The 62,603-nt window shown below is 31.5% G+C and overlaps 4 protein-coding genes across 7 annotated transcripts; all 4 read right to left on the bottom strand.

Moving 5' to 3' along the window:
* LOC18586974 (calcium and calcium/calmodulin-dependent serine/threonine-protein kinase) lies at positions 10,016-14,003 on the bottom strand. The gene is made up of 7 exons (XM_007010598.2): positions 13,253-14,003; positions 11,629-11,683; positions 11,432-11,542; positions 11,084-11,316; positions 10,643-10,850; positions 10,356-10,415; positions 10,016-10,265 (listed from the first exon to the last, which is right to left on the bottom strand). The coding sequence occupies exons 1-7, from the start codon at positions 13,981-13,983 to the stop codon at positions 10,089-10,091; spliced, it is 1,575 nt and encodes a 524-aa protein (XP_007010660.1). The 5' UTR covers positions 13,984-14,003; the 3' UTR covers positions 10,016-10,088.
* On the bottom strand, positions 14,834-29,508 carry LOC18586973 (ubiquitin carboxyl-terminal hydrolase 5). Of its 3 annotated transcripts, none has more exons than XM_007010595.2 (14): positions 29,158-29,508; positions 28,761-29,036; positions 27,045-27,189; positions 26,877-26,936; positions 26,680-26,775; positions 25,110-25,158; positions 24,742-25,022; positions 21,242-21,382; positions 20,985-21,155; positions 18,280-18,537; positions 18,040-18,188; positions 17,036-17,572; positions 15,906-16,179; positions 14,834-15,508 (listed from the first exon to the last, which is right to left on the bottom strand). In XM_007010595.2, exons 1-14 carry the CDS (start codon positions 29,292-29,294, stop codon positions 15,329-15,331), a joined length of 2,754 nt encoding a protein of 917 aa, XP_007010657.2. In that variant the 5' UTR covers positions 29,295-29,508; the 3' UTR covers positions 14,834-15,328. The 3 variants fall into 3 exon arrangements, with proteins under 3 accessions (XP_007010657.2, XP_017984874.1, XP_007010658.2); XM_018129385.1 differs by having other exon boundaries at positions 25,128-25,158; XM_007010596.2 differs by having other exon boundaries at positions 24,742-25,158.
* Positions 31,302-35,278, bottom strand: LOC18586972 (ethylene-responsive transcription factor WRI1). The gene is made up of 7 exons (XM_007010594.2): positions 34,967-35,278; positions 34,789-34,871; positions 34,568-34,576; positions 34,384-34,472; positions 34,158-34,282; positions 33,910-33,986; positions 31,302-32,184 (listed from the first exon to the last, which is right to left on the bottom strand). Exons 1-7 carry the CDS (start codon positions 35,176-35,178, stop codon positions 31,541-31,543), a joined length of 1,239 nt encoding a protein of 412 aa, XP_007010656.2. The 5' UTR covers positions 35,179-35,278; the 3' UTR covers positions 31,302-31,540.
* On the bottom strand, positions 52,977-59,306 carry LOC108663559. Of its 2 annotated transcripts, XM_018128596.1 has the most exons (9): positions 58,714-59,306; positions 57,836-58,006; positions 57,638-57,709; positions 57,342-57,446; positions 56,212-56,334; positions 55,286-55,423; positions 54,453-54,686; positions 54,033-54,126; positions 53,316-53,386 (listed from the first exon to the last, which is right to left on the bottom strand). In XM_018128596.1, the coding sequence occupies exons 1-8, from the start codon at positions 59,194-59,196 to the stop codon at positions 54,061-54,063; spliced, it is 1,392 nt and encodes a 463-aa protein (XP_017984085.1). In that variant the 5' UTR covers positions 59,197-59,306; the 3' UTR covers positions 53,316-53,386; positions 54,033-54,060. The 2 variants fall into 2 exon arrangements, with proteins under 2 accessions (XP_017984083.1, XP_017984085.1); XM_018128594.1 differs by lacking the exon at positions 54,033-54,126 and having other exon boundaries at positions 52,977-53,386; positions 58,714-59,305.

The raw sequence follows: 62,603 nt of genomic DNA, 5'->3' as shown, positions 1-62,603 counted from the left end.
CTATCCCCTAGCAGTAATAAATTAATACTATGATTTCTGTAAAATCTATTCGCTGCCAAAGCTTTCCCCAGTTGCAAGAGAAAGAAAGTGCTAATTCCAAAAGAAAGGGAAATTTTGGAGGGCCACAATCATGAAGCTTGAATATAAATATGGGTGGTGAAACTCCAAGTAAATTCAATAAGGGTATGTTTGGTTTGCAAAATGAAATAGGGTGGGAATAGAATTATCATTCCACGAGAATAAAATTAAAATAGAATAGTTATTAATTATATAGTTTAGTTCATGGGAACGGAATAAGATAAAAATTGCTATTATGACTTATTCTAATGCTTAGTTAGCTAGCAAGAATAGTTTTAGAAATAACCAAAAAAAAATAAGTGATAAATGATAAAAATACCTTTTATTATAATATATAATTATTTTATTTTTATTTTTTATTTTTAGTTTGAAGATATTAAACTATTAATAATTTACAATTAAATTTTTAATTTAATTTTATTTTAAAAATAAAGTAATAATTTTTAGCTTTTGTTTTTTCCATTTTAGGATTTTCAATTTTTTTTGTTTTTTCTTTCTTCTCACTAGCTGGCAACCGAAGATGTAGTCAGCATAATAAAGCATCGATCTGATGCAACCTATGGCTAGATCTAGTCGTTAGAACGCCAAACTGATGCTTCTCGTGGTTGGATCTAGCTAGGGAACACTTGATCGGCACTTCCTACAATAGGATATGGTGACAAAATTCCAATTAACGTTTCCCAAAATCAATATGGTGCCACCACTGCCCTCCGTTAAAGACTTTCAAGAGAGAAGGAAAAATGTAGAAGATGGGTAGGGAGAGAAAGAAAATGTGAAGCTTGAAGAAAATCTATGTTATGATGGTAATTTTTAAATTTATTTAAGGAAAATTTTGTTCAACAAAATTTTTGACCTAGTCCCCACCTTTAGAATAGCTATTATTGAGATCCCATTACTAATGGCTATTTAGATTTCTTCATGAATGACCATTCTGAGGAATGGAAATTTTTGTGAAGCAAACAAGTTATTAGAGACCTTTAGGAATAGGGGGAATGGCTATTCCATTCCCCCCAAGCAAGTGTGTTGTAAAGACTAGTGTTTTAGTGGAAGTTAATCACTCCAAAATCAAGTTGTGGTGGTGGTGAGGCTCCTATTAAGTGATGGTAATCTAGGAAAGCTAGATATCCCCAAGTCTTGCTTCATACATTTTTTGGGGTTTTTATTTTTTCTTTTCATTCTCTTTCCTTTCTCTTTACTATCTCCTTATGTAATTAATAAGCAATTAAGCTTTTCTTTTAGCTTATTGCTTTTTATTATTAATAAAAGCCTACTTTTTCAAATAAAAAAATAGCCATCCAATTCACAGAAAAGTTACAGATTATCATAAAAATTCATTTTACACATTGAAAATCTAAATCCTTAAACATCTAGATCTTTTCTCTTATTGATGGTTTCATCATGCACTTGAGGAACTCAAAATTTCTCCAAAATAAATGGATGGATTCAAAAGAATAATTTTAACAAAGAAAAAAAAAGGCCATAGCCTCGTTGGCTATAGGATGATTATCTTAAAAGAAAGTTTTTAATTTAAGCATCCATACTTGATCAATAGACTTTTCCAAGTAAGTAATGTAGGTTAGGGCTAAAGATTCTGAAAGAATAGATAACGGTAATCAAACCAAGGATTATTTCTTATCATGCGAAGGATTCTCTTTGGGACATTAGTCCTTTTCTAAATGTTTCCACCATTCATGTTTAGATAAACTTTTTCTAGAAAACAAGATTCATGTAGGATGCCATGCATTGATTTGCAACCTAAGTGAAGTTATTTATGTTGTTTTCACCCAATGAGAGGAAAAAGGGTAGTTCACTAGATAGGTTATCTTACGAGTACTAGGTAATCTTTCTCTTTTGATCTTTTCACCAAAAGATGTATAAACAATGGGTGGATGATAGCTTTAGGGAATGCATTAAAGGGTTTGTTTGTTGCATTCCAGGGGCAGCCCAATAAGTTCAAAGGTCTAAAGTGAAATATTCAAATATGATTTTTTTTATTAAAATAAAAAAATTATTAAAATTTTATTCTTCTAGCTTTTTGAGATGTAAAATTTTTAATTAAACTTTTATAATCAAGTTCTTCTAATATTTCTTTTTCAATTGATAATATAGCCAATCCATTTAATCTTTCTTGAGATATTGTTGATCTTAAATAATATTTTATTAATTTTAGTTTTGAAAAACTTCTTTTTCTTGAAGCAACACTTACTTGAATTGTTAACATTATTGTAAAAGCAATATATGCATTTGGAAAAGAATCGAGTCTTCTTATATGATTAAGTATGTCAATTGGACTGTTTTCTTCTTGTATAATTTTTTTAAAAATTTTTAACTTTAAAAATAAATCTAAACCATCAATATCAAAATAGTTGTTATATTTTAAGGAACATTCAACATTAAGGTAATATTCTTTCAAATTAGGCTCACAGCTTTATGAAGATAATAAAAAAACAGACTTGTTGTGTATTCTTTAGAGAAAAATTGAAGTTAAAGAAAGAAAGAGCAAATGAGAAATGAAGATTTTAAAAGTAGATATTATACATTGAAAAAAAAATTAGTTTTATATATAGGAAAAAAATAGCTGTTGGAAATCATTAAATGCGTTGATTGGAAATAAGAGAAATAAGTGAGAAAAAAATAATTGTTGGAGATAATTAAATACATATGACTGTTAATTTATTGGAAATAAAAGAATATAGTTGAAAATTAATAGCATTCTAGAAATAAGGAAGTAATAGAAAATTGAGATTTATTAGGCACATAATTAAAAACGTGAAAGAACAAATAATTTTATTAATTATTTTTTACTTTTATATTTTTTTAATTTTTATATATTTTTAATATAATTAATTATATTATAATTATTATAAAATTATAAATCTTTCTTAAAATTGAGGTCTTATCAAATTAGGGGCCTAAAGCCCTTGCTTGGGTTGCTTCACCCAAGGGCAGGCCCTATTGCATTCAATTGAATGAGTTTGTGTGGTTTTGTTTTGGTAGAGTTCCCTATTTGCCTAGTTTTTAGAAAGAACTTTGCAAATTAACCGATTATTATATTGATCATTATTTAGAGAAATTTATCACCCTTTGTTATCACATTATAAGATTATTGAAATTTCAAAACTTTTGTTCCTAAAGTTCAAGAATGTTCTAAGAGATGCCTTGGGGTGTTCATTAAAATAAGTTCATTCCAGAATAGTAACCACCAATTCCTTCGAAATCATTTTCACCATTCCTTGTGAAAAACATCTTTTTTTTTTTTTTGTCACATGATTGCTTATTCCAACAAAAGCATTAAGACATGTACTATAAATCTTGAAGTTTATGTTTTCTGACAAAATCTTGCATATGACATGCACAAGTAAACAAAATACAAACTTCAAGAGTTTAGGAATTGTCCTATATTCTTGCGGGCAAACTGTTTAAGACTTGAGCCTCTTCTTTATGATGCCACAATTTCAACTTTCTGAAAAGAATTCAATCTATGACAAAGAAGATTTCCAACGTTAAGCTTAAAGGTCAAGGTGTCATCATTGATGAGGCTTTAAATCCTTTATTCAATTCCTTGACTACTTTTCAGTTGAGTGCGCAATTGCTCCCATGTGATAATCACATTTATCATTTTGTTATAATTCTTTACTAATATATTTAGAATTATTTTTAAAGGCATAAAGATGAGGTATTGGTTTTTGATTGGTAGAGGCAAAAGAATAGGAATTGGTATCGACATATGGCAAATCTTGGAATTTGGAAATGTTCAAGGTACTGGTGAAGATGTGGGTGCTTGTGTGTGGATATTTGCTTGGGAAGTTGGTTGCAAATATGGTGAATAGAGATATAATTTTTGAGAAATATTATTCAAAGAAATCTTTTATACTTTAAAGTTAACAAGATTGTTGCATTTTCGGTCAAAGAATCTGGTACAATCAAATGATGCTAATTATAATAGGGGTGAATGAAGTATAAATGCATGTGGCCAAAAATCGATAGATGCGTGGATGCACAAATGCTTGAATAATGAAGGGCTGATTAAATGTATGTATGGATAGATAGATGATGAATGAACAATGTAAAACACAAATATGTTTGATGATGAATGAACAATGAAACTTTATAAGCATGATGAAAGGATCATAAGAAGGATTCAAAATATGATAAAAAAGGTGAAAAAGGAAGAAAAAGACCCCATTTTTTATTTCTTCATTTTTTTTCCCTTTTCTTTATCTATGAAGGAAAGGAAAGTAATGGAAGAAAAATTTACTTCATTCTTTTTTTTACACAAAAATTTTTCCTTTGTATATCCTTACTTAAGGTGTTTTTTACAACTTTGGTCAACATGACTCTACCTAAAAGTTGGATTCTTACTGTGTTCTACATGATAAGTTTGGTTTCACAAGAAGCTAAAAGTTTTCAAATTGCTCCTTATTGTAATCCCACATTGAATTACCAAAGCACCCCAATTCTCACATTTCACATGCTACCAATAAAAAGGGTTCAATTTGAGTAGGAGAATTTCACTAACTCGCACAGAGGTTATCACCTCGTAAGAACGTATATTCCTTTGCACACACTTGACACTTCAACTTTTTACTGTTGAATAGAAAATCAAAAATACTTTCATATATCTTGAATTGTTCAAATTTACTTTAGAGTGAAAAAATTGCTTGATATAATATATTTAAGAAGTAATTAATTCGAAATGATTTTTCAAGAGATCTTATTATTTCATTATCAACATTCTCATCAAATTGTTTTTTTTTTTTTTCTATGAATGATATGTGTATAATGGAATTTAGGTTCTATATTCATTTTAGGTGCAATTTCTTTAGAAGAATATAGTAGATGCAAATCCATATTACCGTTAGTTGATTGAAACTAGAAAAAATAGTTGAGACTTAATAATATTGTAAGAATTGGGAAGTGATAAAAATTGAGATTTATTAAAGCACATAATTAAGGAAATAAGAGAATATATTATTTTATTAATTATCTTTGACTTTTACATATTTTTAATGAAAAATAAGATAAATAGTTGAAAATTAATAAGATGGGGAAGTGAGAAAAAATAGATATTTATTAGGCATGAGAGAATAGTTAAATATTTTATTAATTATCTTAATTTTTATATATTTTTATATAATTAATTATATTATGATTATTATAAAATTATCCTTTTCCTTTTATTATTATTCCATCATTTAAGTATCTAAAACTTTCCTAGATCTTCCCAACACTTTTGGTGAAAACTAAGGAGAGTCTCCTCATCTCGAGAGTATTCAAGAAAATTACTTATTTTAATATTTTATTAAAACATTTCATTAAATCTTTTCTTCTTTCTTGTTTCTTTTTTTATTAGTTTTATTATTTTTTTAATTTTTCTTAAAACTAAATGAAAAATTCTTTGATATTGAAAATTTTCTAAATTCTCCAACACTTTGGGTAACTTTAGAAAACTTCCCTACCTAAAAATTTTTTNTTAAACTTCTTTTCTTTCTTTTCTTGTTTCTTTTTTTATTAGTTTTATTATTTTTTTAATTTTTCTTAAAACTAAATGAAAAATTCTTTGATATTGAAAATTTTCTAAATTCTCCAACACTTTGGGTAACTTTAGAAAACTTCCCTACCTAAAAATTTTTTAGAAAATTATTATTTACAACTTTCTTAAAATTTCGTCATTGGAGAATTTCATCTATTTGTATTTTTTATCCCTTTATTTTTATTTTTTAATAAAAATAAATGAAAAACCCTTTATATTGAAAATGGCAAGGATGAGATAAATTTAAAGTATTGATTGGTTCTTCTATTTCTCTAATTTTTTATTTAGTGACAGTCTTTATGTTTCAAAATTATTATTATTATTCGATACAACAATATTGAAGTTTTTAAATTCAATAAAAGGGGTTAGATGATTAAAATATATCGTTTTAATAAGTAACTAGTATAGTTGGTCACGTACATTGCAATGAATATGTATTATTAAAATATTTATAAATTATAATTTTATACATAATTATTTTTTTTAGTTATAAGTGACATAAAAAGATGAAGGTGATTAGGAGATAAACATAAATTTTCTAAACAAGAAAAAAAGCTATGTGATATGAATTAATATTTTACATATCAAAGTTTGGCCAAAAGACTATTATACTTTGATAACAATGCTTACAAGTTTGGCGAAAACTTGAGTAACATAATGCCAGCTCATCTTGCTCTTGCTTTCGCAATTAGTTTCTTTCTTTGATTGGATCAATATCTCGAGCCATGACGACTCCACTTGTTACAACAATCAAAATTCTTAAATGAACATAAACATTCAAACTTGTCATTGCAATCTTTATGAATAAAAAATAATTTCCCTTATTTTGGTTGACAGAAGACTTTGATACGGCTTCATAATTCACTTTATAACAAAATTAGTGATTTATAAGTTACAGGAACACGAAAGTGACATGCAGTGAAGGTTATTGAAGGACGTTAATTACATTTCGGCTTCAACAACATAAATACACTTAAATCATAAATCACTTGTATTTCTTAATTAATTAGTGTAGTATATATTCAGATTTCAGTTTTCGTAATTTCTTCACTTGATATGCCACATACAGCTATATATATGTAGGGCAATGAGAAAAAAATGGCCTTTTCATTTACAGATTTAATATTTTAAATCTAATTACCTTCTAATCTACCTTTCACTTCTCACAAAGGCCCTCAATCCCCGCAATAATTCTTTGATTATTATTGTTTTTTTCAAAGAGTAAGGAGCTAATACTACATGATACTGGCCTCATTCTATCCCCACTTGCTAACCATAGATATATAAATCTATAATTATTAGTTTTTGGTAAGTATAGACCATAAATATTTTTAACTTTTAAATCTATAAAGATTTATTTGGTTTGTTGTGGGGCAACTTAATAGATTGGAACCAAATAATTTAAATAAAGGAAGACATGTATTTGCCTTTTTAGCGAAGCAAAGTGCTTGGATCCCCCATGGATGAGCCAGAAGCTGTTTGAAGGATTATATTGTAAATTTGAGATTCGAAGAACAAAATTAATGAACAAACTAATTTTTCAGATCATATACTTGTTCAGCAGTTGGTCTTCTGTCAGGATCAACTTGCAGCAGAATAGAAATCAAATGCTTTGCTAGCTGATGAAGAAATTAAATGTTTTTCCAAGTCCTCCCTGTGTGAAGAGATGGATATTCCTTTCAAAGGGTAGAACTAAAACTGAATAACCATATGCATGAATCAAGAAGGGATGAATGGAATTAACATACGGCCTTTATCATCTGCTGTTTTTGGAGTTTTTCATAGACCAGTCCAGGAAAGCAGAAATAAATATGAGTTTATAATAGCAATATGAAAAGTATAAAAATTTAAAAGGGGAGTATATATTAACTGCAATGCTATGAGATGCAACATTGCCCAGAAAAGCTAGTTCGAAAAGTAAAGAAAAAAAAAAGACTTAAACTTGAGTTGATGGGAAAAAGAAGAAAAGCATACAGTCCATATCCATACCCTCAACAACATATAAACCTTATGTTGCAAATCAAAAGCTTTTTTGCTGACTGTTTCATTCTTCAATGTAACGTGCTTTTGCTTTCACTACTACGGAGCACCGTCTAACCTACCTTCTTCCAATGTACGAGTCCCCCACATTTTTCCAATTCCACCAAGCTTCGCTCGCCGTTCTTTTTCTCGAGAAAATCAGCGAGAATGGAAGAAACAAAATAGCTTCATAATTTTAATTTTATTTAAAAGAGAATAAGTTATTAAATAAACAATTGGAAGCTTCAAGGAAGCAAAACTCTAGAAAGCTAAGCCGTGAGTAAGTGTACTTGAAGAGCTATACTTGTACTTCATCTCTTCAACCCACTTACCTTGTTAAAATCAAATACTAAGCTACTCCAAGGAGTAACTTGATTCCAGTTAAAATTAGGAATCTAAAACCTCCACATATTCATATTCAGCAACTATATATCCTCGTTCTTTCATTATTTCTTTATCAAGAAATCTCTTAAGTTCTTGAAGAAATTGAAAAGAATCAGAGATGTTGAAGTTAAAAGATTTAGACAATCTTGATGATGGTGGTCTGTGGGAGAAGCTGAAGAAGGAGAGTGAAGTAGGGACTCATGATGAAAGCCAACGGCAAAACAAGCTATATGTGATGGTGTTGTTAGGGTTTATAGATTACTGTGCAAGCAAAAAGAAGAAGATGATCGTTGAGAAAAAATGTATCAAGCGTCGCTTCAGAACTGGATTTGGAAGCAAAAGTCCTTCTGTTGAAGAAGAAAACGAAGACTACTGGATCAGGGAGCAAAAGAAGCAGAAGACAAGCGATGGCAAGAAGCAAAAGCCAAGCAGTGAGAAGAAGCAGAAGCAGAAGCACAAGACAGGTAGTGAGAAGAATCAAAACCAGAGAAAGGGTACCGACCCATTCACAGAGCTTACTGCATTAGGTTTAGAACCACCGCCTGATATGCCTCAAGCGTTCAAGAATCGTATCGAAAACTTGGGTGGGACTGACATAAAGCTGATTATACAGAAGTTCATAAAGCCTACTGATTTGAATCCGGGGCACAATCGTTTGTCAATGACAATGAAACAAGTTAGGAGTAAGTTTTTGAGTGAAGCTGAGGAGGAAAAATTCAAGAATCATCAGGGAATGGATGTTATATTGGTAGAACCATGTCTTGAGGTATCCAAAGTGCACTTGACCAAGTGGCTCATCGGAGGGAGCTTTGCATATGTTTTCAAGACTCAGTGGAATCAAATTGTCAGGAACAATGCTGATACTCTCAAGCCAGAGGCGGTTGTACAAATTTGGTCCTTTCGAGTTGGACCTGAATCACAGCTTGGTTTTGCCATGATCAAGGTTAAAGATGGGAAGGAGGTCTCTGAAATTAATTAGGTAATGAGTGGAAGATTTCGAAGAATACAAGATTCTAAATTGTAGAACAGTCGAAGGTCTTTTTTATTGATCTTATTTCATTTTTTTCCCTTTTACAGTTAATGCTCAAATTGTAATTATGTTTAGATCTCTTACGAGTAATTCAATTTATCTAAAGTTTTTTGCCTTCAAATTATTCAATATAATGATGATGAATCGTTATGGTGAATGAATAAGTATAGCATATCTTTATTTTTTTTTTTTTTCTGTTTTCCACTGTTTTATCTTGTAACCGAACATCAATGCAAGCATAGGCTTTGACTCGAACCCAAAGCCTGTTAAGCAGCACCACAAGTAGAAGTTGGCAGCAACCAATATACTATTTTTCAGTAGATCGGAATGCTTAGTTTTCAATTTCAGCTAAGTAAAAGGGGGTTGAGGCACCTTGTAATGTTATGCTATCAGCAGGAGGGGCTGGCAGTTGATTTTACTTTCGTTTTTGTTTTGTTCAATCAAGTACGAGTTTTATTAGCATCGAAGAAGTAGGATACATAAGGTGTGGCAAAATCCATCGAAACAAACACAGGTCTAAGGGACCTGATAAAAGAAAAGAACACATTGTACATTACACCACTAAAGCCACTACATTGATAATAACATTGACAGATAACCACACCGGGGTTGATTATCCGTGCAGATCCACGAGCTCATCTTGGACATGATTTTTCAATTCTCATTATATTCGTTGACCATAAATAATACCCATTGATCCATTAAAGAATAATCATCCTTGGAGAAATTATCAGCATGAGTTTTAGGATATCATGTTAATATATAAAGAACCTTCACGTGCCAACAACCTAAAACCATTGTTCCATTCATTATCCTGCTCTCCCATCCTCCTCAAATACTATCATAACCTTTGGAGGATAAACAAGTACGTCTCTGGAATGACAAAATAATGAATAATTGTTTTTCTTATGCAAGAGCTACAAAATGATACTACTATTCATCAAGTAACTAATCTACATATAGTCCCTACAACATGAATATCCAAAGAAAGATTGAAATTAAGGACTGTTCAACTAATTGATGATATTGGAAAAGATGGGAATCCTATTGCTGACGAAGAGAAGAAAGGACAACGTCTTGGAGGGAGCTATCTCTTTGCATGGCAGCTTTGAATTCATCGAAAGTAACCTTTCCATCACTGTTTGCATCCATCCGGTCAAATATTTCGTCTAACTTTCCAGGTTCTGTTATATCCGGTGGAAGACAGTCATCTGGCAAAGCCTGATGAATGAAATCATTGTTATTTCTATGTATTGCATGCAACAGTAATACATATGCTAGCATCTTTTAAGATGAGGGAAGTGACTTTACTCTAAGCATTGATGCTAGTTCTTCCCTTGTAATGCAACCAGATCGATCTGTATCATACATCTGTTAAGCCAAGAAAGCAAAATGCTCGTGAGACGCTAAGCAAAAACATTGCCCATGGTCTGTTTATCGTATGGAAGGTTGTAAAAAGAGATATCTAGGCATATAAATAATTAATATGCTAGAATTTTTTTTTCAAATTTAAGATGTTATAGTTGGGTGAGTAATGTGTGTGCCAGTTTTGTCAATGCATTTATCATGTCCATTGAAACACAGAGAGAAGAGTGCACCTCAAAGCACAAACGGAGAGCATCATCTCCTTTGGAGTTTCTAAGGCTGGAAAATCCACACACTATTTCCCTCATGTCAACGGTTCCATCACGATTGCTGTCAAACAGATCAAAGATACGGGTAGCCAGAGGGAGTAGTGAGGACATGTTCATTGCTTTTAGCACCTCTTCAAATTCAGGTAGGGTAGCATTGTCACCTTTAGCACATCTGCATGTTACCATCAAAATGTTATCCTCATCACTTGCTTTAATGCCAACAACGAATAAGAAAAATGACACATCCTTCCAATCATTGTAAAATTCATCCTACGAACTTTCCAATCAATTTGAAATCAAAGAAAGCAAAGTAACTATACTTGGTAAACAGTTTATCAGCCATTGACAGCTGTTAGGTAGTGATGGCAACTGGTAAATGAAGAAAAGTTGGCGTTGAAAACCCACATGTTCTTAAAATATATCTTCAGGTTGTCAATTTCCTCCTTGGTAAGGTCATGGGAACCAAGCAGAGTCCTTAGCTTCTTTGTTCTCAGCAAAACCTTGCTGCTCAACACGCTAGCTATTGCTGCAGCTCGAAGTTTGCGGCGTGCATTAAAACTCTGCAGTCTTGACACAACCTCAGCATCCATTTGTTCCTGTTTGGCTGAATCTCCAATGACCCATGGATGAGCCAGAAGCTGTTTCAAGATACACACATATATATATATTGTAAATTTGAGATTGGAGGAAACAAATTAACCAATAAACCACTGTTTTGAGAGGTTCAAATAATTAAGAATGCAGATCATATACTTGTTCAGCACTTGGTCTTCTGTCAGAATCAACTTGCAGCAGATTAGAAATCAAATGCTTTGCTGATGAAGAAATGTTTTTCCAAGTCCTCTCATCAAAATTATAATCTCCCTGCGTGAAGAGATCAATATTCCTTTCAAAGGGTCAAACTGAATAACCATATGCACATCAAGAAGGAATGAATGGAATTAACATACAGCCATTATCATCTGCTGTTTTTGGCGATTCGATTGAGCAATAAATGGTGGATACCTGCGAGGTAATAGATGAATATGACATTTGTGAATACAGAAATTTAAATCCTCATGTTCATCGAGTCAGAAATCTTAGCAAGGCAATGGCATAGATACCAGTTTTCATAGGCTAGTCCAGAAACTAGAAATAAATATGAGTGAACATAATGTTTAAAAACATTCCTGATCTATTCAAGCAAATTTAAATCTTTCTTCTATCTAATCAAACTAGTATATTTTTATCTTAACTTAAATAAATGTTAATGATTAATGACACCCCGAGCATTTGGTGCATTGATTGGTGTATAATCTTTTTACTTAAAAAGCAACAATTAGGGTTTGATTAAACTTAATAAAAAAAACAAGAGTTTTTCATCCTATCACGTCCACAGGACATTTTGACTAACAATAGTTAAAATAGAAATATAAACATTTGATTAAACATAATAAAAAAAATAAGAATTTATTTGAATTTTCTTAAATAATTCATAAACTTTTTTGAGTGTTGTCCATAAAAATATAAAGAAGTAATAAAAGTAAAATTGGAGTATCCTTATTATATAAAGTGAGGTTTATTGATATATGATTGTGGCAATAATGTCTGTGTGAGAGAGAAGCATTCTTACCATAATAGTTCGTTCTTCTCTCTTTTTTTATTTTGTTTTGTCTTCATGTTTGCTTCTGTTTTTTAGGGTCTTTGAGTGATTTTTCTCTTCTCCAAGTTTACAATTTTATTTTAAATACTAAATGGCTGAAGGGTTTATTTTTTTGACCAATAATTTTTATTTGAGTAATTAACACATAAATGTCAATTAGATTTAATAATGATAATATTTTAAAGAATTATCAAAAGCTTACAAATAAAGATAACAAACATAATCTACTATTATAATAGTATTAAATTAAAATTATTTTACTATCAAATTAATATAATTTTTGTTCAAATCAATAGCTTAAATAAGCATGAAAAAAGTTAAAATTAAAAGAATATACTTAAAAGAAGAAGAAGAAAAAAACATATAAGCCCAACCATACAGTCCAATAAGAAATTCATCTAACAAATTCTACAATTTTATTAAAACTATTTTATTATTCCACTTTTTTTTCTCTATTATTATCTTTTCTTTTTTTTCTTTTCATTTCTTTTCTTTTTATTGTTAACATTTTCCTCTTACTCTTTTTTTTTAACTTAAATAATAAAAAAGAGCTCTTAAGTTTTTATTTATATCCAAACAAACCATTAACCCTAACAAAATAAGTTGTAATCCTGTCAAATTTAAACATTTTTTATCTGCGTGGCCTAATGACATAGTCACTTGACAACTGACGTGGTATTTTTCCTTAATTGAGATATCAAAAAGATGATAAATAACTAATCCAAATAATATTATTTTCTACAACAATAGAATAGTTGGACTACTCATATATAACTTAGAGATACTAAACATTTTTTTTTTTTAAGAAGTAATTAGACTGTCAAATACTCTTAACAAATATTTCTAAATATAAGCAAGAAAATAAAAAACTTGAATGAATGTTATAGCAGGACAAAATTCAGAGAAATATGGGGGAAAAAATGGGGACATACCCAGAGAGCAAGATATATAGGATGACTCCCAAAGACCACATGTCACTCTTGAAAGTGATTTTGCCTTGAGAAAGAGCCTCTGGTGATACATAATCTATAGAACCAAATAACCCAACAACTGGATCAGTAAACTCTTCCACTGAACTTAATCCGAAGTCCATGATCTTCAATGTGGAATCATCACTCTTATTGAAGAAGAGGCAATTCTCAGGCTTAAGATCCCTGTGGACAATGTTAGCCTGGTGAAGAGCTGCCAATCCTTGAGCAATCTGCTTAACTACAGCTGCAGCTCCAGCCTCCGAGTACCTTTCCTGAGCCACAATCCGATCAAACAGCTCCCCTCCTGAGCATAGCTCTAACACTAAGTGCACCCCACTTTGGTCCTCATAGACATCATAGAGATCAATCACGTTTGGATGGGGTGAAACATTTTCCACAATCTTTCTCATAACCAAAATCTCATTGGTTAACAAGGCATCCGAGATGGAAACCTGATTCCATGCTGGTAATCCCATTGAAGCTATGCTTTTCTCAGCGCTGACTCGAAAACTCCCTGATGGGGTTGAAGCTGAAGTGCCAAATCTTTTTAGTGTCTTGATGGCTACCTGTTGACTACTTTTCTGCCCATCTGTTTTGATCTTTATGCCTCTCCTCACAACTGAGAATCCTCCTCTTCCTAGGATGTCCTGGATTTCATATTCATCGCATAGTTTTCCTTTCTCCTGTCCCATGGGAATTCAATGAAAATGGATGTTGGGAGAGACTTGGGAAATTGCAGGGCAAGGAACAAATGATGAAACAAACCTTGTCTGTTCAAATAAACAAATCATCAATGATGAGGGAGAGAAGTAGGGACGCGGATTGACATCAGCTTGCCAACAGTTTCTTCATTTGTTTATGCTATAAATTATCAAGGAAATTCAGATGGGAACAAGAGAATATATTATATGGGGCAAGTAGCTAAGGAAGAAGATGACAAAGGCAAAGTCAACTAACCATCTAATTTATTCCATTGCTAGAATAAGAGCTACGCTTTAGGTAGAAGGTTAGAATAAAAGTTGGAGAGTGCAACTACATGATGAACAAAGCTAGAAACCAACCAACTCCGGCACCCAAGTTGAGAAACTTATATTGGGAAAGACTTGTTCCATGATGTGATACATTGGGCATATAGACTCAGCCTAATATGCTGACAAAGCAAATGAGTCAGCCACCTATTAGTCTGTAATGGAGAGTAACCATGGTTGGAACATCTCTTGTAACATTGGTGACCCTATTAATGACTTTCGAAAATTATGTGACAAACAAAAAAGACAATAGCACTGTATTTTTATCAGGTGATGACGGATCACTCCCCTGTAATCATATAAGATCACCAAAATATACCAAACATGACCATCTCATCGACCATAGCTTTATCAGTTATCACCCTATCAGCCTTATCAGTTATCACCCATACCGAACCCATCCAACATTTCTACCCAAACACTAATCTATATTTATCACTATTCCAAAGCAACTTTAATTATAATTAACTTTGCCAAAAAAAAAATAGAAAAACCAGCTTTTTGCACACATCCAGAGCTTCTAACTTCCAAAATTTATAATGCAAATAAATGGCAAGATTTGTTATCCCCATGTCAAGGGGCTACAAATACCTCAGGCTTTCATATGTGACCTAAAAGATAGAAGAAAATATCATCCACCTAAGTATACAACATTCTTCCTCCAAATGATATACGTCCACTGTGCACATGACCATTATCACAGAATCTATTCTGTAAAGGAGGGAAAAGAAACTTCAGATCAAATTGTAATTTGCTGCTCTTCATTTGCTGCCAACCTGAGCAGTTGGCACTACAGCACTGTGGTACTCTTGGCACATAAATGTTTTTGCTCAGTCAACAATTGAATAATAAAGTCACACATGGAGCAAATCGCCAATCAATTTGTAAAGATCACAGCACTTTTTGCTCTTCTAACACTATACGTCATGAACTTCATGCATGACAGCAAAGGTTTATGCATGCCCTTGGACACCAATTCTCTATGCTAATGAATACACAGCCTTGAACTTCAATGTTTATAAGATGTTTTCTCACGAACTCTACCAGACCCTGCAGCATTACTAGCTGAGGCATCGGACTTTACCCTTCGATAAAATAGGACATAGGCAGCAGCTGACTTTACATCTTCTTCAATTATAGGCGATATATGGCTGTCATCAAAGTTGTACCACCTATTCTCATCTAGAAGCTGCAAACAGCAAAACAGTATAAAACAGGGTGAGATAAGTAAGTTATGCATCAACAATAACAGAAGCCAATTTGTGGAACAATCATTGTCCCAAATCAAATCTAAGCTCTAATTAAGAGGATTGGCATAATCAATATGCCATAAACTTCTGAAAGGACTCAAAATGTTGTTAAGGTCTCACCCCAGAAAGAAAGAGCAGAAAAACAGTCTCAACTGAAAATTCACTATAAAAATTGAAACAGATATAACAACCCTCGCCAAGCCACCGCCCCACAAAAGAAATATAAATAATACACAACTCTGTAAGCATAAACCAATTGAGAAGAGCATTTTTCATCCTCTATATATTTGTTCTTGTTATTCCATTTCAACAAGGACACATCTGCTTCTAACTTACCTTAATATGTGCAGTGTAGTGGCCACTGCCCATGCCACCATAATGGTTGATCAAGGCATAGAGGTCATAGAGCTGAGAACGGGAACTTCTCTTGTCAGCTACATAATTTGTTAAGTCAAAGTCATGAATAGGAAAGTTGACAAAAGTTTCTAGTTTATGCTTCATCGACCGGCTATAGGAGAATCTCTTTAGATGAATGACTAGAACTTCTGGGAGCCTCCACAGATCAAGCTTTTTACTTGCTTGCCGTTGTTCCTTGCATTGTGGACAGTACCTACATCAAATAAACACTAATAATTCACAAATACTGCTGGAATGGAACCCCTTTTATTCTTAAATACAAGTTTAACACAGAAGATTGTTAAAACTGTCTAGCAAACAGTAAGTATTGGCTTCATTCACATGCATAATTAATAATGAAGTTGAAACTAAGGTTACCAAATTGCAAGTATGAATCTTCTAACTGGGATATGTTCCCGAGCTTTCAGAGTTAAGTACAAGATGTTACAACACACAAAATATAATATAAAGAAATGAGAGACATCTGCTCCCTTATTTGCACAGTCCTTTCTGCAAAATTACATAAGGATTCCAATTAACTTATAGAGCTTGCCAAGCGCTCCTATGTTAAACAAAAGAAGAAATCAATCATTTTCAGGGTGCACCCGAGCATTTGTCTCATTGGTTGGTGCATAATCCCCCTGCCTAAAGAGCAGGGTTCGAATCCCCCCTCCCCCAATTATAAAAAAAAAAAAATCATTTTCAGGGCACATCTTCAATAGGGTACTCATTAAAGGAGACATCACCACCCGAATGGAAACAAGACTGCATCCTTATTCATTAACCATCACAACTATTAAATAGCTCAAGTGTAGCAAAGAGAGTCTTCCAAAAAAAACTGGGAATAGACAAAGCATTCTGTGGTTTTCTAAAATTAAACTATTTGGTAAAGACAACACATCAATGGTATACATTGTTTATCTTAGGAAGGAACACCATCAATTTCATTTATATCTACCAAGGAATCATGAAAAAGCATAACTGCAAATCTACACATCATCTGTGCACAAGGACATTCATGAATGGAAACACACAAAAGCACATAAACAAAAAGAGAGAGACACACTAACCACATATCTTCTGGAACCAAAGGCTCCTCTCTTAGAAAAGCCTCCAGGCAGGTATACAAAGAGAGAGGTTCAGTACGAGCTTTCTTTGTAATAGGCCCATATTTAAACACTTCAGGCAGGTTCTCCAGGTAGTGCATATTGTACTTCTCCAAAAGCTTTGATGACCAATCAAGATATACTACTATAGGCAATGATGCTGACAGATTAACAGCTTTCTCATCTCCCACAGACAGGTCAATGCATGTCATACTTTCATCAACCAACTGAAGAGGTAGTTTTGGTAAAACCTTTTTATTTACTGAAGTTGATGCACGGTTAGTATCCACCTCACCAGAATTACGATCAGATGGATCTGTTGCCGCCACTGAGGTGCTTGGATCCGAATTATCAGTATATTCTAGACCCTCTTTCAGCAAAGGAGTAAGCATTGTCTGAACAATTGTCTGTATATCACCACTTGCAATTACATCATCACATGAAAGTGATGAAATGAGAGGAGTTCCGAAAGGTTTCCATCTTTGGGCATCACTAGTTTCCCTAGACAACAATAAAATGCAGCATCACATTAGAAACACCTCAATAAAGCAACCGTTTAAGCTTCAAAGCAAGAATATAAAAGCAGCAGCAGCAACTATTATCTTCTAGTTGGTCTGGAATTAATTAATTCAAAGTAAAAAAAATAATATGCAAAATTTTTATGTTGTGTGTGAAAGAAAAAGAGGGAGAGATTAAACACTTCTGAAAAAATAATGGTACTTCTGTAAGCACTATAAAACTATTCAAATAGGAAGAACATACTACAACCACAACAAATGCTAACCGAACAGTGAAAACAAGTAATGACCAAAACTTCCAAGTCCAATTCAATTGGCATCCAAGGGAAAACATTTTGATGCCATGCCAATATTCACATGTCACTATTTAAAAATTAGTATGAGGTTAGGCAAAACGTACATACAGCTGCTATTTAAAAATTAGGATGAGGTCTAGGAAATACTACATACTGTTCTTGACGGCGATGTATCAACTGAAGAAAAACATTGCCCTTCACTGACTTTTGAATCTTGTATGCAGCAAGATGATCATCATCTTTGATTGTGGACAATGATATATAAGAATCATCTAAAAACCTATGAATCAAATGATTTCGTATCTGCAAGCAACAATTTCAAACAGCTTAGCCCAAATTTAGCACATATGTACAATTCCATAAACAGGAAATCAGAATGTTTAATGGCACATGCCTCGACAAGCTTAATCTCCTCGGTCTGCTTCAAGGAACAAGCATTGCTAAGGGCTTGGATCAGGTCCCTGTAACGTCCCTGCTTCGGAACAGTCACAGTGCATGTTGAGGGTAGAGCACTTCCATCACAAGTAAAAACTGTTATTGTCATGGTCCTAGTGATGGTGAATTGAAGTGGCAAGGAGAGGTACATGAAGGGATCAAATGTTACAGAAACTTTGTTGCACACAGGACAAACCAATGTTGATTTGTATTGACCCTACAAAATTAGGTAGACATGGATTAGAGGCTTAATAATGACAATAACAATGAAACAGCATAATATTTTACACAAGGTCAGTTCATCTTTTTACAGATGATTATCATAGTACCAATATTAAGAAAAAATGTTAAGTTGAATTAGAACTGAATTAGCACAGCTTCCATCTTATTCACCTAATTTTGCTAATATTAACGCAATAGTAACAAAAATAACAACAAAGCACTTTCAGATGGAACCACCAATTTCTTTATGATTGATTACATAAGTCCCTCTATTAAAAAAAAAAAAAAGAATTAAGCAAGCCCCTGAGAATGTATAGAAAATTTTTTTTTTTTTTCAAAATTTGCAGTCTTCTTTCATACACACAATTTAGGGAAATAAGTGAGAGAAATTAACCTTATAAGGATCTAAATGTATTCCACCAGTGAGACAAAAGGGTAGATATTCAAAATTAAGAATCTGAATGTGTTTTCAATAAACCTCAATGATGGAGCATCCTGACTACATTCTCCAAAGGTGTAAGAAGGGTGTGCTAAGGCTACTTTTGATGCCCAAGCCTAAAATTTGCTTTTGTCCGATGATGAGAAATGTAGTTGGGTTCTCAAGTAGGATTTATTAGTAAATATTGGGATCTTTATGTTTATTCAAGTTAACGTGACAAGTTTTATTCTTTTGTTTTTCTGAGATTACATGCCTGCCAGGGTATTTTAATACTTTTATTGTTTGGTGGAAACATCAAATTTTGAGTCTAAAAGTTTTTCCCTAAGTTTCAGAAGTCATTATATTTTTAGTTATGATTTAGGAACATTTTAAAGCAAATTTGTTGGTTTCCCTGTTGGAATCTAAGCATCTATTAAAGTCCTTATTAGACCACAAGTGCTAGGAGTCTATGCATCAATGTAATATTTCTATTGTCAAACAGAACTTTTAAGTTGAGATTTTGCAGTATTATTGCTCTAGCTAGCAGTTGTATGAAGCAATATATTTTCAGTGTAAATTGTAGGGAAACTTAAGTGTGAATCCTAGGAATTTCTTTTTCTTATCTTTATTCGAGTTTCTTCAGCTTTCATTTGAAAAAAGGTTGCATTTAAAAGAAATCATTCAGTATTAATATCATGCGGAGCATTTTGAAATGAAGCAACTCAAATTCAGCATTTCAAAATCACAGATATTTAAGGATTGTTTCTTCGATTCATTCTTCAAATTAATTCTCATTTTCAGATCTTCTAAAATGAGGCAATTCCAAAATATGAAATCCTCATTTGAAATGAAATGCATCTTATAAAAACCACATCAATGGATGACTATAAGTAACTACCTAAATCCCAGATTTCAGCACTCAGCTTCAACCCAATCCTAATCCTATGGAAACCCTAATTATTCTGGTAAACCTACACCTGCTTTGCCCTCAAGTAACCCAAAAATCAGACCTTAATACCCTAATCACCCAGCTTTGCTACATCACCTCAAGTATGTTCTTGTAATTTACCCTATTCTTTATTATTGCAGCTTTGAAAGTTACAAGTTGCGAGGATAGATTTGAAATGAGTATACTTCCAATAAATGCAACATTGATATTCAGTTCTTGTAGGAGATACAAAGCTACATGTCACCAGTCCTTTGAGGGCCAAAAATCTACAGATTAGGAATATTTTAGAAAAAAGAGATATAGGCAATTAGAAATTATACTTGTGCACAGTATATACAGTAATTTGAAGTTACAAAACTATATAACATGTGTACTCAATATTTAAAAACAGGGAAGAAAAATGGTAGACACTCGATTTCATAAGTTGGTATGAGAAGAATAGATAATTAAGCATTCAAGAAAAAGCAATTCTAGAAGGTATGGTTTCATAAATTCCATTTCTCCAAGGCTTAGGAACTACAAAGCTTTTTTATGAGGACCAAACTTCAAGAAGTTCGAAAAAAAGTAACACGTATGCAAAATAAGAATTTCTTACTTTTTTCTTTTTTTTGTTTTCTCAACTCTTACATCCATAATATCTTTCTTCTAAAATTTAACTGAAATAATCAGGCTCCGTATCATAAGTATTAACATCTCATTTTAGAATTCTCATCTCCAAAGTAATTTGGGCAGTGTTAGGGAGAATCTCACAATTTTAGTAAATACTTTTCAACAGAAGTTCAATGGAATCTCAATACTAATGATACTCAGTATCTGACAAGGTTAAGTGCATCAAAAAACTTTAAAACTAAGCATTCTCAATGAAGGACTTAAACAAATAGTTTCAAATTATCATTGACTCAAATTGTATTGAATAATACATCCTATTCAAGGAAGAACATATTGGAAATACTATAGAAAATGTTGACTTAAATCTCCAGTTAATATCAAAGTTATGAGATTTACCATGAACATGTAAGACACCTGTACACCTGTTTGGCATTCAACATTATAATGTATAAGACATATTACTCACCTGGCACACGTCAACAATTATTGAATCATTACGAGCAATATGATTTGCCCAATATTCATCAGCAACTTCTTCATCTGGACGGCCATCAGCATCTCTAGAATTTATATAAGGTTTGTGTTTGACACGATTCAGATCTTCATGAAGGCCATCAAGCAGAAATGCTAAAAGCTCCTGAGAAAATAAAAGTTAAAAATGATAAGCTTGTATGAACTATAAGCAAAGCATGGATTAGAAAGTACTAGACGTCAAATACAAACCTGAGAGTCATGCTGATTGTATCCACTAAATTGTGGTGCAAAGCGGGCAAGCTTGGCTTTAAAGGGCCGAGGTGCAACTGGTGTTCGTCCAGGTGCCCACAGCTTTCTCAGCAACTCACCAAATGCTAGAGCAAGCTCACCCTACACAATAATCAATCAGCTTAGAAGTTAGTTAACATATTAATTATACAACTAAACTGAACTCTTCAAGAAAAACATATGAGATTTCAACAACAAATTGATTACAGTAACACTAAAGTTGAAACATATTAGCAAAATGTCAATGCACATATTTTCCACTATTCTGACTAAATAATATTTGCTTTGATATGTACAAGGAGAGGTATAATTCAAAGGTCTTACACATAGAGTAGGATATTTCCATAAAACAACACAGTAAACCTGCTTTTGGGTGGATAGAGAAAAGATAAGAGCTTTGTGAAGCACACACTTTAGTCACATTTAACCAAACCATGATTATGTTATGTAACAGCATAAGATAAAACGCAACACTAGAAAAGCTACATGGCTATCTCTATATTTACTATTGTGGACAAAGAAAGTTTTTGGGAGTACAGTTCATTGCCTACAAATATTCCCAACCATCTCAACACACACCCCATGGCAGGTTGACATAGTAGTGAGCACAATCAATACATTAGTTTTCAGCACAAAGTGATCATTATCAACCTAAAATAACCACTTGGCAGTGAACCACATAAAAGCAAGCATGATCAGCTCAAATAATTGGTAAAACTGCTACAATCCTTATTAGAGGTGCATGCCCTAGATTCCTGGGAGCACCCTTTTGAAAAGGAAAGGCACCACTCAGTTGAGTGTCTTTGTTTTGTTCAAATTTTATACTTCTTTTATGAGTATCTTCCGATTGTCAAAAAAGGCAATACAAGTGCTATTTATAAGAATTTTCTTTTAAAAATAACAAATTTTCTGAGCAACTTTTCTCCAGAGATAGAGTTGCTCTATTTATCTATCAATTTTAAAGTTAAATCTCCCAAAACGTAGCACTGCTGATGCAGGCGCATATGAAAATTTATTTAGTATTTTAGTTAGTTTAGGATTTTATTTTATTTATTTAGTTTAAGATTCTTTTTTCCTATCTTTATTAGAATTTTAGTACTTTAAGTCTTTATTTAGGATTAGGATTACTATTTGATTAGGATTTATCTTAGTTATTATAAATAGGTGATCTTAGATAGAAAATTATTACTATCATCTTTTGTTATTTTGAATATTTATTCAAGAGGTTTCTTTGAAAACCCAATTATCTTTCTATTGTTCCAACACAACCAGTCCTATTCTAGCCCTAATTGTTGAGTTCTAATTGCCCTAAACCTTTCGGCTACATCAACTGCTCTACTTAATAACAAGCAAAACTAAGAGCACTTGCTCTAACTTCACAACCCAACTACAAAGAGAAAGAAATGAGAGATTATTCATACGGAGGAGATGGAAGTTGAAGGAAAGCTAGAGCTAGAGTCCAAAAATGATTTTTGTCACAATCTTACAAATGCATACAGGCCCTGCTAAGTTTATGCGTGCGTTTAGCTATAGTAACTATTAATGGAGAAATTATGTAGATGATGACTACAAATAAACTCATTGACAGAAATGTATGGCTCCAACAACTCATTTATGTAAGCATGTTAAATTCTCCTGCATCAACCATAAAAGTAATGGACAAGGATGAACAGAGTCTGGTGTCTTCAAAGTGTGGACCACACCATTTCTTGAAATGTTAAGTTTTCAACAAAAGCTAGCAATTTGTTTGAAAGTGCAAATCTACATTATGCATTTTGCTTGAAGCAAATATACCGCTTACAATTTGCTTACCATGTTTCTCTAACTTACAGAGAGCAGATGCTTTTCTATAAAGGTGAGTCAAGCATGTGCCAAGAAGCCTCTAGTAGTTCATGGACACAAGTCTAATAGACTAAGCATATCTTCATAATATGCTAAATATCACAAATTTGAAATGTAAAGTTAATTAGATTATACAAGTTCACTTTAGTTTTGACACTAAATTCTGAATTTAATTCAACATTTCGAAACCTAGTCTGATGGACATCAATCTAAGAGATAAAAATTGAATTTCAGATACAACCACCACAATGTGAACACTGCTGGTTCACATAAGTCAAGAACCTTTACAAGCAACAAATCTGAAGGAGGGCACACCAAAATGAAAAGCAACCATAGATCATATTAACATTCCAAACATGAACAATCTGGAGTTGACTAATTTTTTTCCTTTTGGCCAGCTAGAGTCAATAACTTGACAAACCTCAATTTCTAACATTCACTTATAAAATATAATATTGCACACTCTTGGTCCCCTGAATACCTCAACCACAAAATAAAAAGGCAACTTTATAATACTAGATATAGGAACTCATATAACATCTATAGATGCTCATCAAAGGAAAAGAAGAAACACAATATTTCTATACGTATATCTATACTTAATCAATTAATATAAACTCCCCAAAAATAATTACAATAAAAACCCTAGGATGTGGAGAACCAAGGAAAGACAGATTACACAAACAAAACCCATGTCCTATGATGCTCACTGACTAGTACCAGGTAACATAAAAAGGTTCTTCAGTTATTTGAAATCTTTCCTAAAGAAAAGTATATTATTTTCCACTTTATAATACTAGATATAGGAACTCATATAACATTTATACCTGCTCATCAGAGGAAAAGAACAGACACAATACTTCTATACGCATATCTATACTTATTCAATTGATATAAACTTCCCAAAAATTATTAAAATAAAAACCCTAGGATGCGGAGAACCAAGGCAAGACAGGTTATACAAACAAAACCCACGTCCAATAATGCTCACTGACTAGTACCAGGTAACATAAAAAGGTTCTTCAGTCATTTGAAATCTTTCCTAAGGAAAAATATATTATTTTCCATAGTCCCCAATTAGTTTAAATCTTCAATGGGAAAAACACCTTTAACCTTAATCAGTCCTTGAACTGTTAGCATTGATTCCAAATAACCAGGGCATAAAGTATGAATAAATAGAGATGACTATGAGCATCCATGCATACAATCTTACAATGTGAAAGTAGTAGAAGTTAGCGCAAAATCAAGGAACAATAACACCTAATGGCCAAAGTTCAACACTATATGACTGGGCAGCCAGTGTCTTAGACCTTTATCCTTGATGGAAAGGTCAGGAGGACTTCACCATAGGATTAAAGTTGAATTAGTCAAATGGAGAATGCTCAAAAAATGTTGTTCAAATATCAAAAGCAGTTACAGATAAATGGAAATGCTTTGAGGGCAACAGCAAAACATCTCTACAAACTAGAATTATAGCAAGCCAAAACAAGATGCATGCAACAACACATTTACGATAGATAATGGTTTTCAAAATAGATGAACAGAAAATAATTTCTAGTTCAAAAACAGATCATATAAGGATTACTCATAGAACATCTATTTTTAAGTTAGACACTTACAACCATGCCCAAAGGGTTTTGCCAATTTATCTCCTGATGATAGTCTTCCCGGAAGTATCTAGCAAACTCTGGTGTATGAACAAGGCACTGTATTGCACTATTCATAAAGCAAGTATTCCCAAGATTCAGCAGCCCAGTCAAACCACCAGAAGCACCCCTCGTAATAACACCACTGTTTGCATAAGTGTTATCCAACTCTCTACCAGGATAACTCAAGGTCTGACTTTGCATGTGCTCTGCACTATAACCTCTGGATGCAATCTTGTTTGCCGACAGGCCTCCTGCAATTGATAAGCTTGACTTAGAAGGCTCTAGAAGTACAGAAGTAGCTTCCTTATCTGCAAATCCATTGTCTGGAAAACTTATACCGCCACTTAAAGCAGTACCATTAACATTGTTAAGGACCTCCACCAAAATCTGTTTAAATTGATCACAAGAAAACAATAGGTTAGAACATGAAAAGATTACTAATTAACAATAAAACAAGAAATCCTCAAGTACATTCATTTTTGTGCTCTATCAGATATCTATGTGCATATTTGTATGTGTCCAAGACGGGTGGGCATAGATATCATTTGTGCATGAATGGAGAGAAGGGAAAATGCCTTTACCAGGCGAGTTAAAAGGCACTGATTGTTATAATAAATAACTAACCACATAATTCTGTACATCACTGAAACAGCTATCGCCAGAATGACCAGATGAAAACCCAGGGGGTGAAACGTGGATATGCCTCCGAAATAGATAATAATAGTATGCAGTGGTCACCAAGAAAACATATGAAGGAGGCTATCCGCTTATTGCTGTACACAAACAGCACAGCAGAAACGCACAAATAAAGCAAACCCATGGATAATGGGTTTGAACATGTGCAGACATGGATAATGGCGGTCTACGCTTCTAGGTTCAAAGCAGCTACAGAACTCAAAAAGTGCACCAGAATTATTTATGCCATTAACAATTTCTTTTGCTGAAACTTGATACCTAATTTCTTTCCCCTTTCCAAATTTATGCTTCCTTTTTCTTCTAGAGAGAAGCTCTTGTCAAGAATAATGTCTTCCATGCACCCAAATAAGAACAAAGTGTAACAGATTATATGCATAAAGAAGGAATAAAGAAAGAGGAGCAAGCCCCAAAGATAGCAAAATTAGAATATCCACCAAATTAGTGGGTCAATAACCTATTATTTCCACCTTGGCATCTATATCCATCCTAAAACATCCTTATTTTGACAATCAAGTACCGTGGAGATTGAACAGCCATGGCTCCAATAACAAAGGAGGGACTACAAATAATCCAAGAAAGATTATTGAATTTAACCCATGATGGGAATAAAACTTTTTCCTCCTCATCAGCCTCTTAATGAAGCAACTAAGAATTCTCAACTATCTGTATGTACATACTGATAGACTTTGACCAACTTAACCAACCATACAGAATATCAGTCATAAAACTCAAAGACAAGGAAAAAACTTGGCCATAGATCCCCAAGATTGTGCTCCTAACATCACCTGCATTGACTGCAGCATAAAGGCTTAAACTTCACAGCAGAGAAAAATGCGACTGAAGCTTCCAAAGACAATTCAACACAATATAGAAACTGGCAATAGATGACAAAGACAGCTTGTTTAATAGATAGATTGAGCAATAATACTGTCATAAAAGGATGGTAATATGCAGAAGAAGCACTAATTCTGAATCTGAAATGATATGTATTTCTTTTAGCTTAGTTGGCAGAAATCTTAATTCTAGAAATCAAATTAGATATTCACAAAAAGCATGAAACTTTTTTTCCCTAAAAATTCCATCCATTTTACAATTGTACATAGGGCAGAAGCATCTAATGCAGAATCCAATTTCAGATGCTTAACTGGTTTCTTTATAACAGACACAGTAGTCGTAAAATGATAAATAAGTGGTGCAGCAAAAAGGACCCACATCCTGATCCATCTGTATGTTGGCATCATCAAGTGTTTTATCCATATCATTCATCAAAGCATGTTTCCGATGGCCATAGTAATCCCAAATACAAACCTGAAAAAATAAGTAAATAAAACTACTGAAGAACTTGAAAAGAAAAAAAAATTAGGAAAACAAAAAACAGAAAAGGAAATAATCTTGCATCTGCAAATTACTTGTTCCAAGTTGAGATAAAAAATCTCACATGCCCGCCGGTGAAGCTCACCAATGGTTTCCTGTCCAAAATAATTTAATCTTCAAAAGCAGTTATTCTAAATAAGAACAATGAGAGTAGCAGCAGAGCCGAAATAAATGACGTCTCATAGCTGAGTTTCACATCATACCTTCTTACTTATTCTTATAGTAGAGCGATCACCTTTCGGTGTCACAAGAAGTTGCAGACGCAGCGGATAAACCTCCACAGCAAACTCTGTCTGAGAAAGACCTGAATCAATTACTTTCCGTGACAACGTTGGACCACCACCATACCTGAACCCAAAAGAGATTAAATGATTCCTCAATATATCACCAAATGTACAGTTAAATGTGGAAAAACAAGACCAAAAGAAACATATGCAGAAAATTTAATAGCAATACTGCAAATCATTCTTTATACAATCATGCCAAATATAAAATTGTGTATAAGCATGGTAAAGAGAGAGTCATATTAGTTCCCACCACCAAAACCATATAAACTAGAAAGTGAAGGGAATAGAGGGGGAGGACTTGCGGGGGTTGGGGTAAGGTTTCTTTCATTTGAATTATTTAAACAGAAGGAAAGAAAAAGGATGTGTACTGACCTTGTTTAACTATGGAAGGAAGGGGTAACGTTTGATTTATTTCTACAATTATGTCCTTTCTGAGTGAGATATACATATATAAGGGTAATTTAGTCTAAGCAATCAAAAACAATTGAATGAGAGATCATTCTCATCTCATCCAAATACTTCAAACTCAGAAGAATGGAAAGAATGGAGGTTAAGAGGGTTTTAAAGGGTTACATATATCCTCTTTATCTTTCCTTGTATCAAAAAACAAATTGACCTATTCACAGAAGCAAATACAAATAAAACATAAAGTTAGTCAGCGGTTTCAGGAAAAGTTGCCGCTTTGTTGACATCAATAGTGAATCTTACCCTTGAATTCCATAAAAATATTTAAATAGGGCCCAAGAAACATGTATGCTGGACCTAATGTATGAAGGACAGGCAATCATACTAACAAATACATAAATGTATACATATAAATTACAAAAATAAGTACACACATAAATGTAAACAATTATATATATAAATGCAGATATCAACTTGAACCTTGATTCCGGGGCGGTCATAGGTTCAAACCTCTGACATAGCTAGGCTTACAAACAATTTCTCATGTACAAAAGAATATATTGGAACTCCAAAAATGATGTCAACTTCAAATATTTCTTAAAATTACAAAGGTAACTTGTGATAAAAATGTAAAAAGAAAAAATACAATACTTCAGCGTCTAAGAATGATGTTTTGCGATAATTATAGCCACAATCACTCCTCAAGATGAACCTTTCAAGGCTGCCTTTAGTAGAGATGACGACAAACTATGGGCACAATCACTGCACAAATGAACCTTCTTCGGTAATTGAAGCTTCACCTTAGTAGCTAGAACTAGGGCATCCATCATAGAGAAACTTGCTTAGCGTGGTGCTGAAGCTTATAGGACTACACATAACAACTATTATCTTATACATCAGCAGTTGAATTTAAGAACTCCACACACCAGTTTCTATACTTAACAGAAGTCCAGTTAACTTGTTCCAGCTTAGTGTTGATATAAATTCACAAAAAGATTATCATCTTATACACCAGCAATTGAGTTTCAAAACTCCAAAAGCCTGCCCACGTACTTGGCAAATGAAAATTTACTTGTTAACAAGAGATGCAACATTGAGTTATTACATTAATATGTTTGGCTAACTAGAAACAAATTACCTACACAAACTGGCCTGTAAGTTTTAATATGCAATAATCCTTGACAAAATACCAAAATAATTCAAAGAAGCCATATCTAACTAACTAACCATGAATAAAGCTGGTTCCAAACTTGTTGAGGTAGTAAGACATAGTCACGGCCTTCCAACAAAGTATCATGAATCTCAATACCGCTGCCGGGGCTTGAGTCCTCCGAAGGCCCATCTGATATTAAATCAGAATTATCAATCCCTGAAGGCCTTTTCAAAGTAGTCAAACGAGGTGAATCCGAATTCCCAGCCAAAGAAGAGCTTCCTTCGTTGGTGTTGTTGTTAGTATTCAGCTGCTGCTCTTGGTTCACATAATCAATCCAGTGTTGCCACCATCTATTTCAAAAATTAACCACAAAAAAACCCGGAAAAATAGAGTTAAGACAAAGAGCAGAAGCAGTTAAATAAAATTGAAAATTCTTGTACAAAATAGAGGAAAAAAAAAAAGGGTATTAACTTTTGAGTGATGAGAAAAAAGGAATCGCCTTCTTTAGTGTTAGCTTCGGCGGTAATGGCGATGTCTCTGATTAAAACCCTCTCTTCTTCGGGACTCAGTTCCTTAGTCGTCGCCGTCGACGTCGCCACCTCCGTCATCACTCTCTAATCTCTATCTCTTCTCAGAACAGATCTCGAGTTAGCCAAAAGTTTTGAAATTTCAGACCGTCGGATTCGGCCCCTTTAAAACAACAGAGGAAAACCTGTGTTTTCTTTGCAACGCTGAAGAACTGGTTGAATTTACAGGTTTCTTCTCTCGTTTCTTTTTCCCCCTTAAAATGTGCTTCAAGCTTTGGTGTTGCTTTTCAGTTCCTCAAAATCTGGTCCTGCCCCAAGCAAACTTCTCTAGGCTTTTCTCCAACCCAACCTTTTAATGGGCTAAAGCCCAACCCTAATTTTTCAAACTAAGAAAGTGTCCCAACATGAATACTCGGGTACGAGTATTACCCGACCCAATTAAAAAAGATTCAGATATCTTATAATTGAATTCAAGAAATAAAAAAACTCCCCATCATGGTTTAAGAAATGCTCTCAAGATGCCCACCGCTTAAACTGGATTATAAATAATAATTTTGAATATTAAATTTTAATTTTATAAATATAATTTTTTATTTATAAATTTCTTATAATTACTGCAATACTTTCTAAAATTCATTAGTTGTAATAAATATTATTTTAAATTTTAATTTATTTTTTCATACATGAACTTTAATTCATTATTTTTTATTAATAAAATAAATAAAATTGATTTAAAATTTATTTTAATCGTGTATTTAATAAGTAATGTATAAAATATTCGAATAAAAGTTCGAGTAACAATTCCAAAATTTAATTGGGCATTTATAGGGTTCGAATATCTTATCAAATAATTAGATTCAAATTAGAGTATTTCAAAAATAACGAATATCTTACCTGTTGATATTCCTAAACTTGATAAGTTACTTAAATCAATTTTTAACGTGAGAAATTACTTTACCGATAACCAGTAAAATTTTATAAATGAGTTTATATAGTTAACGCGCGTGTCATTTGGTGATTTAATATATTAAATTAGCTTAATTACATTCTAATCAAATAGGTAACAAACCTTAAACTTGTTCGTACAGTTTAAAAATTTTGCTGCCTTATTGTCTGCCTAGCATTCCTTGGTTGATTTGTGCAACCTAATTTTTCTTTTAGCCTTGTTTGAAATATGCTTTTTTAATAAATGAAAGATTTATCCCACTGCTTATTTGAAATTTCTTTAATAGTTCATAATTTTTTTATTATTTAAAAATTTTTAAATAATTCATAATTTTTTAAAGTATTATGTCAAGAAATTATTTATATCATGAAATGTTCGACAATTTATTTTAATTAATTCATAATTTTTCATTTGTGCTAAGGTTTGAAAAATATTGATTCAATTATAACTATACATAACAAATATAAATCTAGCATATGTAATAATATCATTTAAAAATATTTTCTCAATACCTCAATAATATATAGTCAATAAGGATCATATAACTCTCTATTTAATAGATCATCAATTACTAGTATAATATATATTTATATAAATAGTATTATCATATATTCTGATAATCATATCAAATATTTCATAAATAAAATAAGATCCTAAATTAAAAAACCCATACATTATAATGTTTAATTTGTTCATGTATTTAAATTCTCTTGTAGAGTTTTAAAAGAATAATCTTGAAAATAAAATAAGAGCATGTCTAACATTTTTGGAGAAGCATTAAGCTTGTAGATGTGATTAGATATCTATAACATACTTAAAAGAGTTTTCCTCACTTAATCACGTGTGGCTTTAAAGGGTAATTAAAAAGATTAAACAGTATTTTTAAAAAGGATTTGAAATTGTTTATGTGAATTATAAAAATAGATATCTTATGTTTAACTCTTGTGCAACGCATCGGATCATACTTTAATGGACTAAAAGACTCGGTCAAGAAAATCAAGAGCCAATTTTGGGATAGGAAGAATCAGATAAGTGGCCCTCTTGTCCCCCCCACCCCCCTCGTCTCCTTCCTTTATGAATATTTAATTCCTTTGGAAAGGGTACGGCACAGTTATCAAAATGTATTTTGATTGGGATTTAAACAAAAACAGGCGAAGATCTCTCAAGTTCACCTCCTTTTGCCCCTCTTAATTCCTTCTTTTTCCTTTTCAAAATATCATTAAATTAAAGAAAGGAAATTCAAAAAGAAAAAAACAAATACAAAAACCCAAAGATACTTTGAATCTTTGGCATCCATCCACCACCCACCCACAACAGCTTTCCAACAACAAAAACTCCCCCCTTACAGTCCCATCTCTTATAACCCATATTGCCGAACCATTTAAACAGAGTAGTTACAAGAAACTGTGGTTGTTGAGGAAAATGGAGAATCAGATGAAGGCAACAACCTTTCCTTCCCCATGTCTACCTCCATGTTCATGGAGACACCAACTTGACCGACACCCTCATTTTCATTAGGCCCTACGTCGAATATCAAGTCGATGTTATCTTCGAACCCCGTATCGTCAAACAGGTTTGGTAATCCACCGGTTTTTCCAAGAGGGAAGTCCGGAACCAAAAGTGAGGTCATCCCTGAATCCATGCAGAAACTCCATGCTAGCTCATTGCTATCAGCTGTCTCCATACCAACCATTGAGGCATTGTCAATGCATAGAGGGAGCTGCTGCATTTGCATGTATTGGAAGTGTTGGGGATCAGCTTCTTCTTCTTCTCCTTGTTGCTGTAATTGTTCTTGTTGTTGTTGTTGTTGTTGCTGCTGCTGCTGCTGCGGTTGTGCTGTTTCGGCTCCACCTCGTTCAGCTCCCGAAGAGTGAGGAATTTGTTCTTGCGTTTGATCTACAAACAAAATGCCCTTCTGCTTCAAACGTTCTATGTAATGGCTAATATCAAAGTTGGTCACGGCATTGGTCCCTCTGTACTCCAATGCTGCCATATCATACGCTGCTGCTGCTTCCTCTTGAGTGTCTGCAAACAAAAGTAAACATTAACAAATGAATAATTCATCAATAAAATCAGAGAGACAAGTAATCAAATCGCGAAAGGATAACTTTTCCCATGACATTTAACAAACAAATTAAAGTGGATCAAACTTTAAGCAGCAGGAAAAGATATGATTAGGGATTCACATGCTGACAGTAATTCTTAATTAGTTACTGTCCTGGTTTATTTTACTAAGCTGTTTTCAATAGTAAAATATAAACGTCAGAGATATAACCGACATTGCTGAAGTTTTCCCCAACTATATAGACTTTTTATATCCTTTTGTTCATGCAAATCTAGACTTTTTCTTGGGGCAACATGTTAGCATAATTGCAGGGGAGAGTGCAAGGATCATGTTTTGCTTGGCGAGAAGTACAGGGTTAAGGCACAGCTGTGCTTGTTGAGCTATCATTTACAGATCCTTACCAACATTTTCCGCCATGGCAGGTAATCTAATACAAGAAAGAAGATCATCTAGAGCGTAATTGTTCTAATCAAAACTATTTCAAATTAATTTCCAACAAAAAAAATAAGGGTTTCAAGGAAAAACCTGTCGCAACGATTAAACCTTCATTCCATCTTAATATTAACTTGTTAATAGAAAGTATGCTGACATAATTAAAACAAATATAAAGGAAAAACAAAAAGCCCCATAGATTTCTTGTCTTGCCTTCTATCTTAGCTTAAGTAGTTGAACAGTTGATAAAGGGTCCATATTATTCAATTCATAATGTTCTTCCCTAATTCAAATTTCAAAAGGAAAAGTCATAAGCCTTTGATATTAGTGAACAAAACCTCAACCAATCCGAATTATCAAACAAAACCATTGTCAAGAATTGAAGGCCAATTAAAACTTGTCCCCAACATATCTTCTCTGTTATACTAATCACTATTGGCCAGCTAAGCTAAAGGAATTAGGCATTTATAGCTCACCTAAAGCTAAGGCCAAAACTTCTCCTAAGGGCACGTGATCTGTGCTGCCTCCTACTCAGCAAAGAAGATTTCTCAAAAAGAAATCTTTTTTACTTAAGCTTTGACAAATGAATCTGCCCTAATGGTAGAGTGATGGTCACGTGCCATTCTGCCACCATTTTGAATGCAAAAAGATGGCGGTAAAACTAAGTCACATTTATCTAGTTTAATTACAGAAATGCCATCCTTACTGAACTTTGAATCTCCATGTAAACCAGCTGCCATTTTTATCCTAATTCATGGCACAGCTTGCCGGCATCTGACTGATGCAGATGGGGCGTTTGGACTTTGGAATCTACCCATTTTTTTGTTTATTTACCAGCAATACAAAAGACAAGTACGAAGGTAAGAAACACCCCCAACATTGGTATATGAAGAAATTGCTTATGCTCGATGGACTTGCATCGAAAAACCCAGCTAACCGTATGTTTTTCTTAGGATTTTATTTAGTTTGGAAGTTGTATATCCAAAGTCAGAAAAAAGGGAAATAAAGAGTTTGGTGATTATATTAGGCAAAAGAGTCTTTAAGTCATTGCAAGTTCCAATGTAAAAACTATACATAAATTTATAATGGGGACTAGACATTGGACCCCCTAGTAAACCATAGGTATATATATAGTACCAAAAGCCCCCTGAAATGTGTACCAAATGCAAACAGAAATAATCTCTTTGGATATCAAACTACAAGAGACCAATGTTAGTATAAATATTGTAAGGAGAGAGAGAAAGAGTGCTTACTATAAGTTCCCAAATAGAGATATTTGTTCCCAAAGACTCGACCAATTCGTGCTTCCCACCTCCCATTGTGGTGATGCCTGCCATTACAATAAAACATAATTTAACTCAGATATATCAGATTCAACCCAAACCCACTTTTAGTCAAAAAAATGAATACCTACTTCTTATTATGAGCACATGCAATCTCTCCTACTCCTGACCCTATTGCAAATATTAATGGAAAAAGGAGAGATAGCAACTAAAACTACCTGGCCACCCCACGGTACTTTGAAACTCCCCTTGAAAACCCACTGCTCCGCCGCCTTAGAGATGCCAAGTATTCCTCCTTTGTTACCTTCTTCATTTCTTCCATCTCCTTCTCATATCTATCTATCTGCATTATTGTTTTTGGTTAATTAAGCTTAATTGTTGAAAGTAATGAAGAAAATGAAGTTTGGGTTATCATTATTATTTGTTGTTCATGAATTAAAATACCGGAAAATTCAAGGTTGTCTCTGGGCCCCAGTACTTGAGTGCAGCAAGATCATAGGTACGAGCAGCAGCCTCCTCACTGTCATAAGCCCCTGCACATATATCAAATGTTGTTAGGCATACAGGAACCATAGTTTTTGGCGAATTATATAATAGTTGAAGAGATAAAAGGGAGAGAAGGACTTACCCAAATAAACTATGGAGGCGACGGTAGTGTAAATGAACGTTAAGATGGGAGCAGAGACAAATTATAAGGAATAAAAAAACAACAGTCAGTACACAGAACAGAAGTAAAAAACGTAAAAAAAATGAAAAAAAATATAAAATACTTAAAAGTAAAATAATAAACAAAGAATTATAGATCTCCTTGGGGAAAAAAAGGGGGAAATTTTTTAGTAATTAATTTACCTTGTCTTCCTTTCTTGTTCTGAATGTTATTCCATGAACTCTTGTCCCAAAGGTGAGCTTCAAACCTCCCAGTCCATCTATGCCTGTTGAATGTTGATAGATATCAACAACAAATATGATACATGCAAATGAAGCAAAACCCACATTTTGAACATTATTTATATATTTAACAATTAACCTGGTGACTCCTCTATAGATGGAGCTTCTTCTGCCAGAGTTTGGACTGTTTGCATTCAAGCATCTCTCAGAGTTTTGATCTTTTCTAGCCCTTTTAGCCTTGGGTTTCTCTGATGATGGGAGGTGAGGAGTGTCAGGCCCCAAACAAGAAGATGATGAGGAAGAAGGAGAGGAAGGAGAGGAAGAGGAAGAAGAAGCTGGAGACCTCTTCATCGTTTCTTTGTTCCTATCACCAAAGCCAAACAATGTGAAGTCTATCAATTCAAGGCTAAGAGATTGGCTTTGGCAATATATAATGAGAAGAGGCTTTCTTTTCTCCTTTTCCAAGTCTCATTGTTTGTTTCTCTGGTGAGCTTGTTGTATATATATGAATTATGATGATGACTTTGGGGTACCAAAAAGTTGTTTACCAAAACTAGGAGAGAGAGAGAGAGAGAGAGAGACGAGAGAGAGAGAGAGAGAGATACAGAGAGACAGAGACAGAAACAGAAGAGGAGGGTGGGAATGGAAGGATATGGAAAAATAAATGGGCTAGTGCAAGTGCTAAAAGCAATGTAGTTGAAACCATAGGGGTTGGGTTGGGTTAATTTAACCCTGGGTTAATCACAAAATGATGGCCTAACACTTGGCTTCTGTGTGCAGCCATGCTGCCAATAGCATTTCTTCACTTCCGCTGGCAATTTTCCTTTTATTATGTCTTGAAAAGAATCTCTGCCTCTCTCCATTTACTTTAACTAAAACTCTAATTGTCTATCATCAACTTAACCTACTGCAACTTAGAAAGAAACCCAATTCATCCTTCATTATGTTTTCTTTAAAGCATTTAACTAAAAACCTGTTAACCATTTATAATTCTTTATTTTCATTTAAAGATTGAAGATGTCCTGTTTACTATATATGAGAAAACCAACCTCAAAGTGTCTTGCTATCAAATTTATTTCATAATCCTTTTATAGGGTCTTTAATCATTATAACGCCTATTCCGTTCTCATCAAGTTTTTTTATTTTTATTTTTAATTAAATAATTTATTATTATTAATTAATTAATTTAAATTATAATATTTATGTGACGTAAACGTAAAAAATAAAATTATTATTTGATCACATAATCATATCACTTCATCATTTATTATGACACGTAATATAAAAATGACAAATATCATTTTAGTTAATAATTGTTAATTATAAAAACCTATTTGAGTTTTTTTTTTAAAGTATTTTGTTAATTTTAACAAAAGAAAGCTGAATTCATGTTAATGTTAACATTAAATTAAATTTTATTTATATTTTTTATATAACGATGGAATGGGGAAAGGAATATGCTGAGGAAATCTGAGTTAGGAAGAGAAGTTGAGTTCCAACTTCCAAGTGGGTTAAAAGCTGAAAAGGTATTTTACCAAAACAACACTCCTGCATGTCAGTTACTCTTAATTCTGGGTTTTGAAATGTCACTGTGACTCGAACTCGAGTGTTCTGTTCTGTCCGGGGGTACAACGGGGCAATGCCCTCAGTGTTCAGTTAGATTACAACTACTACGCCATGTAATGCATGCCATAAAAGACAATTTCAGGAAATACGAATTAAGGTCCAAAATTTCCTTTTTTTTTGTGATTTTTTAATTCCAAAATTCCACATTGAATGTGCATTGAAATTATTTTAGATATATATGTATATATATATATATATATATATATATATATTTGGATTAATATTTGATGTNTATATATATATATATATATATATATATATTGATTATATGATTTAAAGTTTTGATCTTTCGAATCAAGACTTAGGCTTTTTTTTTTATCAAATTATTCGAGTAGTTCTTATAAAAAAAATGAATTTAATCTTTATATAATAATTTATGTAAATTAAATTTTTATATTTTTGTAATTTATTAAATTTAATCTAAAACCGAACATCATTAAATTTTTATTGTTAAGTATGTAGACGTGGTGTTTTAACCAAAACGTGAAATTAATTAAGATGATGGAGCATTTTCTTATTGATGTGTGGCGTTGATTATGTGAGCTTGGTCAAAATATCACATCAACATGCATAAAGAGTGAAAATTTAACAACATTAAGATTCAGATTGAAATTAACAAATTGAAAAAATATAAGAACTCAATTTATATAAAATTATTATAAAAGAACTAAATCCGCGTTGTTATAAAGTATAAGAGTTGGTTACATAATTTGATTTTTGTTTTGCCCTTAGAAAATATTCAAGTATTTTGAAGTACTCTTCCAATACATTTTATTATAATTATCTATTTTATATATTGATAGTAGATTTTTTAACTCAACTAATAAATTTATAATTTTTTTATTTAATAATTACATTAATTTATTAATTTTTCATTACAGTCTGATAGATATGTGGCAGCATGATCGTGTATAACTCATAATATCATTTTTCTTTGCTTTGTTTTTTTATTAGAAATGAGATTTTATTCATTAACCTTGTTTTTATTCATAAATCAAAATTTGAAATTAATCGAACCAAATAGATTTGTATTTTTAATTAATTTATTTTCATAAAATAAAAATCATGATTTCATTTATAAATTTTTTTAAAAAAATAAACTAAAATTAATAATAAAAATTTTAACAATCCAGAAATCAAACGAATGAAACTCGATCCGAACTAGTTCAATTTCAAAAACATTTGATTCGATTTCAATCTCTAAGAAATCAAAACAATACACATTAATTAAATTTTTTTGATCAAAATTGAACCAAACCGAATCATATGTTCAACTTTACCTATAACAGCTAAGATGGATTGTCTCTGTATCTATATTGGTTGTGCCTTTGAGAATCACATTTTTTAATGTCCAAACAATTAAAATATGTAGAAATTGAACATTATTATTATTATTATTATGATTGATTATAATTATAATAATTCTAAATGGAATTCTTTTTAGTTAATTTTTTTTCTTAATCTCCTGAAACATGCCATTCCATATATTCTATATATTTTATCTTGAAACATGCAATGGTAGCAAGATGCACGTTTTTCTGAAGTAATCAACGGCTGATATTTAGTATCTTGACAAATCTAATGATCATTATTTGATAATCATACAACTTCACGTTTTTGCTTCCTTCGGGATCTGCATCTGGCTGCCCAAAAGTCCACCTTTGACCACTGATGCCATCAACCACGCGTTGCAATCCAACCTCACAAGCCAAGCACCACCTTCAATGGCGCTTTTGGGTTCAGTAGCGTGAAAACCCGGAAATTCTACAGTAAGGAGGCGTTTGGTACGTTGTACAGATTCCTTGCATTTTACTTGAATGCAATCATTTTAGTATGTTCGATTTATCTAAAACACATGATAAAGTCATCCCATTGCAATGTGATTACAATAGATTGAAAAAATTGTAACTTCATTCGATTACCGAGGGAACGTAGTTTTCTCTTTGCCAAAAGAAAGTAATTTTTTTGCCCAAATTGTCTTACCCATAGTCGACCTTTTCTTCTATTGTCTCCTCTTCTTTTTCTTCTCGCCATAGTGAGAACGCTAGTCACTCACTCTAGCTTCTTGGGTTTCATTTTAATTTGGGTTGTCATTGATGTTTAATGGGAATCCTTCATCATTGATCCTTCGTTACGAATTATTTCCCATATTTTCTTCATTGATGTTTAATGCAAACTATTACGTTCCAAGTAACTTCATTCATACATGATAAATTTCAAACAAATTCTTATCCTCTAAAATATTTTTCTTTCTTTCTTTTTCAAGAATGATTTCAATCAATCAAATTTTTTTAACATATATATATATATATATATATATATATATATATATTGATTGGTAATTTTTGTTTATATAAAGATAATTTTATAAATTTATAATATATTCTCAATAAAGTGTTTTCAAATCAAACATTTTAATGTAATTTTGTCAACAATCATCACTTTCCATATAATAACAAATGTTGTAAAATTATTTTTTCAGTACTCATATTCTCAACAATCACATATTTTGCAAAATACCAAACGCCACATAAGATCGTATTATTTGACCTTATTGTAAAGTTGGTAAAAACCATTAAATAAATAAAAATAAATCTCAACAGTCGAGATATTTATCCTGTAAATTCAAAGAATTGATGTTGCATTTTATGAGTAAGTGGACTCAAATTCTATTAAAATATTGAGGTAAACAGTCAATTTAGACAAAATAAATATAATTCTTGTTAAAAATTATTATATTTTATATTATCAAGATAAAAGTATTTAATGGTTTATAAATTTTAATTTATAAAAGAATATTAGTAAGGATAAAAATAATTATAATGAAAATTAGCCATTTAAAAATTTTAACATAGATTTATAAGAATAAATGTAAAAAAATAATAAAAGTTGAAATAAACATTGTTAAAATATTGACATAAATGAGTAAAAATTATGGTAAAAAGTCAATTTAGACATAATATGTTGGAATTTTTAATTTTGAAATTAAAAAAAAAATCACATTATCTTAAATGGTTCTAACTTTTAATTTTCATGATAAGTGATATGGTTTTAATGAGATTGTGATAATTACCCATTATTTGAATGGGAATATGATAATTACTCATGATCTTTGAAATTCTCTAATTTTGATGTAGTAGCGTCTCTTTGATGGGAGGGATTCTACTTATAAATAAACGTACGGGTCCCGAACCCAAGGCAATTTTAAGAAAACAAATATTGTATTACCATCATTGTAAAATTGCCATTTGGGTTGGAAGAACTCATTAGGAAAAGGCTGAAGAACTATGAAGGTGAGCTTGTAAAGAAAGAAGCTTGACATTTTGTCACGACTCGGTACTCCCCTCGAGCTCGTGACAACCGTCGCGGTGTTTCGATAGACACTCATTACTCGGAATACTAATTGGAACCCCGCAAGGCTTTAATATCAGTTTTTTATTTTCTCTGTGAGTAACCATTGTCAAATATCATGTCCTAAAAGATTTTAAACTGTTTTCAAGCCAAAACAATACAAAAATAATTTTTGCCTCACAGAGGTATTTTAGTCATTTTTTTCATAAAAATATTGAATAAAATATTCAATTTTCTCATAAAATAATATTTTTAGAACACTGCGTAAATAATTTTTACAGCGTAAAAGTAAAATAAATTTATATATACTGTAATACAATAAACCAGAGTATTTAATTTAATTTACAGTAACAAGTGGGCCCTAGAAATAATTCATAAAATAGATTAGCATAAAATAATTCATAGCCTTTCAAACTCATTTTTATGAGATAAAATAAATTTATTTCATCCAAATAATCATTGAGGTTTATGATTTTCTAAAAAGCTTGACTCGTGCCAAAAAAAAATCATTATCATACTCAATTATCAAGGATATCTTGGTCGAAGGCTATCCCAACTGAGTCCGTCAAAACTGTTTAAAAAAATTATATACATATAAATCATGTTTTTATTTTGAAAATATAGCCGTTCTTTAGCGTTGACCGAGTTCACTCTTACGTTGTGGTTTTGCATGAAGTGAACTCTAAAGTGTTAACCTCAGGAGTTATCCATCCGCGCCTCTCATACTGAGGTAAGATATAATGGGGTTTACCGTACCCCTCTAATAGGCTGATCCATAGAAACTCACCCACCAAATCAATAAAATTCCAACAGCATGACGTGGCAATTATTTTACAACACAGCATGTCAAGGCAAAACAACAATTCATACATTTTCAGCACATTTACTAAATCCAGCCACTCATGCCCACATTATCATAAGCCATTCAATTTAAACCATAATTTACAACACAACAATTAGTCTCCAATTACTCTATTTTCCAAAACCATCATTCAATTTTAAGACAATTTTATAAAATCATTTCATTTAATCACATTTTGCTTTTAAAACATAAAGATTTACCATTTAAACTCATTTTTCATAAAATCAGAAGAACGAATTAAAATTCACTTCAGATAATCAAGATGATGATAAGGTTACTCAAAATGTCTAGAGTGCGAATTTCCTGAAGTACTCTGACTACTGGTCCTCAGATGCAATTTCCTTGCATTTATCAGAGGACTCACCACCTTGACATAGTACATAATTGAGAAACTTACTACATTGGTACTAAATCGAAATTAAACTAATTTAAACTACTAATGCATAATATGGAATGCAAAATGCACGGGTAATCATATAAACCCGGTATTGACCTAATTCGTCTTATCACCCGATTAATTGGCCAACGCGTTCAATTTAGCTCCAAATTGCTCCATTTCTTTTCCAATACCTTAATTCACCAAACACAAATCAAATAACCTAAAATTTGGCAAAACCATCTTCACTTTTCTTATTAGAATTTTCGGTCAATAATGGTGCATTAACACCGTGATTTTTCCTACTACTTTTCCACACCATAATTCATCATTTTCTAACCAATTCTCTTAAAATAAAAAAAAAATCAATTTCATCCTCACTCAATACAAGGTAGGTTCGGCCATTGATGGGTGATGGGGAAAATGAATTCTTTTCTTGTTGTTTTACTTCTAGACATATTAAACTAACTAAAAACACTAACATAACTTGAAATCAAATCAATCCAACATCATTCTCTCTCCATACCCATTTGGCTGGCCATGAATTCACCATAAAAATATGAAATTTAACCATGAAAAATAAGAAAAAATGCTTAAGGAAAATAGATTTCAAGTTTAAATTGAGAAATCTTACCTTTTTCACTTGTTTTCCTTGATTTTTCTCACTTTTTCTCTTGAAATTCTCCACCTAGGGTTTGTTCTTTCTTTGTTTCCCTTTTTCTTACTTGGCCGAATATTTGGAGAGAAGTGAGAGGTTTATAGGCTGATTTTTAAAAGAAATAATAAAATATTATAAGCTTGACAAGTGTCATTTTATTATTGGTCTATTTTTAAAACTTTAAAAATTTAAACTTTTTATTTCCATCACATATATTTTCTTACTTATCCATAACATAAAAAGTCAATGGATGAATTTTATGAGCATGACAAGTGTTGGGTGTGTAAAATTACCATTTTGCCCCTAGGGTGACAAAATGACTATTTTGCCCTTATCCTCGGAAAAACACCGAAATTAAAATTCTTCACTTCTCAAACTCAAATCATACTCTAATAAGTCAAATGTGATCAAAATCTTTCAAAAAAAATTTCATTTTGTCATCGAGTGGTAAAATTACTATTTTGCCCTTGGATAGTGAAATTTTTTGTTTGACTCCAAATTGATCTTCGAACCCCAAATCACCATTTTAAATCATTCATGGACTGTAAAATTTTCAATTTCACCATAAAATCTCTATTTGATCTAGCTCGAGGCTTAAATCAACTTTGTTGTACCTCTAGGTACAATATTGACTTTTGTAAATTTTTCGGACTTTCCTAGCATGCAAACATGCTATCCATCACATGTATGTCATGACAAGTATTTTATAAGGTTGGACTTTACACATTTGCTATGGTTGGAGGTTAGTATCGTGATTCTTATTGAAATTATTTATTTGGTGGATTATTTAAGAAAGATGCACTATTATTATCAACTAATAGTTGATAGTTGCTTATATTTATTTATTTATACTTTCGCTATTATTTATTATTCATGTATGCGTACATACATGTGCATATGAATATATTTAACATGTGGTATCAGAGCTAGAATAGTATCTCTCTAGCATATTTGAGATGTAATTCTAATTGTATATTTTCAATTTTTTTTCTAAAATAGTATTTTAGAAAATTATTTAAAGAAATAATGAGCCAAATGCATTTATGATATATCTTTGTCATGTTTCAAAATTATTTGAATATTATATGACATATATATTTGGTTTGTTGCAATAAATATTTTTTGCTTTGTTTATATGTTTGAGCCTCAAAGTGAGTGTCTTTTTTAAACAAAAAAAAGTCCATAAAGCCTTTCTTTTTACGCCCTAGACCACTTCAATAAATGGGTCTATCTTCATGTTTGTTATACAACTTAATGCATTTTACTAGGCTTGTTTGATTAGATAGTTTGGATCAGAATTTTGAATTTGTATTCTGGACCAGAATAAAGAATATTGAGTTTTATTTTTTATACAATTAGTCTAGACCAGAATAAAGAATATTGGGTTTTATCTTTTATACAATTAGTTTGGACCATAATAAAAAATGTTGGGTTTTGTCTTTTAATGCTATTAGTCTGAGCAAAAGTACATAATATTGAGTTGAGCATATTTATATTGTTAGTCTGAGTCAAAAGTAAACAAATATTGGGTTTACTTTTATACAATTTGTTTGGATCTGAATAAATGAATATTGAGCTTAGTCTATTTATGTTTTGTTTGGGCTTTTTGGTTGTTAATTTAAATAGACTATTATGTGTCTAAAACTAATTGGCTAACAAATCTAAAAAAAGTAAACTCATTTAAATGAAGCTAATTTTGGATCTAATTTTGGTTTTTAGATCTAATTTGTTTGACTATATTAATCATGGAAGGAGTTTACTTAGTCAAAATTAAACTCATTTATTTATTTTTATTTGGTCAAGACATTATTAGTATAATAAATTAATTGATATTTAATTTATGTTATACTTATTTTGTGTTTGTCTTGATTATTATTATGATGTTATGTGATTTTATATATTTAAATAATTGAGATTAGCCACAACATCTTAATTATGATAAGACATACATTAAATAAAAAAAATTATTTATTTGAATCACATCAAGTTTAAATGACATCATAGTCTAATTAAATATGTTTGTATAATTATTTTACTCCACAGGGAAATTATTATATTTTTATGATTAATTAGGATGAAATATAAATTATTTTTATTTCTTAATTAGCCCACAGGTATTAGGAAATATTAATATTTTTTAGTTTCATCATAAAAGTTAATGAATCATTATGTGTTAAAATCTTTACCCACAGGTAGATTTTGATGACATATCGATTCATGTATATTTTGATTTGTCTTACATTGGTAAGCCTATCTTTATGATTGATGGTTTGTGCCTTATATATCATTGAGCAAGCATGTTTATCTACTTATTTATTTATTTGCAGTTGATCAAACTTTGATGGTTTTTAATGATAAAGTTACTTACTTGGGTGGTGACAATTATAAAGGGTGGAAGGAGAGTGTTCTTTTTCATTTAGGATGTTGTTGTTTATTTTTCATGCAAGTGCATGTATCGTTAACAAGTAATATAGTAATGAAGTAGAGTATCATTCCCACAGAGAATTGTTTAATTCCTACTATTAACTATTAAAATTATAACACCTTAATTTTATCTAAAAAATTAAAATAAAAAAATTAAAACTAATAAACTAAAATTAAAATTAAATAGTAAATAAAAGTCACTTAACTACCAGACCTAAGATTATGATATCCCTCAATACTTTATCAGATTATTGTCTCTCTCTCTTAACTCAGTTTAAGGGATTAAGTTACTAACTTAAAGTCTTAAATTATTTACAAGTCTTTGTCAAATTTTTCATAAAAATACCTATCTCAATTAATTTACTATATGTCTATGCAAATTAAATTGAAGAAAGATTCATTAAGTCTGTTCTCTAATCTTGGCTACATATGGCTTATAAGTGTATGTCTACCATATATGCAAATCAAACCGCCTAATTAACTAATGCATTCGATCATAAGCTTTTCTATTTAAGGTCTACTTAAATCTCCTTCGTCAAGGTTTAACCTAGGTTTCCAATTCAATCTAATTGGTGATCAGGCAATTAGAAGCATTAATAACAGAATAAAATAAACGACTTAAATCCGTAAAACATAAGCAAAAAAGAGATAAAATAATCAAACTACATATTGAGTTCAATTATAATCTTAGATTAGAAACTTAGTTCCCCATCAAGTCACACATCATCATCAAATAAAATTTAAAAAATAAAAACAAACTAAGAAAATAAAAGACTAATCAAAAGATGAAACTCAAGGATTATAATCTTGATCTTCCAAGTCTTATTGAATCCTTCAAAATCATCTCAACTTCAATGACTTTGCGGCTTGATTCTCAACTATTAATCTGGTGTTTTTTTTTCTCTTTTTTTCTCTAAAAGTCCTCCGAAAGGTTGTTTTTGTAAGCTTTGAAGTTAGGCCAAGTTGGGTGAAGAAAGAAGTCAATTGCAGTTGGGATTTCCTCATCAGACTATGTGCGTCGTAGCCTTACCCAATTAATTAACAGAAATCGTAATTGCTCTAAGATTGCTACAGTATGTCAACTTCAACAAGATTTTTGACCACCTTCTAGGTCGAACTAGACAAAGTATTAATGAAAGTTGTAGTTTTTTTTTCTTATCTTTCCAATGATCCAAGAATCGCTTCATTTGAACCTTTGGAAAAGAAGTTATGACCAAAATATCAAAACATGTGCAGTGCAAGTCTGCACCTTAAAATTGCTCTCATTCTTTCACTAAAATTTTTCTTTTATCAAACACCTACAAAAGCACAAATAAATCAGTAACAACTTATCTTAATCACATTAACACCAATTTAAGCATAAAATTAACTAAGATTAGATTGACTCACCTAAATTAACTAATTTAAAATAATTTAAATAAAACCTATTAATTTCTATGCATTACTATAACAATTAAGCTAAATTACTATCAAAATTAAGTCCACATAACTCTATATCATAGAGTTATCAGATGCTTAGACCTTAACTATGCTCTTCGTAAGGATGAGCTTATTGTACCTACGAGTATTAGTACTCAAGCTGAGATAGCATTGTATGAACGGTGGGAACGGTCAAACCATTCAAGTATGATGTTTATCAAATCTCACATTATGACTGGTATTCGTGGGTCGATATCTGATTGTAAAAATGTCAAGGATCTAATGAAGGCTATTAGTGAGCAATTTGAGTCTTCGAATAAAGTATTTGTTAGCACCCTAATGAGTAATTTGACATCGATGAAGCTCACTAGCGTTAAAAGCGTCCATGGGCACATTATGCAAATGAGGGATATTATTGCTTAATTAAAGTCCTTGAAGATGGAGATTTCTGATGATTTCCTAGTGCACTTTACCCTAAACTCTTTTTCATCTCAATATAATGCTTTCAAAATCTCTTATAACACACATAAAGATAAATGGTCAATTAATGAACTTTTTATCATGTGTGTTCAAGAGGAAATAAGATTGATTCAAGAAATGGGTGAAAGTGCATATCTGGTAACAACAAATAATAAGCAAGCCTTTAGCAAGAAAGAAAAGAGAAAATCGAATGCAGCTGGTAAGTCGAATGGACCTACCCATATTGGAATGAAAGACAAATCCAGGTGTTTCTTCCGTAAAAAGAAAGGACACATGAGTGAAAGATTATCCTAAAAGGAAGGTTTGGCTTGAAAAGAAAGGTAATCTCATATTTTGTGTGTGTTATGAATCTAACATGGTTTATGTTTCCCATAACACTTGGTGGATTAATTCTGGTTCTACAATCCGTGTTTCTAATACCATGCAGGGTTTTCTAAACCTAAGGAAACCAAAAAAGAGTGAATGCAGCATCTATTCTAGAAACCGGATGCCTTCACGTGTGGAAGCTGTTGGAACGTATAGACTAGTTTTATCAACTAGTTTTGTTTTGGATTTAGAACAAACTTTTTACATTCCAAGTTTTTCTAGAAATTTAATTTCTGTTTCAAGACTTGTACCTTTGGGTTTTTCCTTCAACTTTTTTGGAACATCCATTAATTTATTTAAAAATGCTACTGTTAAATAGTATAATGGATGATGGTTTGTTCAAAATTCATTTAAATGATAATGTTCCTTATAGTTTGATGGCTTCACATGATAATGCTGGTATTAAAAGTTGTGTTTTGAATGAGAAAACTTCAATGTTATGGCATCAAAGATTGGGACATATCTCCATTGAGAGAATCAAAAGATTAGTAAAAAATGGAATTTTAGAAACTCTTAACTTTACTGATTTTGATACTTGTCTAGACTGCATTAAAAGAAAGCAGATTAACAAGACTAAGAAAGGTGCCAGGAAGAGTTTTGAAATTTTAAAAATCATACACACTGATATTTGCTGCCTTGATATGTGCTTGAGTGGTCAGAAATATTTCCTCACTTTTATAGATGATTACTTACGATTTATGTACCTCTACTTGTGTCATAACAAGAACGAAGCATTGAATGCTTTTAAAATATTTAAAGCAGAGGTAGATAAACAATGTGGAAAACAAATTAAAATTGTGAGGTCAGATAGAGGTAGTAAATACTATGGTAGGTACATAAGAACTGGACAGGCACTTGGTCCATTTGCTGAGTTTCTTCAAAAGCAAGGTATTGTAGCTCAGTACACCTTGCCTAGCTCACCATTTTAAAACGGTGTAGTAGAAAGAAAAAATCGAACGTTAATGGATATGGTAAGAAGTATGCTTAGTTACTCCAAACTTCCTTTATATTTGTGGAGTGAAACCTTTAAAACAACATCATATATATTAAATGGGGTTCCAACTAGGGTAGTTCCTAAAACGCCTCTTGAATTATGAAAAGGTTGAAAACCGAGTTTAAGACATGTACTCATTTGGAGTTGTCCAGCTAAAGTTAGGGTTTACAATCCACAAGAAAAAAAGTTAGACCCAAGGACTATGAGTGGATATTTTATTGGATATGTTGAAAAGCCCAAGGGTTACAAGTTTTATTGTCCAAATCATACAAGTAGATTTGTTGAATCAAGAAATGCTAACTTTCTTGAAATAGACGTGGTTAGTGAGAGTGATCAACTTAAAACCTTAGTTTTTGAGGAAAATCATGTTCTTAATACTACTCCTGCATTAAGTAACACATTGCTTGTTCATCCAAATGGGATGGACATTGAGGAACCAATTATTCAAGCTCCATGTCCTATTGAAAATGCTTTAGAAGATCTTATTGAGCAACCACCACAAGTGGAACAACCTGTTGAACAACAATTTCCAGAAAAGGTTGTTGATACAACATTAACAAGATCAATTAGAGCAAGAAAATCAACAATTTCTACTGATTATGTTATGTATCTACTCTATAGGAATCTGACTATGATGTTAGTGTCGAAAATGACCCAGAAACGTTTTCATGAGGAAAGTGATAAATCTAAATTTTGGTATGATGTGATGAAGGATGAGATGGGTTCTATGGCAAATAATCAAGTTTGGGATCTTGTTGAGTTGCCTAATGGGGTGAAGCCCATTGCTTGTAAATGGGTTTTTAAAACCAATAAAGATTCATTAGGCAACATTGAGAGATACAAGGCTAGACTTGTTGCCAAAGGATTCTCACAAAAGGAAGGAATTTATTATCGATAGACATTCTCTCCTGTTTCGAAAAATGATTCTTTTCGTATCATTATGGCACTAATTGCTCATTTTGACTTAGATTTACATCAGATGGATGCGAAAACGGCATTCCTTAGTGTAGATTGAGAGGAAGAGGTTTATATGAAACCACTTGAAAGGTTTATTTCGAATAGGTGAGCACTTGGTTTGCAAGCTTAAAAAGTCCATATATGGACTGAAATAAGCCTCCCGTCAGTGGTATTTAAAGTTCCACAACATTATTTCTTCATTTGGTTTTGTAGAGAACATTATGGATCAATGTATATACCACAAGGTTAGTGGGAGTAAGATCATCTTTCTAGTTCTATATGTAGATGATATTTTGCTTGTAACCAATGATATGGGATTGCTACATGAGGTAAAACAATTTCTCTCTCAACATTTTGACATGAAAGATATGGGCGAAGCGTTTTATGTCATTGACATCAAGATTCATAGAGACAGATCTCAAGGTGTCCTAGGTTTGTCTCAAAAAGCTTATATCAATAAGGTCTTAGTCTGATGAAAGATTGTTCACCTAGTGTTGCACCTATTGTGAAGGGTGACAAGTTCAATTTGAACCAATGCCCCAAAAATGAACTTAAGAGGGAACAAATGAAAAACATTCCATATGTTTCAGTTGTTAGAAGCTTAATGTATGCTCAAGTTTGTACTAAACCAAACATTGTATTTGCAGTTGGAATGTTGGGAATATATCAAAGTAATCCAAGCTTAGATTATTGGAGGGCTGCAAAAAAGGTCATGAGGTATCTTCAAGGGACTAAAGATTTCATGCTTACATATAGACGATCCAACATCTTGGAAGTTGTTGGATATTCGGATTTAGACTTTACTAGTTGTGTTGATTCTCGGAAGTCAACATCTAGATATATCTTCATGCTTGCTAGAGGAGCTATATCTTGGAGAAGTATAAAGCAATCTTTGGTTGCTACTTCTACCATGGAAGCTGAGTTTGTTTCTTGTTTTGAGGCCATATCACAGGGTATTTTGTTAAGGAGTTTCATTTCTGGGTTTCAAGTTGTTGAATCAATCTCTAAGCCATTTAAGTTGTATTGTGACAATTCTGCTGTTGTGTTCTTTGCTAAGAATAATAAGATTGGTAGTCGAAGTAAACAGATCGACATTAAGTACTTAGCCATCAGAGAGCACATTAAAGCAAATGAAGTGCTTATTGAACACATTTATACTGAGTTAATGATTGCAAATCCTTTGACGAAAGGCATGCCACCAAAGATGTTTAAGGATCATATAGCGAGAATGGGATTAATTTTCGATTTGTCACTTATTATTTGAGTTGAGATGCTAGCACATTTTTCTTCGTAATGAAACTCTGATTTTTATTTGTTTTCTCATTTATGATTGTATACATTTATGTTTGAGAACAACAAATATTTAAGGACCCAGAATAAACATTTGAGGTTTATTCATAAAGTGATATTACGAAGTTTATTCAGAAAAGAAAAAATTGCATTGTAATGCATGGAAGGTAATACTTATATATAAAAGGACTTACTGCCATGATTCACGTAATTCCATTTTTTTCGTTTAAGCATAAAGGGAATAAGCTTATTATGTTGCGAAAATAATTGTGTAATAAAAGCTTGGACCAAGTGGGAGAGTATTGAAATTTTTAATTTTGAAATTAAAAAAAAATTCACATTATCTTAAATGGTTTTAACTTTTAGTTTCCCTAATAAGTGATATGGTTTTAATGGGATTGTGATAACTACCCATTATCTGAATGGGATTATGATAATTTCCCATTATCTGAATGGGATTATGATAATTACCCATTATTTTTGAAATTCCCTAATTTTGATATAGCAGTATCTCCTTGATGGGAGGGATTCTACTTATAAAATAAACATATGAGTCCCTAACCCAAAGCAATTTTAAGAAAACAAAATATAGTATTATCATCACTGTAAAATTGCCATTTGGGTTAGAAGAACTCATTAGGAAAAGGCTGAAGAACTCTAAAGGTGAGCTTGTGAAAAAAAAGGCTTGGCGTTTGCTATAGTTAGAGGTTAGTATTGTGATTCTCATTAAAATTATTTATTTGGTGGGTTATTTAAGAAATGTGCACTATTGTTATCAAATAATTGTTGATATTTGCTTATATTTATTTATTTCTACTTTCACTATTATTTATTATTCATGTATATATGTACATACATGTGCATGTGAATATATTTAACATAATAAACGTACTGTAAGTGAAAATTAATCATTTCATTTATATTCTTGAGTAAAAAATATTTAACCATTTACAAATTTTAATTTATAAGTGAATAATAATAAAGATAAAAATAATTATAGTGAAAATTAGTTATTTAAAAATCTTAACATAAATTTATAAGAATGAACGTAAAAAATAATAAAGTTAAAATAAGTATTTTTGAAATATTGACATAAATGAGTGAAAGTTACTGTAAAAAATCAATATAAATAAAATAAACATATTGTAAGTGAAAATTAATCATTTTCATTTATATTCACAAGTAAAAAATATTTAACCTTTTAAAATTTTTTAACTTATATGTGAATAATAATAAAGACAAAGATAATTATAGTAAAAATAAATCATTTCAAAATCTTGCTATAAATTTATAAGAATGGACGTAAAAAAATAATAAAGATAAAATAAGTTTTGTTAAAATATTGATATAAATGAGTGGTAGTTACAGTAAAAAATCAATCTAAACAAAATAAATATACTTTAAGCAAAAATTAATCATTTTCATTTATATTATTCAATAAAAAATATTTAAACATTTACAAATTTTAACTTATATGTGAATAATAATAAAGATAAAAATAATTATAGTGAAAATCAAATATTTATAAATCTTGACATATATTTATAAGAATAAACGTAAAAATTAATAAAGTTAAAATAAGTATTGTTAAAATATTGACGTAAATGAGTGAGAGTTACTATAAAAAATCAATTCAGACAAAATAAACATAATTTTTGTGAAAATTAATTATTTACATTTATATTTTTGAGCTAAAAATATTTACATATTTACAAATTGTAATTTATAAAAGAATAATAATAAGGACAAAAATCATTATAATGAAAATAAGTCATTTAAAAATCTTGACGATAAATTTATAAAAATTAAATAAAAAAATCATTAAATTAAAATAAGTATTATTAAAATATTAACGTAAATGAGTGAGAGTCAATGTAAAAAGTCAATTTAGACAAAATAAACATAATTTTTTTTGAAAATGAATCATTTACATGTATATTTTTAGCTAAATTTATTTAATTATTTACAAATTTTAATTTATAAAAAATAAAGATAAAACTAATTAAAAATAATGAAAATTAGCCATTTAAAAATCTTTACGTATCCATACAAAAAAAATATTGATATAAATTTATCAAAATAAACTTAAAAAATCATAAACTTGAAACAAATATTGTCAAAATATTAACCTAAATAAATGAGAGTTATTGTAAAACGTCAATTTATACAAAATAAATATACTTTAAGTAAATATTAATAATTTACATTTATATTCTTGAGTAAAAAGTATTTAACTATTTACAAATTTTAATTTTTAAAAGAATAATAATTAAGATAAATATAATTATAGTGAAAATTAACTATTTAAAAATCTTGACTTAAATTTATGAGAATGAACGAAAAAAATCATAAAGTTTTTATTTTTTTCATCTTTTAAAGATTGCTACCTATCCATGAAGGATAAAATAGAGAAAATCATAAAGTTGAAATAAGCATTCTTAAAATATTGACATAATTGTGAAAAAATTACTGTAACATCTCAATATAAACAAAGTAAACATACTTTTAGTGAAAAATAATAATAAAAATGCTTAGTGAAAATTAGCCTTAAAAATCTTGACATTATTGTTCATTTTTTATATTAACTTTAAATGTTAATGATCCTTGTAATTATATGATTAGAATGTTAATATTAAATGTTGTTATATTTTTTATCTTTAAATTATAGCATTATATTTAAATATTTATTATGAGTTTAACCGAATTAAATTAGTTAGATATGATGTTATATTAAAAAGAATAATATTCTTACTTTTTACAGTAAAAAATAGAATAAAGATAAAAATTAAATAACATTTAACTTAAAACGGATAACCTTAATTAAATTGTTTAACAGATTTTTATTATTTTTTTAAATTATATAATGTGACTTTCCAGTAAACCTATAAAAAAAAGGAAATGCTTTCATTTTTTTTCAAATTACATATCTGCCATTTTGAAATGCATAGCACTAATTTTTCTTACATAATATCTAAAAAAGTATTTAAATTATTTAAAGAAATTCAAATAAACCATTTCATTTGCTAGCTTGAAGAAATTTTTATTTTCCTTTCAAAAATTTAATTTTGCGTTTCTATAATTTCATAAAATTAGATAGAAAAATAATTTATACACTCAGTTCATAAATAAACACATAAAACAATAATTTACCCTTTACTTTTCAAAATCATATTTTTCTTATAGACATCTCAACTCTCCACAGCAATTTTTCGCAACAATGCCGAACACTCAAATATCTCGAACCACAATTTTCCATGACAATTTTTTGATCTGAGCTTTTTTTTACCTCAAAGCAACGCCAAATTACACCTGAGTTCTCTATCGATGCATGAAAAATAAAATCACATGATATAAAATTTAAATTACAGAAGCAAAAGGCAAAAATGAAGCTGCAAGGCATCCACCATTGCATAGTAGCAAACTGCCAGATTCTAATCTGTTTCTAAGAAACACATGATCAAACAACAAACTCTGTTGTTTGGCCTGCAAATTATACTCATCCGGATCACACCTATTTCTCATGACCTGTGAATCGATGTTAACTTTCCCTATGTCTTTCTCAAAACCTTTGACATACTTCCTAATGTCTTGTTGAGGCTCACATATTTTACCTGGATTGGGAGAAAAGGAAAACTGGAACTTCTGACCCCATTCCCCATCGGTACTGTTCAGAATGAGTTGATCTCGAGTCTGCTCCATGCTACCAATACTGGCTGTTAAATCCAAAGGATCATGGCTGTATGTGAATTGACATTCCTGCAAACATGGAGAGATTTTTTTTTTAGACAATATGGATAACATTTCAATCATGCATGATTTTATACAAAACTACATGATTTCTATAATTGTTGTACTCAAGTACATTCCTATGTCCATATTTTCTTCTCCTTAATTTAGGCCTCAAGAAGGGTTAAACATTAGCCAGTGAAAAGGAAGCAAAAATAACGTGGGAATCGGGGAATCATGTTGTAAAACATTGTTCCTGTTTTTCTATAAACATTAATTCAATAAAGGAAAAAACTACAAAACAAAAAACAAGAAGAATTTCTACCCATCCAAACAACCAAACTCTTAAATCGAGACTATCTAAGATATCCCAAAGAAAGAAAAAAGGATAAGATGTTGGACGATAGTGCAACAAAAGACTACTTGCTGAAGAACACACTTCATTTCTCAAAAAAAGTAATCCTAAATGCAATTTCAGTTATTTTTTAACAATATGATGCGGTCTACTTCAACTCACCCCAATCATAATACAAAAGCATATGGAAGGAAATTTTAGCTAGTCAATTGTAAAATACAGGATACTGAAGGTCCAGGTCAAAATGCAACTTGAAAAAATTTTTTTATATCAATTTCATTTAATTATTTAACATTGTCAAATATGAATCTCAACATAAACCTCAGCCCATAATGGTGGTGCTGACCCATTATAACAATTTATCTGACTCATGGGTTGCAGTTGATGTGTTGGTCCCCATGCAGGAACATATATCCTGTATGAGATAAAGGGAGATCAAATAAAAACACTCAAGGATGCCTCCTCTTGCACATAAATATCTCCCTTATGGGATACTGTAGCTTTCACACTAGTGATTTTCTCAAAAGGCCACATTAGATACAAGATAGCAGATATTTATCATAAAAAGTAAAAGAGGAAAGAAAAGAAGGGCTGGACAAATATGAGCTTTGACAAGCACAAGCCTCTAGTTATCACTAACTGGAATGTTATTTGATTTGCTGATCAGTCCAAACATCTGGTTTTAAAATATAATGTAAAGAAAAACATAGAAGCAAAACACCAATATATAAGAAACTTAACCTGTTTATCACGGAGATGATTCCTGAGGAAATTGGAGGCTGGAGTGCTTGAACTTGCATGCGCCAATGATATGTTATCACCATCTAGGCTGCCAACTCCAACTAATTTGAGTGGTGGATCTTCTAGTGATGAGAAGTCAGAGCCATCAAATGTTGATAGCGAGACACACTCATCAAAATAGGCAAGGGCATCTTCAGTTAGACATTTTGAGATCTTCCTTCTCTCAATACTAGACTGTCACCATATTTAGGTAGAATACATTAAGAGAGCATGCAAAGAAGCTAACTTAAAACACCAACATATATGCAAATTAACTTAAAACACCAACATATATGCAAATTAACTTAAAACACCAACATATATGCAAATTTCCAGTTTAAGGATCAAGGAAATACTGCAACTATTTTGTATGCATATCTTTTGTACACACTAATACCATGCAAGGACTCATCATTGAATCTTAAGAAGTCACATTTTAATAGGAATATAACATGAAGCATTGTTATTTCAAATTCCTAAATGATGCAATATGTGTGAACTGCAGTTGCTTCAACTAAAAATGAGATTTATACAGAAGAAAGTGTATTGTTATAGAAAAAGATGAAATGATTTCTCTACATTAAAGAACCCAACAAATTGAGAAAAGCAGATCTGAAATGAAAATAGAAATCTGGAAAATCCTTTTTTTCCAATATGACTGGTCCATTCAATACAACCCTCATCTGAACAATGATAGGCATGCATAAGCACACATATTGCCTTTGTATAACCAAAGTAAAAGAAAAGCGTGAAGGTGTGCCAGAAAATTTAGTCTGAAAACTGCATATGCCTACTTTTCTTCCTTGACAGGATTTCTTCGTGCTAGGAGTCTTTGGATCTGGAAGCACTTCCTTCAGGATCCTACTAAGTTCCATACCACGGTGTTCCTCTACAGCCAGGTCAGCTCGAAGTTGTCTGGCACGTTCTTGGGACTGCAAGTAAAATGAAAAAGGTGAATAAAAATTTTTACCGAGAAATGAAGACTAAGAGAGTTCCCAAGACATAACATTACACACACAGGAGCAATGTTGACTTATTCTATTATATTGAAACTTGGTAACAAGACAATTACTAATATCTTTTCCTATTAGATTAAGCAATTTATTTAGACATCTGAGAAATTACACTTATTCCAAAATCATGTCCTAAGCACTTGATAGTTCAAAATATGAAATATTTTAGTTATTTTCTATGTTTTAATCAAAGGCTACTACCATAGCCATAAAGAGATGCTCAATTTAGCATAGCATGTTGCTATAATTGCAAATGTAGAAAGATCAAACCTAACAAGGTTCTAGATATTGATTTTCGACAAGATCATAGACGTATCATACCCTTGTTGGATGTTTATACACTTCAACCTTTCTTCATTTTATCTTTCATTACATACTCCATATTCATTCTTACTCTGCTCACTCCATTCAATCCTTTCCTGCACCATATATTTATTAGCAATCACATTACTCCATTCAGTACAACCTCCCTCCCCTGCTCAAACACATCACTTGAACTCAAATATCGCCCACTCCTCTCTAACTGCTATTTAATAATATCCCATCATTCCTATTATAACAACAACAAAAATAACTAAACCAAGCAGAAAGAAGCTGAAAGGTGAATTCATTTTCAGACTTTACCTTAACGTGTGTGTGTGTGTGCAGCATAATGGAAAAATGTTTTTCAATCATAAGCAGAAGACACTTGCAGAAAGAAAAATTACCTGCTCCAGCTTTGTGGCATATTCTTGTTGTATGTCCGACACTGTACCCTGGTTCACCAAGCCAGGAGGGGTATCAGTCACATCAGTACTAGCAATTGCAGTGACATTACTCCTTCTGATTGCCTGAAATCAAAAGAAGCAATAGCAAATCAGCGACTGGCATAAAGTTCCACTTCTCTGCAAGGAAAACCTGAAGACTGCAGTCAGAGCTGTGAGCACAATGACTAATGCCACATTCAAGTATTTCAACAAGTAAACAAATTTTACAGGTAAGGTCAAAAGCTAAAATACAAAAACCTTACAATTCTATAAGTGCAAATAACCCGAATATATGCATGTACAAGTATGCATGTTGTATTGGAATAGGTCACCGATGTCATTAAAAATTAATGCTAGAAGCCAACAAGAGAATAGCTGTGTTTATCTATCCAATAAAAAACCAACTATATATAGAAAGAAATCAAAGTCTAAGTTTTACCACAAATTTAAGGTCAGTTTGGCATGCATTTTATTGTGTCCACATCTCTTCTAAATTTCACCATTGCATCTCATACAATAATGTCTGTTTCTGAGCTATGATTTGTATGTCTTATGTTACTAGTTTGTTAACTAGCAGGACAACAACAAGGATATTCCAGCAGCAATTATTTGCACCATTATTTAGATTCTGCAGAGACTGCTGATAAAAAAGTCAAATAATTATTAGCAACTCTCTCACTTCATATGATGACTTCAATAATATGTGATATCACATTCCCAAAATTAGGTCAAGGAGAAAACACACAATCTGTAACTAAAATTTTCTATCATGAAAGCAAAATAAATGCTCCAATTATCAGTAAACTATCACAATATTCTTCTCTAGAAGATCAACAAGCATACTGCAGAAACAAAACTATGAAGACAACGGTATTGTGGTGCTCATTATTAACCAAGTCTCTTTTTTGGCAATGCCACTAAGTTAAATTTTTAAAGAAATAACAGAAAATGCAGGATCATAAAAACACTGAGAACAAATCACACTTAATATTTATAAAAAGTAAGATGTCTTTTGACTTAATTGCACTCAACTTAACTCATGTAGAGACCCAAAGGGAAATATTGAATTGAAGAAGCCAAAATTAACTTACGCTCTCCAGCTCATTTTGGATGTCGGAAATTGCCCGTCTCACTTCTGATTTAACAGTTTTGTATATGTCACTAGCACCAGTATCATCTCCCACCAAATTATTCCCCTGGAATGAGGTCAAAATGAAGCATGAAACTAAAGTACATCAGAAGAGTTTGCATCTAATGTGTAAAACAATAAAATTGATCAACATTGACATTCAAAAGATAAACACTTAGGAAACTAGCATTTAGGTATCTAACCTGAGGTTAAACCATCCATTTAGTATAAACCAATTCAAATGACCCACAATCTCACCTCCATCAGTTCAGCTTCTGAAAAAGAACTCGTCGAGACCACATCATCCCATGTTGCAGTTCTTAAACGAGACTAAACAAAGAAAAAACATGAAATATTACCACATCATTACAAAGAAAATCCCTCCCTATTTGCAAGCATACCAAATCAATCTTTCAAAAACATTTTATTCTAAAAAGAGGTCCATTGAGCTAATACCAAACTTGTAGGAGAAGCATCCAAAGGATCAATAGGCTTCCGTTGACTTGACCGTGTCAAACTAGACCTGCTCCTCGCAAAGTTACCCTTTTGACCATTGCTCGATGTAGCACTTAAATTACCTTTATTCCTAGATTTCATCCATAAATTACCTTCTTGCTCCACCTCACTCTGCCCAAAATCAACAATTATCAATAAAAATGAACTTAAAAGAAAAATAAAAAATCAAGTCTCTTATGATATGTTTGGTTATTAGTTTCACCACTTGCTATTTTTACTTTCCGCTTCCTCAAAAGTTGCTAAAAATACTAGAAAAATTGATTAAAAATGAAGTAATGACTAAAATGTAACACCAATTCTAACATAATTGATCTATATAAAATAAAAATCATATATTTTATTTTCCCAAAAAAAATCAGATTTCTAATTTTTAATTCTTCAAAGGTATAACTTTCATATCCAAATGTGCTTCTTGCTTTTGGCTTTCAAGAAGCAAAATTCACTGCCATAACTTCAACTCCAATTTGTTCCTTGCTTTTGCTACTTACTCTTTTAACTTCTGGAAACGAAAGGCAAAATGCATCAATTTCAATTTATACAGAAAATATTCTACTTTAATGTATGTTACATTAGAACTAATTGCTGAAATATAATTTTTTGTTTTTACTAATTAGATTTCCATTTTATTTTAGGCTCCATTTGATCAATGCTTTTACTATTTTTTTTTCATAAAAAAAATAAAAAGTAAAAAATAAGCAAAATGCATCAACCAAAGCAAAGAAAAAATGTAAACAGCCAAATATTCATCATTCAAAACCAAAATACTTCCATTTGAAACTAAATTGAACAAAAACTCTGATAAAAAAAAATGGCAGAACCTCAGAAGAGGCCAAATGGCTCCTTGAAAGTGGAGTGCGGGAGACAGAGCGGACACGTCTCCTTGTATCCACAACGGACAAGCTCCGAGACAACTCCTTGCTATTCCCCGACGCCGACGCGTGTTTTCCACCAGGGCCAGTTCTGGAAACAGATCTGCCTCTCCTATTGCTATTCTCATCGGCGGCAACTGCTTTGTGTTTGGTTTTGGAAGTAATTTGGTCGGATTTAAGGACGGATTTGAACACAGTTTCGTTGTCGTCGTCGTCGTGATTGTTGTTGTTGTTGTCAAAGAGCGGGTTGTCTCTTTTTATGGAGAATTCGGAGAAGTCGGAATGTGAGGTTCTCGAAAAGGCGCTTACACTTCTGGATCTCCGAGGTGGAGCTGTTGCTGCTCTTTTCGAAGAGTCGGATGACGATGGCGTCGTCTTTCTCGTCGGGTTCCCTCTTCTTAGAGAGGATTCGAACGTCGATGATGCCGCCATTTTTCCTTCTCTAAGGTAGGAATGGGGGGAGACAGGGGAGCTGAAGAAAAGATTAAGGTCCAATAATAAAAAAATAGAAGAGACAACAAATAGAAACTAATTTCAATCCTTGCAGGTCCATTGGTCTTATCATCCTTTGTATTACACCATGTTTCGCTGGCGCTACTGTAATTTAAATTTAGTGGCACATGCTGACGCCTTGACGGCGATGCTTTTGTCCACGTCATCTTGGGATTGCTTGTGCTCAACTGTGTCAACTATTCCATGTTGATTTGGCAATTCAATCACCCAAACTTCAAATTTAATTATTTGCCAATTTCACTGTTTAATTTCTGTTTTTTTATTATGTACTAATCAGAAAAAATTTGACAATTTTAATCAATACAGTAACTTTTCCGTATTTTAATAAATTTTTTTATATATACCAAACACGATAATAATATTTATTTTAATTATCATATCTCGACAATCATATTATACCGTAAAACATATATTATGATATTTATTATTAAAACAAATATTAATAAAAATTTTAAAAAAGATGCGCTCGAACCTTAATGAGCAGTGGCAAAATTACAATCAGCTACTTTATAGATTCAATAATTGAAAGGTTTATTAAATGAAATTTACTTGTGATTATTTAGATTAAAGTTGTGGGGCTTAAGATTATTTAATGTGTATTTCATTTGTTACACTATGTTAAAATTCAGAGAATAGAGAAAAAGGGGTCTATTAAATTTATTTATAAATAGGATTGTACTTAATCCAAGATCAATTATAATTAAATTTTGAAATACACACAAATGTATATATTTTTTATTTATAATTTTGACTGTGGAAATAATATTAGTCAAATAAATATTAAAATTCAATGAATTAGGATTTTTCTCTTTCTTTATTTTAGAACTCTTCAATGACAAGATTTTTAATGTTTTCAAGATAGAAGAAACTACTAGTTTTAGCTTTGTATATTGAACTCTTAATCTCAACATTTAAGATTTCCTTTATACGTCTATCTCCATAATAATATTAGAACTTACCTAATTTTATTCATTATATTATGGACTATAATATTATCTTAGATCAGATTAATTGTCTCGTAATTTTGATAAAAAAATAAATTAAATAATGTAAGTTCAAATTTTAATTATTTGAAAAATCTAACAATCTCTCGTTTTGATTATATTATTTAAATTCAAATTTTAAAAAGCAAATTTTCTTAAAATCGACTCAGTCAAGACAACTGAAAACTTCATCAGTTTGATTTAAAATAGATTGGTCTTAAAGATTACTTCAAACATTTTACTATCCAACAAAATTTGTGACATCAAAAAGTAGCAATAACTGCATCTATAAGAACAACACCTTCACTCTTATCTACATGAATTTGATGCGGTAGTGTAGCAATAAACAACAATACTTTCTTGATGATTTATTTCATTTATTGGATTCATTTGTCAATTATTTTAATTTCTACTTTATGATTTATTAGTAAACTCGTTTGTCTACTTTACACATCTTCATTTGTGCTTTATGTGTCAAAGACATAACCTCGTAACTATCAATTTATTTGCCCATCTATGCTTAAAGACTAACATATCTTACGCATTCACATATGCAAAATGCATATATACATAAGCACTTTATTACTAAATATCATAGAATAATCGTTATTTATAATAAATCCAAAAACATTAACAATGACCAAACAAAATTAAACATAAAAGCATATAAATATATCAATGTTTAATCCTTCCATTAACCGAGGACATTAAAAGATTCTACAATACCCATATCATACACATATTTATTGAAAGTGGCAAGACATAGTTCCTTAGTAAGAAGATCAACTATTATGTCATCAATTCCAATAAGCTTTACTGAAATGTCACCATTTTTACAAGTTCTTTAACAGTTAAATATTTTATCTTCATATGCTTAACTCTTTTGGTACCTTTATCGTTAATAGTGAACATAATTGCTTCACCATTATCACACTCCTAGAAATATGCCCATGCGCTGCGCACGAAAACAATAATACATGTTGTAATAGTTGTGTTTATTATATTTTTCATTCTATATCTTTTTGTATGTGAAGACTAAAGCTAGTCGCTGTACTAAAAATTACATATACAAAATGTTATAGTCAGTAGTAAACATTGTAAAGCAATATTACGACAATTTATAATTTTATGTATTGATTGTTAGCTTAGTTATAAAAAGCCACTACCAAAAAACAAGATTTTTTTGATGAAATTTTTCGTTGGAAAAAGTTAAAATTCTGTTGGAAATACCTTTTTCCAACGGATTTCTAGCGAAAAAATCCATTGGAAATTCCATCAGTAAAAGTCTCGTAGGAAATACTTTCCGTTGGAAATCTATCAAAAATTTCTAACGAAAAATTTCGTTGGAAAAAATATATAATCCATCGGCTGTCTCGTAGCAATTTCATTGGAAATTTTCAACGGACTTTCTATTGGAAATTTTTTTCAAACGAAATTCCGTTGAAAATTTTCAATGAAATTTTTCATTGGAAAAGCATTTTTCACGAAAAATTCTATTTGAAAAGCATTCCCAATGGAAAATTCCATTGGAAATTTCCAACGGACTTTTTTGTTGGAAAAGCATTTCCAACGGAATTTTCCGTTGGTGATGTATTTTCAACAGAAATTCTTTTTCTAATTTTCGATGGCATGTTCTGTTAGTAATGCTTTTCCAACAAAAATTACCAATTAAAATTTCGATAATAAATTATCAATTAACATCCACAACTGACTTTCAAAATTTATAAGTGAAACACACATTAAAAACTAAAATTCAAAATCAAGTTTATACAATTAAAAATTGTCATAAACACACAATAACTAAAAATGTAAAACTGTCACGACCCGGAACTCCCCATCGGGCCCGTGACAACCGTCGCGAGGCCTCGACAGACATTCTTCACCCCGAATGCCGATTGAAACCTCGCAAGGCTCTCGTATCAACTTCTACACTTTCCCGGTGAGCAATAGTTATAAAATATCAAAATTCAAAGGATTACAAATCATTTCCAAATCATAACATAACATATTTTTTTTTTGCTCACATGGGCATTTTCGTCATTTTTGTCGAAAACCTCGAAACTTGCTAAAAATGTAGTAGGTAAACCGAAAATATATATTTAATGATTTAAAAAAAAATTAAGTATCTAAAACGTTCATTTGAAAGCAAATTGTTGACAACTAGTACTATCAAAAATAATAATTGAAATATTCTATTTTGTCATAAAATAAATTTTTATAGAAATATTCGTAAATAATTTTTTTGCACATGAAAGTAAAGTAAAAATTGTATGAATAGAAATACAGATAACCAAAATATAAGTTTTGATCTGCAATGACACGTGGGCTCCAATTGACCAAGAG

Source organism: Theobroma cacao, chromosome 10 (assembly GCF_000208745.1).
Source record: "Theobroma cacao cultivar B97-61/B2 chromosome 10, Criollo_cocoa_genome_V2, whole genome shotgun sequence".
Taxonomy (NCBI): domain Eukaryota; kingdom Viridiplantae; phylum Streptophyta; class Magnoliopsida; order Malvales; family Malvaceae; genus Theobroma; species Theobroma cacao.
The sequence above is the reverse complement of the archived record's forward strand: the minus strand, read 5'-3'. Positions and strand labels throughout refer to the sequence as shown.

Excerpts from the sequence above, each read along its gene's own strand:
- LOC18586974 (XM_007010598.2), bottom strand. The coding sequence starts at position 13,983 with ATGGGACAGGAGAAAGGAAAACTATGCGATGAATATGAAATCCAGGAC. Across the intron at positions 10,851-11,083 it reads AAGATATATTTTAAGAACAT|ATGTGCTAAAGGTGACAATG; the intron begins GTGGGTTTTCAA and ends GGTAACATGCAG. Across the intron at positions 10,266-10,355 it reads AACTAGCATCAATGCTTAGA|GCTTTGCCAGATGACTGTCT; the intron begins GTAAAGTCACTT and ends TTCATTCATCAG.
- LOC108663559 (XM_018128594.1), bottom strand. The coding sequence starts at position 59,196 with ATGGCGGCATCATCGACGTTCGAATCCTCTCTAAGAAGAGGGAACCCG. Across the intron at positions 57,710-57,835 it reads ATGCTTCTCCTACAAGTTTG|TCTCGTTTAAGAACTGCAAC; the intron begins GTATTAGCTCAA and ends TTCTTTGTTTAG. Across the intron at positions 56,335-57,341 it reads TCCAAAATGAGCTGGAGAGC|GCAATCAGAAGGAGTAATGT; the intron begins GTAAGTTAATTT and ends TTTTGATTTCAG.
- LOC18586972 (XM_007010594.2), bottom strand. The coding sequence starts at position 35,178 with ATGAAGAGGTCTCCAGCTTCTTCTTCCTCTTCCTCTCCTTCCTCTCCT. Across the intron at positions 34,283-34,383 it reads AGACAACCTTGAATTTTCCG|ATAGATAGATATGAGAAGGA; the intron begins GTATTTTAATTC and ends ACAATAATGCAG. Across the intron at positions 33,987-34,157 it reads AAGTACCGTGGGGTGGCCAG|GCATCACCACAATGGGAGGT; the intron begins GTAGTTTTAGTT and ends TTGTAATGGCAG.
- LOC18586973 (XM_007010596.2), bottom strand. The coding sequence starts at position 29,294 with ATGACGGAGGTGGCGACGTCGACGGCGACGACTAAGGAACTGAGTCCC. Across the intron at positions 26,776-26,876 it reads TTTATCTCAACTTGGAACAA|GTTTGTATTTGGGATTACTA; the intron begins GTAATTTGCAGA and ends TTATTTTTTCAG. Across the intron at positions 18,189-18,279 it reads AGGAGATTAAGCTTGTCGAG|ATACGAAATCATTTGATTCA; the intron begins GCATGTGCCATT and ends TGTTGCTTGCAG.